The sequence below is a fragment of the Uloborus diversus genome, chromosome 8 (genome assembly GCF_026930045.1).
Source record: "Uloborus diversus isolate 005 chromosome 8, Udiv.v.3.1, whole genome shotgun sequence".
Lineage (NCBI taxonomy): Eukaryota > Metazoa > Arthropoda > Arachnida > Araneae > Uloboridae > Uloborus > Uloborus diversus.
In genome coordinates, this window is record NC_072738.1 from 123,963,431 (window position 1) to 124,035,519 (window position 72,089).

The following is a 72,089-nucleotide window of genomic DNA, read 5'->3' on the forward strand; positions in this document are numbered from 1 at the left end:
CGAAATAAGCCGAAAAATTTTTTTTTTCGAAATCAATTTTTGGATAGCGCGCAAAAGTTGCGTAGTGAGCTAGTTAGCACCCACAAAAAATTTCTTGGATATTAAAAAATATCTAGCCGGCGCTATTTGACACTGAAAAACCGAAAAAAAAAAGAGAAAAATGAATTTTTGTGAAATTTTTTTTTAAAACTAAATTCCAAATATTTTGCTGGAATGCACCGAAAATGTTATATAATGAGCCAGTTCGAGCCCATAAAATGTTTCATTGATTTTAATGAGCATTTAACCGCTCCTTTCCGACATCAAAAATTGGAGAAAAATGAAAAAATATTGAATTTCTTTAAAAACCAATGTGAAAATTATTTTTTCAAAATTAAATCATAGACTAATTAATTAAATAGCGCCATTAATCATAGTAATTATTATCACGCAATAGTATCATACATTTTCGAGAACTACACATATAGATAATAAAATTTTAAAAAAGAGCTCTTGAAATTTGATTTATAATACCTCATGCATAATGAATATTATTTTTTGGAATAATATTGTCCCTTGTTATCAAATGATGAAAGTTCTTTCCCAGATTTAAGTTTAGCACGAATGTATCCATCTCGTGCAGTTTCACCACAAACTTTTATTGCAGCTTCGGTTATTAGTTTCACACAACGTTTCACAGCTTGCGTGTGACAGGGAAATTTCTCGAAAGTAAACTCTGTAGAATGTTCTTTGCACATTTCTTTCCATTGTTGGTCTTTTAGATGCATTGTAAGAGGTGGCTCTGTTACAACACAGTTTGCCCAATCAACTAAATCAACATAATCAACGGCTTCAAAATTGAATTTATGACGCTCAAAAAATCGTACACCATCCGAGCTCTTCGTCTTCTTATTTCTAGAGTTCAGAATGCGCCTAACAGCTAATTCCCGAATGTATTTTCTTGAGTCAAACAACATTGTCAACATTAGCTGTTCAGGATGAGCGAAATATGCATTACTTGAGAGAACTTTGAAAATTATCTCCTTAACGTTGTCTGGAAACTGCCTAGCAAGAGAAATCATTTTCCAAAAATGTTGGGCGCGGTAATGGCAGTTCAGTTTCATTTTTATTTCAAACCACATTGGAGCATAAACTAAAATTACATACTTTACAAGCATTGTAAGGTTTTCTGATGGAGTTGGAGTGCCTATATAAAAGCGTAACAAACGGTTTGTAGTTGTCAGCCATCGCACATGACTGACTGAGTTTGCCTGGGCTACTGTCAGCCACGCTTGAAGGACAACAACCATCTTTTACGGCAAGACATATTCTATACAAATATTGTTGTTCAGTACTTAAATTTTTTATATCTTCCATGTCCAAAACCAGAAGATTGCAGTCAATTTTATCAAATTTGACCAATGGATTTTTTTCACAATCTCTAAGAAGTTGTTCGATAGCTCCAGAATATGAATCTGGCCACTTTGTGCAACCGTCCAATTCCAGTATAAGATGCCTCAGTGGCAACTCATTGTGGACATTGGACACAAAAGAGGACCCCTTTAATTGCTTAATTCCCAGCTGTGGAGGTGTAGAATTACAGCATTTCTTGTCGGGGGGTTTTGTCTCTTAAGTGAGTCATAAAGTCGAGAGGAAGAAATGGCTTGAGAAAAAGAAGAATACTTGGGTTCAATTCATTAATCAGTTTAAAGGACTTCAGAGGATTCACATATTTTTAATACTCAAGGGTTCTATTTGTCAAATATATATAAAATAGTTATAAAATAATCTTAGGAATAATAGAAGTAGTTGAGCGCCGTTTATTATCCAGGAGAAACAATTGGAACCGAAGATTAACAAATTTGCATCTTATGTAACTATTTTTTATTTGAGGGTGTGCATTTTTTTAAAAATGGCGTACAAATGTCACATAAAATTGATTGAATTTTCACTGTTTTTTAAAAGTAACGTATTGCGTAACATTTCAGTACTTACTTATTTCGAAACTACTTTTTTTTTTCATTTTTCCAATGTTTCAGTTTTAAAGGAGCGTAGCCAAATATTCTACGAAATGTATAAAAGTCTTTGAGGATTTCAACTAATTCACTGACAGATACTTCTAATGTTTGCTGAAACTAGCTTCAAACTTTTATTTTTGCCCCCCCCCCTCCCCCCCCTTTTTTTTTTTTTTTGAAAAAAATGCATTTTTGCCCTTTTTTTCAGTTTTTCAAGGTCAAATAGCGCCGGCTAAATATTAAACAAATTTAGCGAAATTTTTTATGGGTAATAACGGGCCCATATAGCAACTTTTCCGCACTATCCAAAAACAGATTTCCAAAAAAAGTTTTTTCGGCCCACCCTAATGTATATGCATATTGCTAGTGTATAATATAATATGTAGCTTTGTTTTTTCAGTTCAATGAATTTTTTTAGCCCCCCCCCTCTCCCCATAATTGTGATGTTTGTGGGAATGGGTTGAGCACCCTCTTTCAGTTGAAATAGGAAGCTAAAATTCCTCCGGTATATTACTATCCACAAGTCTGAAAACATTGAGAGGTGTCTTCCAATCTAGGAGAAACACTTTTTTTTTACATGTATTTTTGAACTATCCTAAAAGACTTGTAATAATGATCTCTAAAGATGATTTTTTTTTTTTTTTTGAAATTCTAGCATCTTTATTTATGTGTGTGTGTGTGTGTTTTTTTTTTCAAGAAATATGATTGACGTTTGAGAATACATGTGTGATATATATATTTTTTAATTTTTACTAGGAAAATGTTGGATCTAAATTACGTACTGTGTGCTCTCGGTGTGGTGTTATCGATTGTTGCCGGCATCGTCCAGAGCTAAATGTCTATACAGCTAAACCCTGGATGAATCTTAAAGTGCCAAAAGAAGTTGATCAAGCCTTGGAAGAAGTATGTTCAGTCTTTTTTTTTCCACCTGGATGGGATTAAAATCAGAATAAGAATTTAAAAAATATTTTTTATTTTTAATCTACTAAAACCCATTGCAGTGGGTAGTGTTCAAATTCCAAATTCTTATATTGTCGCTTCAGAGCAACAGTAAGGTATCTTAGTGTTATTTCTGGGATAAGATATCTTACTGTTGTTCTAAGGCGACGACATACACTGGTGTGCAAAAATTAAGGATGAGACGGTTTTTTCAATATAATTTTGTACAAAAGCTTTCCAAAAAAACACAATTAATACCGTAAGATCCCCAATACGTAAGGACATGTGTAATGTAAGCAACACTTACTAAAAGAGAAATCAGAGGGATAAAAAGAAGCTTTATTGAAAAAGTAGCACGGAGCGCAATGTGACTGAAGGCCGAAACATCCCTGTGATGGGTGTCCAGCAAGAAACATCCGGTCTTTAGTAGGGGATATGATCTCCCCGGACTGCTAGGCAGGTTTCACAGCGTCTGCCCATGCTGAGAATAAAGGTGTCAATGAATTGTTGAGGCATTGCTGCCCATTCGTCTTGCAGCGCCAATCGAAGCTCCTGAATCGTTACTGGTGGTAAAGTACGAGCTGCCAAGCGTCTGCCTAGAAAATCCCATACATGCTCGATGGGATTGAGATCCGGAGATCGTGCCGGCCAATCCATACGTTCAATATCCTCACTCTCTAAGAGCTGTTCGGCAGCTATTGTGCGATGACATGGTGCATTGTCGTCCATGAAAAGGAACTGCGGACCCATAGCGCCTCTAAAAAGACGCACATATGGAAGAAGAATCTCGTTACAATAACGGGTCCCGTTGACTGAACCTGCGTCGAAGATGTGAAGGTCTGTACGACTACCAAGCATGATGCCTCCCCAAACGAGAACACCGCGACCTCTATACCTGTCCCTTTCAATGATGTTCGAGGGATGATCCCGCTCTCTCCAGATGAGTATGCGATGAGAATCGCTACTCAGACTGAATCTGCTCTCATCTGTAAAGAGTACTTGTCCCCATTCATTGTCTCTCCAATTCCGGTGTTCCCGGTACCACAGAGAACGCCTTCTCCGATGGGCAGGCGTTAGAGGTACACACCGTATAGGGCGTTGTGCAAGCAGACCACCACCGTGCAGTCTTCTGGCCACGGTAAAACGCGATATCGGTCGTCCAGTCGCCTGTGTCGTGTGTCTAGAGATTTCTCCCGCTGTCTGCCGCCTGTTTCTTCTGGCCTGTAAGACAATATACCGGTCATCTGCGGGTGTGGTTCCTCGTGGACGTCCACTACTGAACCCCCGGATAGCTCTTCCTGTAGTTTGAAATTGTCTCCAAAGTCGTGAAACGATGCTGTGAGCAATGCCGAACTCTGCAGCCACACTTGTCACACTGCAGCCTTCCTCTAACTTCCCAATGATTCGACCTCGGGTAAAAGCATCCAGATGTCGTCTAACAGATTGATTATTCGCCATTTCTTGCTGAGGCAGCAACTTGGTGTGATTTTAACTGCTATACGGCGTGCAATCTCTTTGCCAGAAATACTGATCTTACACCGACAACATGCTTTATACTACTCAGACACTCCCCATTACGTCTGCCTGCATATCTGCGCATATGCTACCATACATCACCTTACTTAATCTCCTGATTGGTCTTTCTGTCTGCTCTGCCTCTTCGTTCAGCTGATATGCTAATCTTTCGACTTCGTCCTTAATTTTTGCACACCAGTGTATATATATAGACCAGCAGTCGGCAACCAATCGACTGAAGATCTACTTTCCAAGTTCGGTGAAAATGAAGATCAACTTGGAGGAGAAGGGGGATTTAAACCGTCGTGTTGCATTTGCAGTTAAGTTAAGATTATGCTGACTTCAAATTATAGGCAGAATCTTATCAAAATAGACTTAACTACTAATTAAATAGTTGCTTTAATTTGATTGAAATAATGTTACGTGAACACTGTAAACTCACATAGAAATATTTTCATTCATAAGTATATCGCTTGTTTTAAAATTGATAAAATAGTGACCGTAAAAAGTTTGGCTAAACATAAAAATTGTGGAAAATTTTCAATTAATTTTGACGTTAAACCTAATTTTGTTTCAAAAAATGGTACTCGAATAGAAACCAAGGAAAAAATATTTTCGCAATTGACTGAAAATAGGCTCGAGATCGACCGATTGATCGCGATCGATGGGTTGTCGACCGCTGATCTAGACAGAGCAGAACTTATACTGTGAGATTATGTTCAAGTTCAAATCTTATAATATTTAAGTCATAGAAGTAACTTGAAAAATATTTCAATTTGAATGCCAAATGCTCCGTTTCTATCCAACCTCTATGATATTATTTTTAAAACTTACGTCCTGCTTATTCTAGTTTAATCTCATTTGTTGGTTCTGAAATTAATGAGTAATCATACTGCAATCCAAGTGTCGTAAGTTAACTTGCCAGAAAAGACCATCATTTTATTTTGTCACTCTTAACCTTTAGGCTACGGCAACTATACAATTATCTTTTTCCTCTCCCTACGGCTCAAAGCTTTCTTAGTTCCTTCCCCCCCGAATAGGACAGCATAAAGGGGGCGATGTCCACTTCGACCGCTGAGCTCTCCGCAATACAGGGTTACTATAGTGGGACACTATACTTGGCTAGTCATCACTTATTCAATGGTTTGAAAATATTTTTTTTCCCTCCTTGTTCCTTATGGGGTTCTCTAGGTTTAGATTTTCTGTAAGTTAATTTGGTTCAGTTTTAAAATTGAAATCACTGAAATAACGCTTCTCATCTAACCTAAGGCTAACGACAACAAAATAATAAATATCAAACTCTATTTGTGAGGTAGACCACTGGATTCAATAAATGCCAGATGTCCTTATCTATGCGCTAAAATGCGGAGGTAAATAGCGTTCAATTGAGACAAAGCCATTGTAAATACAATGTAGAATACCTTAGATTGAAGGGAGGCAACTTTGCTTTTCAGCTTGGCTATTCAGAAAAATGATGACACTAATACGTGTGTCCAAGAAAGAATCCACAATAATAGCGAACAATTCCTTGCTTTGCTTTTCTGAGCAGGTGCAAGCGGAATATGCTTGAACATCGTATTCATTTACATAAAGAACGTTAGCGCTTATCTATCTTTTAGAGCATGCAAGGCACCCTTTTTTTTATATGAAGCTGGCGTTTCAAAGTCAATCACTGTCGAGTGAGATAATATGGAGAGACAGCCTACATATCCCCTGATATCCCCATTCACTCTTTCTTCTAATTGTGGTTGAAATACCTCTAGTAATTGTTGAAGGATTAAGTTCCGCTCCCTTCACAATGCACAAGAAAAATATCTGGGCAAATTTGTTTTAGATTCCAAGTCTTTCCTCTTTTCAACATTTCCTATTTATGTACTATCTTTATAATACATTTTCACTGCATAGTACGTTGTTATTTGTGAGTAAGAGAAGATAAGTAAAAAAAAATACGCATGAGTAAACAGAAAACCAACCTTTTTCTTCCATTTTTTACTGGCATAAACAGTTCCAAATGTAAGAATTAATTAACAGAAAAAAAAATAAACAGACATTAGACTCTCATTGAAAACTGAGTAAGATATATCAGGTGCTCTTATAAATCTTTTCACTTAACCTCTTTTTTTTGCGCAAGGAAGAAAGAGGAGCAACCGACTTTGACTTAAAAATTAACATTTTAAGCCCCTTAAATACAAATAGGGGGAAAACTGAATGCACAAATTTATGCTTTATTAACTGCTTTATAAGGCCATAACATTTAAGAATTCCTAAGTTGAACCATAAAATTTAAAAATTCAGCGAAAAAAAAATCCTCGTAAACGTGCCCCGGTGTACCATACTTATTTTGTTTCATTTAGCATATCCTTAGTCCTTTTGACTTTCTACTGAAATAATATTCGCTATAGACAAAATATCAAGGAAATACATTTATATTTTCTAAAATATCAAAATTAAGTTTTTATGCTTTTCACTCAATAAGTGATCAATTAGATAGATTTTGAGGCGTAGCGAAGGGGGGGGGGGGGGTAAAAACACCCCTCAGAGCCCTTGATTTTAACATTCTTGAAATCCCTAGTGCAATAACTTTTACATATGAAAAGGCTCGTTTTGAGCAGAAACCCCCCTCCAGAAGATAATTCTGGCTGTGCTAGTGACTCTTTTTATTAAAAAAAAAAAAATAATAAGCATTTAGTTTAACTTTCAATTTTCAAACCAAAAGATTCACGACACAGATTCTTAATTGAACCTCTCTTTCAAATTTATTGATTTTAGAATGTTTTCCATGTTTTGTTGAAACGGTATTACAAATAATTTTCAGTTAAAATGTAAATAAAGAAATAAATGAAACGTGGCAAATCGCAAATTGATAAGTTGTTTCTTATTCAGCATGATATTCATTTTCGAAAAGTTAGCAAAATAAGATATGCTTTTCAAGTGTTTAATTATTTTTATAAAACCATAACAAAAGAAATATTTTGGAGAATGATGTTTCTTGCGCTCTGCTCCCTAAATATCTACACTGCTTAAACTAAATAGGTGTTTTGTACTCAGTAAAATATGCTGTTATTAATTATAGGAAGCCTTACTATTGGGTTATTAAACAGAAAAAGGCTATCAAAAATTTCTTTCCTTCAAGTATTTTACTTCTGCTTAACTTTCTCCCCTCTTTTTCGAAACTTCGCCACACATTCCTTCACTGGGAACAAAACTATGCCAAACGCCTCTGATTGACAGACCCCCAAAAGGGGTGTAGTGCGTTTCATTCATTTTCTCCCTGCGTAGGCGTGTGTGAAAGGATTATCAACTGCGGGAAGTAACTGGAGGGGGAAGGGAAGGACTGGTACAGACGTTGTACCACAGCCGTAGGAAGAGAGCACTTTTTGTCAGTACAGCATATGTACCGCCGTTGGCTAAAGGTTAATAATGAAAATTTGAGTTTAAGCTGCAGCATTGCAAATGCTTTGCATACTATACAATCATTCACACACAATTTTGCTTCCTTTGCCTCAAGTTTTAACAAACTGTGATGATGGTGCAAGCAATAAGCTTCAGTATAAGTTTATCCAACAGCTTGGTTGTGAATTTACAGTCTCGTAAGTACGAAGTGGCCCAACCAGTGCCAGATCTAGGTGGAGCAAGCCCTGTCTGTCCCTTGCCTTAGTCGGCAATTTCTTAGAGGCAGCAAATATACTCTTAACTGTTTCACCTGTTAAAACTTGGTATGAAAACTTGATAGAAGATCGGGCACTAGGCTCAACGTCATTAAGGCCCTGAAGGAGACTCTAAAATGCATGTGAAACAAAAAAAAAAGATTTTCCAATTCCTCTATAATCAATAATACTACATTTTGCATTAGTTTCTCCCCATCACCTTGTGCTGCAAAACAATGCCTTAGGGGAGAAAATGAAAAGACAGTATTTTAGATAGTAGTAGAAAAGACAGATAATTTTTTTAATCATTGCTAATAAAATACAAATATGACAACCAGCAACAGACTTTGAGCCTGGCCAGGCTGGTCATAGTAATAATAGTAAGAACGATTTTTTTAGTGCCTGTTGACATTGCTTGTTAAAATTATTGTCTTTAGATATATGGTTGTAGTAAAAAACACTTTTACAAATGGGGTAGTGAGAAGCAAATTGATACAAGTGCTGAATCAAAAACCTATCTTCTGTTTTTGGAAAAGAAACAGTACAAGCAATCCTGATAGGTACCACTATGCAGCAGGATTTAGAAAAAAAGAAAATTCAATGAAAGCCTACCTAGGAGATGAACTTTAAGCATGTTTTATTCAAAACTTTTAAAATATCTACTTACTGTCCTTTACTTCTCACGACCTTAAATCTAAACTCTGTTATTTTTAGTAGAATGGACCAAGTAGCCCACAAAAATAGATTGTAATGGACCCCCAAGTGTTAATATCCACCAGTGCATTAGCAATTGCTGTATTAATATTGCATTGTTCATGTAATGTTAATATACATTGTGATATGTTCTAAAATTGTCTTCTCTTTCAGCTATTAAATTTGGTGATGGATAGACATATTTATTCCTGGTATAGGTAAGTTTTTATTCTATTGAGTTGGTTGTGATTACTGAGCAAATTAAAATGACAAATTATCCATTTTGCCAACAATTCTTTAATGTATTTCTTTGGCATTCTTTGAAAAGAAAAGTAAAAGATTCTGCATCTGTTTAGTGTTTTAAGTTTTAAAATGTTAGAAATTGAAATTGCGATTAATTTATTTAGTAGTGTAAAAGATTTCTTTGCCTCTTATCCATAACCATGATGATGAGCCTGTAAAGTGCAAAGTTTGTCAGAAGGAAGCAGTAAATTTTAAATTAAAATATATTTTGCCTTGCAAAAATTAACTGCATTATTTAGTACATTAAGTTTTGATCAGTATTTTTCATCTTTTATCTATAATTGAAAGTTTTGATGTGACAAAAACATTTGTGGAGTGAAATAGCTTTAAAGAAATCAATAATGATAAATATGCACATAGTGCATGCATGCCAACTTTTGCACATTAAGCATAAATTTTATGCGTTTAAATTGGTATCATACTTTTATGCACATCCCAATTTTTTACACATTTCAAAAACAAATTGCATCCTCTTCCATAACGTTCACTCATGGTTGCCATTATGTGAAAGCCATTGTGATTTGCTATCAGCTTCTGGAAAATGACTACTGAAGCAAAGAAACAATTTTATAGTTAAATCCGTAGTATTGTCAGATTCTAAGAGCGCATTTCAGCCTTTTCTGAATAACCAAATACAGTGAAATCCCATTACAACAAATACCAATATAATGAAATTTCAGTTTCAACGAAATAAAATTTCAGTCCCGATTTAATTTCTAGTACGTTGCTTGAATTTCATTATAACAAAATGCTCGTTACAACGAACAAAATTTACAGTCCCTTAAAGTTCATTGTAACAGGATTTCACTGTAGTTCCTAAATAATTTTGGAGTACATGCCTTTTCTTAAAGAGTTGACCAATAGAATTTCATTCCAATGTATTTATGCCCATTGTGGAATTGTGGACACTAAAAAATCTGATGTTCTGGCTAGGGTAAGGAGCTTTGATAGAACGATGCATGAACCTTCTGCTTTCTGTACATGTGACTAAGTTGTTCGTTATAACCTGATCCCCTGCAATTTCTCAAACAAGATATGATGCAACATACTCTTAACAAAAAATAGAGAACTCTGGAGGAAGGCAGAAGGATTCCTAGTTGTCAAAGAATTACAGGGCTCATTTTAGCAGTCTAACTGGACATGATTTTGCAAGACTATATCAATAGAACCAAAGTGGTGGACTCCCCAGACTGTTTTGTGTGATTCTAGTCACATTGAAAAAAATATTATCATCGAAAACATTGACAAAAAGTACTGACGAGCTTGTGAAAAAATGGCTTTGACGCTGATATGTGACACTTGTAAAATAAATAATAAAGAATCCATAGATAATGCATTATGGGTAAAACATGGTTCAGGCCTGCTTGCAGTTAGTTTAGTCACCAGGCTTTAGTTTTGGAATCCGTCTAGTATGAACTTGCAGGAGCAATTGTCCCTATTATTGACTACTCATTATTGATTTACTCATGATCAATGAACGACAGTAAACTCCCTATTATCCGAGGATTTGAGTAGCACAGCAGGCGAATAAATAAATTTCGCAGATAGCCCACAAAATAGGTAAAAAACTATACTAGTGTATGCAATAGCTTTAAAAAATTACAATCACATACATTTACGCTACAGCTGAAAACTAACACAGTATGAAAAAAAATAATGTAAAAGCAAAAACAAGCTTGCAAATGGATTACACACAAAGGCCAGCAAATCATGCAAACAGATTAACTGTAACAGATCAAGCTTGGTTGAACTAAGAATAAATAGGGGAGGGAAGGAGTTTTCAAAACAGGTCTGGTGATTTGTTTACACCCGTAAGTAGTGTAGATCTAAAAATCAAGTTTTAACTATTAGTGTTGATATTTTAACCAGTAATTGATAGATTTTGTGCTTGTTAAGTTGAAGTGAGTGCATTCATTTAAAGTCTTAATCATTGTAGGGAGGTGGGGTTAGTGAGAAAGACTGCATTTAATCGGGAACTTTTTGTATTTTTTAATTCAAAAAATCAATGTTTAAGCAATTTCTCTTAACAGAATTAACTTTAGATTTGAGTGTTACGACTTATTTTAGGTAAAATGTGAATTAAAAGGAGTTGCCCTATTATGGATAGCCAAGAGCAATAAATTATTCATTAATATAAAAAATCTCCATTTCAGCAATTTCTCTTGTACTTGAGTACTAAAACTTATTTAGGTAAAAAATATTTTAAACTAATTCTTAACAATGGTAAACATTAGTAAGTAGTTTTGCCCAAGTTTTTTCAGGTTTAAGTTTGATTTTTATTGTATTCTTCTTTTTGGGTATTTAACCAGTGTTGTGAATAGTTCAAACTTAAAATTAAACTTTTATGTGTTTGCCTCTCTGCATATAAATTAATTACTATTATTTTAATCTAGTGAATTAAGTAAAGATGAAGATTTTGTTCAAGAAATCAGAACTTCTCTAAGGTTCCTTTTTTCTAGTCTTCTAAGAAGAGCATTACAGGTAAGCTCTTGAGGAAGAGAGAAGAATTAATTTGAAAATTAAATTAATATCTCTTTTTGAATATTTTTTCTGGATCAAATGTTGAAAAAATTTTCGAAAATTAAAAAATAATGCTTAAATTGGAAGGCTAGAAAAGCATTCAAAATAGAGAAAACGTTTAGTGTCTCTCAATTGTTGAAAGAAATCAGAATAAAATTCTGAATGAATAAAAGTTTAAATTTATTTAGTTTTTCTTAAAATATTAAAAAGGCAAGATTGGCAAGTTATTTTGTCATTAGTTTTATTATATACTGCACATATTAATTGTGCTATGAAAGTAATTTATCATTAATTTTATAGCAAAATTATGCAGTAAAAAATTTCTTTAAATCAGTCATTTTAGCAGAATTTAATGTCAATGTTACTTCCAACATTTTTTTTTTCTGTATTTTGACCTTCTACAACAATTTAGCATCTTCAGAAATAAAGGGCAAAAGATGTTCGTTTTTCAAAACGAGATTAATTAAATCCAGGGTGATAGATATTTGCACGGGTATGTCTAGTGGATAGAGACCGACAAAACTGCAAAATTTTAGAAATCGAAAAATTAATGTCGTCAATTTCCAGCAACTGATCGGTTTTAAAAAGCTGCTAGGTATTATCAAAAATAGTTAACATTGCTAATAAAAATAACACCTACTTTTAAAATCTTTTTACAGGTTGACATTGTGAAACTAATTACTGAAAAAGCCATTAATGCTCTAATTAAGCATCTGGACTGCTATCTTCAAGCTCAGAAACTAGGAAAATCAACTAATATGGAAGAAACAGTTCTTTGCTATTTGGGTGAAAAATTGCACCCAGCAATGCAAAGTAGGCAGGCAGAGCTTAGCTACTTGAGGCATCTTACTTCTAATGTTCTTCCCTTCATCGTGCAGCAAAAATATTTGCGTTGCAGGTACTTATTACATTCATTATGCTTTTAAAATTTATTTTGTCTCCTGTTATATGTATCCATGTATAAATATTTTTTTTTTTTTTTACTTTCAGAACTGCTAGCTCTTTAGTGCGAGAAATATTTTGCAATAGTGTATTTCTACCTTTAATGGATATAATTGGAGACCCAGTGAGTTGCTTTTCTTTTTATTCTGATCTTTAATATTGTACTTGTATGTAGTAATATCAATTAAGTTTATATGAGGTTTATCGTATCACAACCAGTTCAATCCATTTTTTTAAAAAAATTCTGGGAAGAGAAAAAAACATTTCACACTCTACTTGCTTAATTTTTGCAAAAGATTTTATTTTTTCACTTGAATAACATTCAGTGTAAAACTTCATTTTTGTTTCCTTTTTTAAATTAGCAGCATTGATTAATTATTCAAAGCTCAGTTCTATAACAGCCCATGGGGGACAAAGCCTGTGACCATCTCGGTTTTTGTGACCCAGGGCTCTGGGGTGTAAGACAGGTGTTTCGGTTAGGTGGTCAGCCAAAAACAGACTAATTGCTTACAGATAAAAACAATTTGGGTTGAACTTATTTTGAAGTAAATAAAGTTTTTTTTCAAGTTTTCATTTAAATTCCAATTTAATTCATGTTATATCTCAATTTCATGACATGTACCCTGTACAATCAATCATAAATGTGAGTGATTGAGCAATTTATTACAATGTTGTTAATGTTACTTACATGTTTTTGTAGTGATGTTTTATTAAAAGCTTGGTTTGAGCTGATTTGAAGTAAAATGGGTCTTCAGCAGCTGTTTTTGTCCTGATTGAGTTGGAATCATTCCAATCGTTTTGTGGCATGAAAGTATGGACGAAAAAGTATCGAATTATGAAAAGAAAACACAAAACACTATTGAAATTTTATGGATTGAGCTTGTTTTGACACTAAGCACCTCATACAAAATTGAAATTTTAGACCAAACTGTTACAAAATTTTGTAAAAATAATATTAAATAAGTACATTCAATTTAAATAATATAGTATAGTGATAATTTCTGTACCTCAGAGCCAGACTAAAGTAAGTTGCGATTTTCTATATTCATTATTGCATTGTATGTAGAAACTTATTCCACATGGAGCCATGTGGACGTATTTCTTTGAAAAATACCCTTTTCAAATTTTTACCAGGATTAAAGGAACATGCATCCCATCCTATGCATATCCCAGAAAAAAAGTTTTTTTCTCTCTCCTGTAAAGTTGCGGTTATGACTTACGTCTGTCCATCTGGCTCTAAGTTACAGATTTAAACTTTCATTTTTTTGCTATTTTTCTAGTAGGAAGTTGTTTGAGTGTTGTGTGTACTTGTTTTTATAGTCAAGAGTTGACTGTCTCAAAAATGCTTAATGTACTATTTTTAAAATGATTAAATTAGGACTTTTCAAAATTTTATATAATGAGAAAAAATACAGAAAAGAGTTCCCCCTTTTTTTTAATATACAGTGATATTGAACACAGTGAAACTCCAATTATCTGAACTCCAACTTTCCAAATCGCTTTCAGAATTTGAGCAAAAAAACTAAGGTTATTGCACTTTCTGCGTTCCCCAAATTAATGATTCTGTTGACACACGCTATTATCCTTCCCTCTGTGAAGCTAGTCAAACACCTTATTTTGACTTAGAAGTTCCGCAAACAATGACTTTTATTTACAGTACAGTATGTACTGTATATGGCACTTATTAGTATGCTTTGCATGAAAAGCATAACCTTTCTATTTGACTAATTAAAAGCTCTTTTTCTTCAAAAATGTTTTTTTTTCCTCTCATTTTTCAACATTTATACATTAATTCATTAAAATAGACCTCTTTTTCAGAAAATTCTAGTTATCCGAATTTTTGATTATTTGAATAGGGTTCGGTTCCAATTGATTTGGATAATTGTAATTCTATGTATTTGTGTAATCTGAAATAATTTGTTGTATTTTTCTTGAATGTATTCTAAATTTGTATTTACATTTTTTTTTCCATTACAGGATATCATCAATCTGCTACTTATTTTGTTTTTTGATAAAACTCCTGTAAGTATGTTTGATTAAATTAGAATAATTTAGGTTACTACAGAATGAGCCCATTAACATCTTTCATTTTCATAAATTTAAACAACTGAATCATGTCTCCTCTGACTTTCCTTTACTCCAGGCTATACATAAGCTTATTCAGTCTGTTATCATAATCTAAAACTGAAACTCCCCTTAGTAATTTAATTATCTTTCCTCAGATAAGGCGACCAAAACTGAACAGCATACTCCAAATGGGGTCTTACAAAACTCCTATATATAAGCAGAAGAACCTTAGATTTGTTTGAAATAGAGAATGAAATGGAAAAGAAAAAAGATATTAGTACACATGTAAGAAAAATAGGAATTTTAATTCTTAAAACAGATTAACCCTACAACCAAAAGGATGATTGAAGAAAGCTACAAGACCATAAAACTATTGAATTCAAAGATATGAGAAACATGTGAATCTGCAGCAAAGTAGGAGGGGGAGGGGGGAGAGAGAACTAAAAAATCCTGCAAAAAGTGGGTGTGAAGGAATGAAAACCGATTTGAACAAAAACTTGAAAAGGAAACAAAAGCACAATTAGGATTTTAACCTGGGGGGGGGATATGGCATAGACTGTGCCATTGAAATTTTTAGGGGGTGTTTGCGGGATATTTTCCTCTTTGTAGGAGGGCTCTTGCTTTTTTTTTGGGGGGGGGGGCGGGGGAACCTCTGATTCCTACAAAACAAGATTGAAACAAATTCTATGCAAAAGAATGACAACTGTAAAATAACATGATAAACTCAATGAGCTAAGATCAAAAATAAAGATTGCAGTTTATTTGATTTCATATTTAAACTGGATTTGCCCAAGTTAAGCATTTTTAATTTTTTTTTACTAGATGGCTGATTTGCCTGATAGCGATGAACCAAGTGTGGAGTTCTTGTCTAATTTTGTTTCTTCTCACTCTACTAATAAGAGACCGGTAAAGTATGATTTATTGCAATAATATAGAAGGTTTTATGTTTAATTGAAAGGCTCTGAATGTACAATCTTGTAATGCTCGATTTTGAAAAGACTGTTTCTTAAGATATAAGCTCAATATTTTAAATTATAGGGACGAGATTCTTCCAGTTTTCGTCAGTATTTCTGATATTTTCTAAAATTTTTGAGAGAATTTCCAATTTTTAAAATTTAAGAAATGTTTATTTTCTTACCTTTTTTATTGATGTAGAAACATAACAAATGAGACAAGTTTGACCAACGTTATATGTTTTAAATTTCAACATTTTTGGTAGTCATTCTCCCTGAAAAAAATCCTTCGTGAAAAACTACTGCTATGTTTATAGAGTATTCAGTACTGGCTTCTTTTATCAATGTCTTATTGTACCTTCACAAATGTTCTATTTTTAAAATTACTTGGTGATTATTACTTGAGTTGTGTAGCAGACATGCCAGTTCTCCTGCCTGAGTCAGAAGACTCCTGCTTTCATGTTTAATCTATGGTCTCCTGCCACTAAAGGAGTTTCTCCTGCTTTTTATGCAATAAAAAATGTTTCCTTCATTTTAGTTGTAATTTAGAAAATCAAAAGACTTAAAGCCAAAAATTTGGACATTCTGTTTTTCATAAATGCTTAAGTAGCTACTATACAGCTTTAAATAACTTGAATACTTGAGACTTTGTGTTTTGAGAAGGTTTTTGCTTAGTAAAATTTTTCTATTTGATAGTAAAATTTTCTTTTTTAAAAAATTTATTTGCATTTCTCTTAAGTTTCTCATGGTCATGTATGCATGTTAAAGTATAATTGTATGCATGTCTTTATTTTTATTGCATTTAAAGCTGCCTACTTTAATTAATTGTTAGACTGATGAAAAATATTGCAAATAATGTTTTGAATAATCTTTAAAAATTGAAACAGCATTAATCAGTATTTTTGTTTAAGTTTTTAAATTGCCTTTAGAAAAAGATTAACTTAAAAATATAAATATTATGCCGTGTAAATTAAGGTTTCTTTGAATTATGTCTAAGAACATTAAAAGTGTGAATATCTTATGAGTATTCATCTAGAGCACATTCAGTGAGAAGTGATTGCAGAAGTAAACAAAGAGGGTTGCAAATTGGCGCCAATATTTACCACTTTCATGAATTACTCTTTGGATTGCCGATTCTATTCATGAAGATTTTTCTTACCTGATTGGCACTGTTTTTAACATCCCAGCACCAAGCAGACAACAATCCCCAAGTGTCACATTGCTTTGTTTACTTCCACCATCACTTGCTGAATGTGCTATAGTTCCAAAGTAAAAAAAAATCCTCCTGCTCATCCATTTTGTGAGGTTGGCAAACCTGATATATATTTTACATTTTCTCTTTTACAGTCAACCCCCGTTAACACAAACTCACATAACGAGCAATAAGTGCCATTCCCCATCAACTAAAGCATCAAAGTAGTGTTAAATCAATCGCTTAACACAAACATGATTTAGAAGAAATCCCGCATAAGACGAAGAAAATTTTAAGGTCGGGGGGGGGGGGGGGGGGGGAGAAAAAAAAACTGTTTAGAAGAGATATATATACTTTTGTAAAAGGATATTGCTTCAAAACATTGAAGTAAAAACCTATAGTAGTGTACAGTAGAAGTATACAGGTACAGTAGAAGTATACAGGCTCAAGTAGAAGTATACAGATAGTAAAATGTTTTGATAATTAATATAAGTTACTTAATATAAGCTTCTTAGTTAAACTATAAATATAAGGTTTATGTGTACACTAAGGTGGTTAAAAAAATTTTTTTTTCAGCTAGAGTCCAAGACCCCCCCCCCCCCTCCTTTTTTTTTTTTTGATTTACTAATAGTACTGTGCTGTAAAAATTTTAGCTTTTTACTCAAATTTTAAGAGGGTGCTCAATGACCCCTTAAGTTAACATTAGCCCTAGCATAAAAAAAAGTCAAATTTAGAAACATTTAATTTCCCCAGCTGTTTTTTTTTTTTTTTTTTTTTTTTTTTTTTTTTTTTTTTTTTTTGCAAATAATTATTTTATTGCAATGTATATGCATATAACTTGTGTATATTATAATATGTAGCATTGTTTTTTCAGCTTAATGTATTTTTTTAACCCCCTCCCCATACTTAGGAAGTTTGGGGGAGGGGGTTGAGCACCCTCTTTCAGTTGAAATAGGAAGCTGAAATTCTTCCAGTATATTACTATCCACAAGTCTAAAAATATTGAGAAGCGTCCTGTTATCTGGGAGAAACTTTTTTTTTTACCTGTATTTTTGAACCACCCTAGTGTACACTTTTGTGCAAATGTAATTTGGTTCCTATATTTTCCTAATCACAAAAAAAAAAAGATGTCTGCTTACACGAAATCTGGTTAAAGTAGAAATCGGTTAACACAAAGTTCAGAAAACATGATATATTTTGGCCTGCCCGTCGAATTAGTGTTAACAAAGTTTGATTGTATTTTTGTCCAAGATCCCATTTTTCAAAAGATTTCACACGCTTTTTTATAGAATTTGAGTTTTGTGCATTTTTCCCCCCTTCGATTTTTTGTCTACTTCTCATTCTAATGTCCGAAATTAATATTTGCAGGTTCTATATACTGAATTTCAAACGATTCTAGAAGATCAAAGACTGTTATATGTTTTTATGCAGTTTCTAAAAGAGGAATCTGCTCTCAATGTTCTCCAGTTTCATTTAAGTGTTGGTAAGTTGTGAACCAAGAGCTATTAAACGCAAATTTTGTGTTGCTCCTCTAGTATTTTCTTATGTTAATTATTAATGTATTTTTCATAGATGAATTTAATTCAAGAATATTGAATCCAGATTTGACCAAAGAAGAATTGGAAGCATTACATTTACAAGCTCAACAAATGTATAATACTTATTTTGCATCACATGCTTTAGATAGAATAAATTTTGATGATGACATTGTGCAAGAAATCAAAAACAGTAAATATGATTTTTGTTTACACACAATTTTCATCTCTACATAGTATAAAATGAAGTCCCCAAAAAGCGTCTGTGTGTTTGAACTCGCAAAATTCGAGAACTATGGCTGATTGCGCTGAAATTTTCAGTTTGTTCCTTTAAGTCCTGGAAAGGTTTGCAGACCAGTTTGAATAAAATTCGATGAATAATTCTTTTTTTACTCCAATTTACGTCCAATTTTCACATAAATTCTCAAATATGGGGGTGAAAAATTACTTGCACATATTAATATTACATATCGTTAGAAAGGGTAAAATTTCCCGCGTTCTACGCAATTTGTTTCAATGCTCTAACTTTATTACGGCGGGAGTTATTTGCGTTTTTAGCTCAAATTTTTATAGGCTTAGTTGAAATTTAGGCACTACTTTCTTCATTAAATAAATCAATAAAAAGTGAAATAATTGTCCCACAGCTTTCTTTTTGACGCCATTGGAAAAAGCGACCGTTTTTACCCCAGATCTAACTAGACCTATGGTCGAAAAAGTAAGCTTTTTTCTCAAAAGGAAAAAAAGTTACAAGCCTTTTTAAATCAAGTTTAAGAAATCTCGATTCCATTCAAATCGTGGACCATTTTCTTTTGCATTTTAATTCCTTAAACTTATTTTGTGTTTCCATTGTTACGCATTTTAAATCCATCTTTCTGGCTTTGATTTCTTAAAAGTATTTTAATGTCTGTCGTCATTGTTTGAAAGAGAAATTATGTTTTTTTTAATTTATTTTTTACGCCTGATTGTTGAATATACCTTACTTGACACAATTTTTATTTTCAAGGTAGACCGGGCAAAGCCAGGCAACGCAGCTAGTGTTTTCTAAATACTTCACTTCTAAATTAGGTTAAGCTTTACATTTAATTTTTGTTCTGAAATTCTTTTTTGAGCAATCACATATTGCTTATTATTCTCACTTGATCGAAGTTGATGATGCTCTGATTCTTGAGACAGTTGTTTTTAATATTTGTTTAGAGAGCAAATATTTCATTGTCATAGTTACAAATAAATCATCTGCAGTTTGTTTTATTCACTTTTTCTGGGCAGACTTTATGTTAAACACTGGGGGGGGGGGGGGGGGAGGTGTAAAATTATATTTTCTCAGGCAAGATCACCTATAAATAGGAACTTAATCAGCAAAACTTCATCTGAATACAAAATTTCCAGATTACTAATTCCCATCATTTAAGATTAATAAGAAATAAAAATGCATAATGTTATAGGCTGTAAATAATCTTTATAAGTGTTATGGTGGTTTATTATTGCATCTTAATCATCATCATTTTTTTTTTATGGATATGCCTCATATCACCTGTTCTAGAAAATCACCAATCATATGACAGGTTTAATTTGTCAAATCGGGGGGTCAAATTTGTTGACTGTTTCTATTCCATTTGTAGAAACAAGAAACTCCACCAGTGGGGCCTTATCGCAATTTGTGATTGCAAAAAAAAAAAAAAAACATAATTTGAATTCAAGATGTCAAAATTAAAATGGAGGCTGGATGTTTTCCTTTCTTTATTTATAATGACTAAAAGAAAAATCAACTTTCTCTTTTAATTGCGGAAAGTCCCGCAGTTATTACTGATAATAAGCATTAATCGCCAAATTTCTGAAACAACTTGCCAAGTGGCAGCTCTAAATTATAGTTGGATCGATCTTAGAAATTTAACCTGGTGTGGTGACCAAGAAAGTGAAGGACAATAGTTTAAGTAATGTAAAACATTATTGCATAGTCTGCTACATATTCTCATTGTGTTTGTTTCAAATGCCGTAGTAATACCAATTGAGTATCTTTTTGAAAGCAATAGCTAATAAAGTCACAATATCTTTGTTGGAAAATAAATTTTGAAAGATTTTGAACATTCCATGAATTCTTATTAAGAAATGTAAATAAAATGAATCTGTTTAGATATGAATAAAAATGAGTTACTATACTTAATAAATTTTCTTATAGCTAATATTTTTTTCAATTAATTTCAGAAAAGAAGAACTTTAAGATATTTTCAAACAATTGCCCCTTCCTATAAAAATGTCTTGTGAGATTTGTATCTAATTGGTTGTAATAATTAACATTAAAAATAGTTTCTGTAAAATTAAAAACCCTAAATCAATGTTTTATAAGCAAACATGAGCTGAAATTTGAAATGCTTTTTAATCAATTTTAAGTCAGATTTCTGTTTAATGCTAAATCCAATTTACTTTTTTTCTATATTAGTTCTTTTTTAATGAGATATTATTGTAAGAATATTGTATAATATATATTAAAGTCCTGCCCAAATATTTTGGAGGAGTTACTTTGAAAGCTGATTCAATTATAATTTGGTAATTTATACTTTTTTTTACATCTATCCTTTTACTAAAATTCTCCTCCCTTTTTTTCTTTTTACAGGGTTCGTACGCCCTTGAAAAACCTTGAAAAGTGCTTGAAAAAAAAAAGTTCATTTTCAAGTGCTTGAAAACCTTGAAAAAGTTTTAAAACCTTGAAAAAGTTTTAAAACCTTGAAAAAGTTTCTTAGTGCTTAAATTCTCTCAAAAATTAACGAATTGTGCTTAGAAGTTTTAAAAAAGTATTTCACCAATGCAATTTTCTGAACATGTATTCAGTATGCAACATCGCGAAAAATTGCTTCCGTGTTTGGGATTTCAATCCTTTTGCATCTTGTAAATATTTTGATGTTTTTTACAACCGAAAGATATTTTGACATATGGTACCTTAGATTAGTTTATTTTTTGTTTAATTTCATTAATTAACAAAGAAATTAATTTGGGAACCATGACAACATTGAACTTACTCGGGTTTCACGGAAAATTGCTCTTGCGTTTGAAATTTCAATCTTTTTGCATCCTGCAAATATTTAAATATTTTGGCTAATCAAATGTTAGTTTCGCATATGCTACCTTAGATTAATATATTTTTTGTTTAATTTTAATAAAAATCAAATAAATTTATTTCATGGGAAACATGCCACGTCGAACGAACTAAGACTTTGCGAAAAATTGCTTTTCGTGTTTGAAATTTCAATCTTTTTGCATCTTGCAAATATTTAAATATATTCACTAATCAGATGTTATTTTCATATTTGCTACCGTAGATTAGCATATTTTATGCTTAATTTCAGTAAAATATAAGTTTATTTTATGGGAAACATGACAACATTAAACTTAATTCGCAAAAATTTGCTTCCCTTGTTTGAGATTTCAATCCTTTTGCATTTTGTAAATATTTTTATATTTTTGGCAATTAGTTGTTATTTTGACACTGCTACATCAGATTTGCTCATTTTATGTTTTATTTTAATAACTAAAGAGTTAAAGAATTTATTACCTTGGTCTTGTTTAATTATTTGCTTATTTATTTTTGCAATTTTGAATGATTATCTTTACCTAATTTTTGGTCATAATAGATTTTTTTTTTTAAAAATTTAAATTTCAGCAGTTGAGCACCTAACAAATTAACTTAAAGTTTGTATTTTAAATATAAAGTTGATTTATATAATTTTATTTATAAGTACATCATTTTTTATGTCTGCTAAAATAAATAAGGTGTATAACAGGGGTGGTTGTGTTATGATTATTCACTTGAAATCCAGTAGTGTTCGTTTTTATGCTTTTACCTTCCTATATCTCCAATTTTCCCCTTTTCCTCAAATGTTCAAAATTACTACTTTATTAAGGTTGTGGGTGCTTGGAGCTTACTGAAAGAGGCTTTAATCAGCAAAGGGGTAGATAGTTTAAGGAGGGTCATTCATCTTCATTTGGATCTAATAAATTGACCAGTACCAGCCTAGCTAGGCCCAGTGCCTGTTGCTGGTTATCAACAGGCAGTGGGCAATGGGCATGGTATTTCTATACAGAATATTTCGACTTAATAAACTATTTTATGAACTGTATGCATAGCAAAAATTATTTTTGTACATATGTAGATTCAAGTAATAGGGGTTTTAGTTTTAAAAATTATTCCCCCCCCCCTCGCCCCATTTTGCTTTTTGAAACTTTCAGGTAATTTTTTATGAACTCACAAATCACCTGAATATTATTGCCTTTCTAAATTTAAATTCTAATTTCAACAATAACCCATTTTTTTCCCAAAATAAAACTACTTTTGTCATAATATATGTCAACTTCTTGTGAATCTTTTCAATTTCGAAATATGGCTCTATAAATCTGAACTTGCACATTTATTGTCTATTGCAAGTTAATCAATGAAAGCTGAATAGGCTCAAGTTTGCATTCAGAGTATTTATCACTGCTTAAGCTGCTTTTGTATATTTTGAGGTGTAGAGACTGGACTGTGGACTTTCATAAACTTTTCTTACTTCCTAATTTTTAAATTTACTTGAGGACAGTTGAAATGCCTTATTGGCTGAACAGCTAATAAATACATACGAATAATTGATTTGCATACTTATAAATGATTTGCAAACCTAATATTATTAGAACCTAATAGTGCAAACTGAAATAACTTTCTGGGTAGTGTTTTTGTCCTAACCGCACTTATATTGTAATAAACCACTGTATAGATATTGGAAATAAATGTTGAAATCGGGGGGGGGGGGGGGGAGTAACTTCAAAAACTCCTCTCTGGCAATGCCATTGAACTTGGGTATTTTAGTTTCTTCCCATAAAAGTTGAAAGCACTTATGAAAGTTTTTTTTTTAAAGTATTAATTTGCTGATTCTAGAAAATATACAAACCTCTGACTGCTGCAACCTTTAAAAAACCCCAAAATTAAACCTCTTGGTATCTGCTTCTCTTTATGACCAAACTTTTCAAAATTTTCAGAAAAACTTTCAACGCAGTAGATCTTTCATCAAATTGTCTCTCGTTGTAGAAAAAGCAATTTTGTTTTCCTATACTTTTTGTATTATTGCCTTATTTCTATGTGTTTGTAGTAAATGAAATCTGCATACTATATTGTTAGTACAAATTTATGATATTGCCTTGAAAACAACATTTTTTACCTTGAAAAGTACTTGAAAAGTGCTTGAATTTTTTTCTGCCTAAAGGGTATGAACCCTGTTTTAGTTATTGCAGGACCTCCAGAGAATGTAGTTAAATTGCGGACAACTACTCCTTTATATCGTGCTTATGATCATGTTTACAAGTTATTGGAAAATACATATTGCCCTATGTTTCTTCAAAGTGAAAGAGTGAGCATATTTTGGTTAATCTTATAATATTCTTGGTATGTTTTGCTGTAAATAGTTATTAACCTAAACATTGCTTTATGACACCTATAAAAACTTTTTTTTTTTTTAGTATTTCAGCCTGTTGTGTGGAGAAAGATATAACAGTTCTAACTCCAAGGGTGCTGGAAAGTAAGTCATGTTGAACCTTTAGTTTTTAAATGTTAATGTATATTTTCATGCCTGTAAAGTAAAAAGAAAATAGCTTGTAAGAACTTTTTTAGTATTTTCACTAAGCTACAGTTCAATATGTTTACAAATTTTAAATTTTGTGAATGTCATTTGCAGAAAAGTTTAATTTTCAATTTCAGCATGAATGCATATTCTAACGGTGATAACATCAAAAAAAAAAAAAAAGAAAGAAAGATTAAAATACTTAGATGACAGTTATGCAAGTTTCTTTCTATTTTACTTTTTCATTTGTCTATTTTTGCCTGGCACTAAAGAAGATAATAATCTAGATGCTTAATATTTTCTTAGTTGCAGAATAAATTAATGTAGTTTTCTTTTTCTTTTTTTTTAAATCTTTCCAATTTTTTTTAAAAACTTTCTAAATTTCTAGATTTTACGCTATGTGGTTCATCCACAAATGATGTTACACTTTGTGAGAGGAGGAAACTGACAATTTGACAAGGGAGCAGGAGAATGCAACCAGTGATGTTCCCATAGCGTATACTCCATATATGCCGTATACTCTCAAAAAATTTTTTAAATTATAGTGTATGCCCTCAAGCTTTAAAAATGTTTATTTCTAATTTAGGTTCTCTCATCACATTCTTAAATTTTCCTTAAGCAAAAATAATACATTTACGGGTAACGACATTTTCCCACAAGTAGCCTTAATTCTTTACATTTCTCAACAATTAATAAATCAACGCTTTTTGAGCGGCTTGCAATCGCATACATATATTGTGCATAGTGGATTACTGGGAGTATACCCTCAGAAAAATTGATGGGGAACTTCACTGGATGCAGCAAGAAGTATGACAACAGACTTTTTTAAATCAAAATGTGAATGAAAAGTAATGTGACAAGGGGAGGGTGTAAGGAAAGTGACATTTTAACAAAAAGGGAGGAGAGTCAGAAATGTTTAAAAATAGTGTTACTTCATTTATGGACAGTCCATATAGACAATACTGAAATTTTCAAATCGGATTTAGTAAAATATTTTTCTGAATATTTTTACATGAAAAAAAATGCATATAAATTCACTTGTCTTTGATACTAATATTCCTGTTCACAGCAAATTCTTTATATCAATTAATGTAATCATCAATTTTATTTGTCTAATAGCTTTTTTTATTATTCTAGGGGCAGCAAGAAGGGAAATTCTGGTCCCTCAACAATATCAAAATTAGGGAATAAATTAAAAGGAGTCTTTACCACTCATGTTGGTATGGTTTAATTTGAATTTCTAGTTACAAGATACCTAATTAATGTATTTTGTATTTCATGAAAATGCTTACATTTAATTTTCCATGAGGTTATAGGAATAACATTCCTTATTTGAATTCCATTCTGGTTTGATATGCAGTTCTATTGTAAAGAAATATTGAACTTTTAAGACAGTGGTCGAAAAGTAATTTTACTTGAGGTCCAGATACTTTTGAAAAAAAAATTTTTATCATTCAGAAAATCCTTTCACATTCTATACTAACCATAAAAAAAAAAAAAATCTGTCTTGCAATCCTGCATTAAACTACTCTTAAATAATTTATTTGTGTGATTCCTACTTTCAAAACTTTTTTGGTGACTTAGTTTTTTGACCTTTCTCAGTCTGAAACTGGACTGTAGTCTGCCAGTTGCTGACTGTTTTTTTTTTAAGGTTTACAGTGCACTCTGTGTACTGGTTGAAATCTTTAGTAAGGCAATCATAGTTGAACCTATGTTTTAGAAGGATGTAGTTCTTTCATGTGTCAATGAAATTCATTCCATTGAATGAAACAGCAGAGCAAACAATTTGTTTTCAGTTAGAAATTTGCATCTTCAAAAAAAAGTAGAAATTTCGCTCATACATAATCTGATACAATTAAAATTTTGAGAGATCTTTTAAAATTAGGAATTTGTTTGACTAAAGCAGAATATTTTCCAAAATGAAGCTTTATACATGAGCTAAACTACAGCTGCAACATTTAGCTACTCTTTTTTGACCGTCAAGGTTTTATATTTAATCTTTTTCTGGTTTAGCATTTTCCATGAGTGAAAAAAATGCTACAAGTTATGAATACAGTTTCAGAAGAAATGTCTCATTCTATTTTTTGACTTTCATACACAACTCTAACCTCAGTCAACAGGGGAAACTTATTTTCCAACTTCCCCTCGTACCTCGTAATAATAAGGCTGTCAAATAACACTGTCAAAGATTTGAAGTCAGGGTTTGCACTGGTCATGGAAATCCTGGAAAGTCATGGAAAAAAAAAAAAACATTTCAGACCTGGAAAAGTCGTGAAAAATCAATATTTTCATAAAAGTCATGGAAATTTATTTCAAGTCATGGAAAAAATGTCTTGGACAGTAAGAAAGCAACAATTACTAAAAGAGCGCTAGAAATATTGAGTGATTCAGTAATATTGCACATAAATTGAACGATCTCAAAAACAAATCCGAGTTTTGGAATCCAATTTCATCCGCTTCTGTAACAGCCGCTCACCTTTTTTTATGATGTGATTTTACTACTGGGGCAGTACTAATTTTGATCCCACCATTATTTTCAGTACTTCTTATATTTTATATTCTGTAATAGTGGATTCGCACTATATTGATTTTGCCACGCTCCCTCAAAAAGTGTAATTCAATTGCATCCGAGTTCGTTTCAACTACTTGTATAAAGTTCATTTTTAAATTTTTCAGAGTTTATCTTGATATGTTGCAGGTTTTAAAATGAAGACTTTAATCAGGCAATAGAACATAAAATAGGGGAATTCTAATACTCTCAAACAGTAGTGCCCAACATATAGCTCACAAAACTGATCCTTTTAGCCTGCTGCAATATCTGGTTTGGAAAAATGAATTTACTGTAAAAAGTGGCTTTACTTTAATGTACGAATAGGCTGTCCAGTTACCTGAGTGATTAGATGTACTATTGACATCAAAGGGCAGTGATTTTATGAAGTAATTTTATTCAGGGTTGGCAAGTTTTTGCCGGGGGCGGAAAAAACCACGGTTTTTACCGCCCGGCAAAAATAGATTTTGTGTTAACTTCTTACGGACAGTTTTTTTCCTTTTATATAAAAGTAAAAGCATGAAAAGATTTTGATAAAATTTTAATTTAAGTATTTTTAAAGTTTAAAAAAAATTAAGGTTTAACTTATTTTTAAACATTTAACATAAAATTTCAGTTTGTAACATCTAAGACAAATAATTAACTTACAATGAAAATGTAATTAGCTTGTTTATTATAGCATTTTTTACAGAATACTAAATATCTATATAAAGTATACTTAATCAATATACAACTATAAAATAAAAGTAATTAAAAAGCAAAATACACATTTCTTTACATTGAAATATCACTTAAATCATCATAGTCTATACCATCTTCATCAAAACCTATTTGTTTAAGCATGGCATAGCAATAAACTAGTTTCGTGAGAGAAGCAACTGACAAATGGTTTCGTATTTTTGATTGTACAAAAGAAAAATTTGAGAAATATCTCTCCATTGCAGCAGAGCTTGCAGGACACATTTAAAGAGTTGCGACTAGTGTGCAGAAATCTTTAGGTACTGTACTGCATGTAAATGCATTATTTCTTTAGTGATGAAAAGTTAATATTTTTCTATATTCAAGTAAATATTCTGTTATTAATTAAATAGCTTAAAAATCTTAATGGGATAAAAAAAAAGTGATTAATTAAATATATGTATATATATATAATTAGAATTCAATCTTTTTATTAATTTACTAAGCTTAAGTAAACATTCTTTGTTTTAGCATTGAAGGAATTGGCTCATTCTGAAAAAAATGTTTTAGCAAACATTTAAAATCTTAAGTTTTGCAATCCCAACATTTCTTTTTTATTTATTTTTCACCTTATAAATTAGAAGTAACATGGAGAGACATAACTAAAATATTAAAGTGCAGTATTAATATTATATTGTCACTATTTTTTGATTAACAATATAATGCTACTTTATTTGCAATTAGGTTTTTGCCGTTTTTTTTTCCATTTTTGCCGTGGTTTTATCCACTGTCCTGGCAAAAATACCTTTTTGCCGACAAAAAAAACCAACCCTGATTTTATTATTTTAAACTTATTCAATTTTTATCCCATTCATTACTATTCTGTCTTATTTATTAAATATTTATTGGACATTTAAACATCAGTGTATTGCATTCATTATATTTTTATTTTACTTGAATTTATGTGATGAAGACAAATAAGAATAATTTATTACTTTCAGCAGTATGCACTGATATTTTTTTCAGTCACAAGTAAGTGCTCCAATGAGGTAATGGCACTCATGCAAAAGTTTTTCTAATGCCAATTGCCGAAAAAATTGGCAAGTTTGACATTAAATAGTACTATTCTCTTCGTGTAACAAGGTCATGAAAATTTTTATGAAGTCATGAAAAAGTCTTGGAAAAGTCATGGAATTTTTTTATCCAAATTGAGTATGAACCCTGGAAGTAAATTCTAATCTTGTAAGAAATTTTTACTTGTATGAAAATCAGTTAATAAATAACAAGACAGGGGCTATAAAACAGACTTTATTCGACATTCTTCCAAAATACTGATCGAAATTGTTTAAACACTTATCCCACTGGGAAATTAGTCGCATAATTCCGTGCTCATAAAAATCCTTTGGCTGCTGCTGGAACCAATTATGCATGCACTCCTTTACTTCATTGTCCAAATGAAATTGTTGTCCCCAAAGTGCCTTCTTGTTCCCAAAGATGTGGGATCATATCGGGATAGGTCTGGATTATAAGGGGTGTGGTTCAAGACTTCTCATTTAAATTTCGACAAAAGTTTCTTTTTTGCGTTGGCTGTGTGGTCTAGGGTTATCGTGCAACAGAATGACACGCTCGTGAAAGTTTACCGGAACCACACACAGCCAATGCAAAAAAGGAATTTTCGTGAAAATGAAAGTGGAAAGTTTTGAACCATCCTCCTAAATAATCCAGATCTATCCCCATATGATCCCAGATCTTTGGGGAATTCAAAAAGGCACTTTGGGGACAACAATTTCATTCGGACGATGAAGAATTGATTCTAGCAGATGCCAAAAGACTTTTATGAGCATGGAATTATGCTACTAATTTCCCAGAGGGATAAGTGCTTAAACTATTTCAATCTGTATTTTTGAAGAATGTCGAATAAAATCTGTTTTCTAGCCTCTGCCTCATTATTTATTGGCTGACCCTAATAGGTTGGTGTTTCATTTTACAAAATGGAAATTTCATTTAAAGTAAAATAATTTAATGAATTTTTATGTGTATATTTTAATTTGTTTTTAATAGATGATGGGCAAGTTTATGAAGAAGAAGAAGGTATTGACCTTGCTGAAGCCCAATTTGTAAGTTTTTTCATAATGGCTTTAGTTTATAACTAAAGCCATCATCCATTATAAGATAAGAATACATAGAGAAAATGTTTTAAATGTTTAATATTTTATCTGCAGTTTTGTGCTATAAATATATTTATATATTTTTTTTAATGTGTCATTTGCAGGCAGATGCAGCATCTTCTTTTGAAGGGGAAGGAGATGTATATACAATGGAAGATGACCCTAGACTAAAAAAATTAAGTGCTTGGAGAGTATTTATTCCTCAAGTTATGATGAGAATGGATCAAAATTGTAAATATTATCATACATTTCGAATAGAAGTACAAAGGATCGATGTCAGAGATGAAGGTAAGGTTTTGGAGCTATTAAACATCTAGCTTTACTGATATTAAAAGTTTTTTTTTTTTAAAAAAAGCCAAAATGAAGAAAAAGCAATAAAAAGCAGATTTTAAAATTGTTTTATTTCAAAATGAGTAAGGATTTATGGCATTTGTTTGAAATTATTATTATATTACTTTATAATTTCATACGTTTTGTGCTTGTTTGTAAATTAGAACTCTTGCATTTAGTTGTATCAAAAGAGTATTTTTAAAAATAATTTATTGTTAATTAACATTATTTCTTTCAGATGACCCTGATGATTTACACTGGACAGTGGAAAGGTACAGCTTAAGTTATATCTGAAAAAGAACATTTTAGAACTAGTTAAAAAGTTAATTAGCTGATAAATTTATTTTGTGTTTTCTTTATACTTTTATATTTTTTCTAGCTAACCTTCCGATAATTTTGATATCTCGTTCTTTGGAATTCATTCAAATGGTTAGAACAAAATGCTCCTAAACTATGACATAACAATGTTTGAGTTACACTCAATGTTACATTTTTTCAATTCTATTAGGAGATATAACCTTGTACCCATAGGCCAGTAATGAGCAAATGTCTTATGAAAAAAGTAGTGATTATGTAATCAAAAAACAAACCACTTCAAAATTATGGAATTCTCAAGAATAATAAGTATATTTTGTTGTTTTTACTTCCCACTGGGCAAAGCCAAAATATTGATTCGTTACAAATAATAATGATAATAAATGGATTTTTTACTATATTCCTTGTTTCTTCAAAGCAATAAGTTTAATTGTTCAAGGTTCCTAAAAGGTTAGGGAAATTAAAAGTAAGGCTGGAAAGTTTATTTTCATTGTTAAAAAGTATCCAAAAAATGGTTTATTCAAAATACAGGCTTTCAGGTGTGAGACTTTGTTTTATTAATGTATTTTATATTTTTGATTGGAAAATTTAAATGGATGATAAGTTTATCTGATTCAAAGTAGACAGTTCAGGTTCAGAAGTGAAATTCAAAAAGTAATGTTATGATTGTTTGTATAATACAATATTGCAGTGCTATTGGTGCTCTCTTTCAATTTTTAAAGTCTGTTTTTAAATAAATCAACAGCTAGCTGTCATAGAGATAGTAAAACTAATGTAAAATGTTCTTTTTAATTTTTAAAGTTTAAGTGTTCCTTATGTTCGTGCAGTAGCAAATGCTTCAATTTTGTGTTTGAAATTTTCAAACATGAAGATTGTAAATGTTTTTTAAATTTCAATTTCTTTTTTAAATAAGAACTGTAATACATTAAATTTTCTTGCTAGGCGGTACAACGAGTTTTATGTTTTGGAGGCAAAACTGACAGAATTTCATGGTGAGCTATCTGTGCAGCTTCCTCCCAAACGTTCACAGCAACACAAAGGTCTCACTTTCCTGGAGAGCAAACGACCTGAATTTGAACACTATTTACAAGTATGTCAGACTGTTCCATAATTTTATTTTGAGTTGTTATGAATTGCATATTTTTAATAATATTTGTTCAATATCATTTCATTTGTTTCTAATGTAGACTCTTCTAACTCTTCCTGCACTTCAAGGAAGTGAACTGCTTTTTCAGTTTTTGAAATCTCCCATTCCATTCACTTCAAGCTTTTTACCTGACATAAAACTTGGTAATTAGGCTTTTTTAAATTATTTTTCACATTTTATTTGAAATATCCTCATATAAATATCCAATGATCAAGTAACCCAGAGTCTCAACAATGAAACTTGTACCACGGCATGATAATTTGATAATATGTTTTAGTAATGTTTAACATGCAGGGAAAGGCTTTATTGTGACAAGGCTGAACTCGATCCAGTAACTTAACTGTTTTACTGGTAAGACAGTCATTTTAGGAGAATGAAGAATCAAAAAAGCGGTTGAAAATTAACGCTATCCACTGGAGTTTCTGGTTAATCCATTGAAGTTAGGGTTAAAATTTCAAATATTAAAATATCACCAAACAGGCAATGGCTTCGTTCAAATGTAGGACAGTAGAAGGAATTTTCACCCATCGTACCTTGACTAATGACTTTCTAGTAATGTAAATAATTACTGAACTGAAACTCTTCTGTAACGAAAAAAATAAGCAGAATGACACTGGAAGAAATTTTTCAAAACCAAGATGTTATTAATTCTATTTTTGGCATTTATTTATTTTTACAATTGATTTGATGTAAAATAAAAAGTAATTTCAACCCTGAATTTCTCACTCATACAACTTTTTGGTCTGTCCCTTGTGAAGATATACACTGGTGGACAATTGCTAAGGACGGATTCCAATGGGCTATGTAGAGCATAAAAAAGTAAGTGTAATTCGATGCCAAGTGAAATAAACTTATGCCAGAGCTCTAGAACATTACAATGGGGATAATTAATTGTGCTCTGAAATCCAGAAGGCATTGAAAAGTGTTCACAGAATGAAACTGTCATTTTGGGCTGAATACGTAAAAGTGAATAAATGTAATTACCGCCCATGCGTACCGGCATAAGATGTAAATATAGAAAATGGCGACCATGGAGAGTGATGCAAGCTTCTACACATCATGTGATGCTTTACACAACATTATCCAGAAGCTGTTGGGGGGGGGGGGGGGGTAATTTATCCCATTCTTCTGTCAGTCACGGATAAGAGTGTCCTTGCTTATTGGAGGGCGTTGTCGACTAGCATTACTGCTCTCCAAAGCATCCCAAACATTTTCAATATGATTCAGATCTATAAAACGTGCTGGCCATCTGATGGGTTGAATATTTTGAGTGAGCTAGACAGTCCTGGATGGCGATTGGTACTGACATGTTAACATTGCCATCCATGGAAACGAATTTATCGCCCACAACACCACATAACACCTGAACATGAGGCAGCAGAACTAGATTAATGTATCCCAAGCCGTCATAGTCTTGTTTGGAAGCACACAAGCCACATATGGCCATTAATCATAATCCTACCCTTACCATGACACAACTTGATACTAGTTCTTTTTTTTATGTTTGCCCGCTTTAATGCTGTACCACTCTCATGCCAGGTTAGTTGTCCACAATTAGACAATGGACTGAACCTGCTTTCATCTGAGAATAGCACACAAGCCCAGTCGACTTCTCTCTAAATGCAATGCTGAAGATATATTGAAAACAAGCAAAACACTGACTTGTAGACAATGGAATGTACAAAACAAACTGACGGGCGTATAGTCTTACTGCATTCAAACGTCTGGCTACAGTTTTTCATTTTATTTGCTTGCTAGTAGCAGCAGGAAACTGCTTTGCTACCTCAGTAGCTGTGTTGCGCTGGTTCCTTTTCGTTGCTAGCATTAGGTATCAATCTTCTGCTGACGTCGTATTGCGTACACAACCTCCCTCATGACATTTGCTACATATTCTATTTGTTTAAAATGATTTCCAAACTCTAGAAACAACCCTGTGGCTGACGTCGAACTCCCTGGCAACATCTAAATTTTCCTGCCCTTCTTCGATGTTGCCAACCACATGGCCACCCATAAAATCATCTAAGGGATGTCAGGAAGACATACTCAAAAGTGCAAGTTCGTCAATTGATTCTTTCCTGTCAAACATTACTTTTGAACAACTATGGTCCTCATGCGCCCAATCCTTTATATCGCTTATTAACGCTATCATGTGACCAGCAATGTCATGAGTCTAAAAAATTTGCATACTCATAACACGTCTTGTTGTGTCCCAAACTTATGCTAATTTTCATATTTACTTGCCTTCTATTTTGTGGTTGCTAACGCTGCTATTGCCATCCGTCCTTAGCAATTGTCCACCAGTATATAAAAGAAAGTTTACTGCAGGTATGTACATATGTATATATACTTGCATAAAAATATTAAAATGTTCTTTTTTGTATTGTTATGAGATTAAGTCCTGATTGTGTTTCAAAACTACTTCTAAAGCGGAAAATATTTTAACAGAAATCATATTTCAGCAAAGAGCTTTGAAGCAAAGTAAACAAAATGAGAAAAGTAATTTAGTGCTTCCAAAATGGCATATCCAAAATTAAAATTAGCAAAAATGTTTTTTTTTTTTTTTTTTTTTTTCACCATTAGTTACCTCTTGTGTGAGTTGCTGTCAATCAAAACTATTTTACTATCTCATTTAATCTATAGACTTACTAGGGCATGTCAATAGTTTTCAGAAAATATTTAAATCAAGGGTGGTATGATCAAACAACTTACTGTGTACTAATCATAAAGAAGAGATTAAAATGCAAAATATAATAAAAGAGACGTGTGGGCAACATATTCTTAGTAGGGCTTTTACCTCTGTTTTATTTTTAATATTGTAATTCTGACTGGAAGAACGAAAGATTTTTTTTTCTGGGTTGCTCTTTTGAATTATCTGTATTAATCTATAAATTTATAAAAAAATTTACTCTGAAATAATTTTTATTCATTCCAAGTGAATAAACTAAGCGAAATTTGTTTAATTTCTGTATGATCTTTATCTCTTTAGTAGGACTGGGTGATTCATTGATGCATCGCATAAAACCAGTCTGCTTCCCACATCGTTAAACCGATTCAAAATATTTCCTTAAACCAATGCATCAAATTGCTCCGATATACAGACACCAGTCCATGGTTGCTGCCATTTTAATGTCTAATTTTTTCACACTACTGTTGAATTAGCAGATTGTTAATCTAATTTCATTGAAGGTGCGAAGAGTGAGACCATTTTTCCCGAAACATGTAAGAATGCACATGTTTGTAGTTATTGATGAGATATATTGATGAACTATGTTTATCATATAGTCATTTTCCAGAAAGAAAGCAAAATAGCAGCTAATAATTCAATATGTATTTTGTATTACAAGCAGTGGAGTAAATAGCGCAGGTGTCACATGGCTCGGTAACTTGTAGTGTCACTCAAAATCCAAACATTTTGACTTTTATTTGTTTATTCACTTTCTAAATTAAACTTATATTGAACATAATATGCTTTTGTATATATGGAACTTATATTTTTCTCCATTTACTCTGCAGGAAAAATGATTAAAACAGTTCCTATGAAATTAATAAAAGAAGTATGTATGCAAATTTCCTATAAATGTCTATAAAATTATTTTGATGCATTATTTAAATTTATTGTTATTATTGTTTTAAATAGAAAGGTCAACATCTGCTCCCTTTTCTTCAAGCTTTCATTGCATCAACTGAAGCTGCTAAACCAAAACCTAGGTACAGTTGTTAACCTTTTTTTTTTTTTTTTGGTATTGTTTTAGTTACAAAATCCCATTATCTTAAATTGATTCAAACTTTAATAATTGCTCTTCTAATAATATTTATTCAGTATATGAAATTCATGATAGTATTTGTATGGCATTTGGTTTGATGATTCAAAATTTACTGATTATATTCTTAAAATATTATCCAAAATGCATCTGAATTCATTGAATATTAAAATACACAAGATAAATGATTAAAGATAGACTTTGTCCTTCCCTATTTGATGAAAAAAAAAACATTCATATGATGTTTTTATCTTTAAGCGTTACAGATGCAGGAAAGGAAAAATTGAAAAAATGTCCACTAAATTAGTCAGATTTGAACGTTGGTGATCTTCATGGCCTATTTTTAGTTCTTTTAAAACATGGTTCTTGTATGTCATTGCTTGAGCTTGCTCCTAAAAATAAAATGTACTTCAAAGGTAGAGGAAGGTTTTCAAAAGGAATAAGTGTACAATTAATTTAATTGGCATTATTATTTTGGGCAACTTAGCAATCTAGTGTATTATGCAGCATAAATGTGGTTTGATATGACGAATCCAGAGGTTTCCAATCTGTTGAACCTTCCACAGGTTAAAAGTTAATGTTAAAAGACTTGCAGCTGTTAACAAAATATTATTTTGGTATACAATTTTTTTTTAAAATTAACCTCAAAGTGTGAATTAGCAAAACGTCTTTGCGGTGGGTGGCACTTGGGTTTGAACACTTACACTAAGAATAGCGATGTATATTCAACGACACTACAGTTTGAGAAAATTTGCACTTAAAGACAAGTCCCACCTATTGCATTAATATTTTATTGATGTTTTACTAATGGTGTAATATATATTATTGTGTAATTTTATAATAATTATTAAGTAATAAAATTATCAATCCTCATTTTACAAAATAATAATTTATTAAGTTTTGTGCATAAAACCCATTTTATATAACATTTTGTATTGCTTTTATAAACTCATTAATAAAGTGTAACATCAAAAAAAAAAAACGTTTATGAAATTTGTGGGGAGGGGGGGGAACAATTTATTTCTGAGAAAAGGGGAGCACAGGTATAAAAAGTTAGGAAACCACTGGCCTAATCAGTGTCAGATATCAAATTTCTAATGTAAAAAGGATTGATAAAAATTAAAAGGCTTTTAACTTAAAGGGAGAAACCAATTTCAAGGAAAAGATCCGTTTTAAATCTTTTTTAAGTTCTTAATTTCTTAAAAATCCATTGATCCCCTTTTGCCCTCAATGACAAACATTTCCCCTAAACCCAGTTTGGGTGTTCAGACATCTTCTGCTCCTCTTGTATTCTTATCAAAAAGGTAGAAGTGCAGGGATGATTGACTTTGAGACATCCCTTTGTTACGCCCTTTCTGCCATAGACCATATTAGATTTATGGCGCCTTAAATTCCGTTCAGCAAAGGAAATTTAACTTTTTCTTGGCATAAAAGCAAACTTTTTGTTAATTCTTGCTTTTGTTGCTGAGCATTTTCTTCAGTACATTTTGTGAAGGGAAAAACAAACACAGGTACCTTTCTGTTTTCCAGTACCAAAAAGGCTAATGTGAAATCAAAAAATTTTCTTTGAATAACAACTAAAAAAACAGCAACTGTAAATATTTGATGCTTTAGTTTTTTAACAGAGCGAATCATATTTCATTTTTCAAATGCTTTTTTTTTTTCTTTTTTTGCACTTGAATAACTCTTGTGTGAGATTTTAATGAATTGACTATAACACAAGAAAATATGTTATACCTATGAGGCCATTGAAGGAAAAAGATCTAAGCAAATGTCTCAATTTGTTTCCCTAGTTATCAAATAATTTAGATGATTCAAAACAGCGTTATTTTCAGAATTATGATACAATTATTATGATTGATTTACTTTAAAAAGGTTTCTTGTTGAGATTGGCGATAAATTATGAAGTGAGCCGACTATTTTACATTTTAATGGGGGTTTTGATATAATTTAATCAATTTTTTTCACAGCTTGTCTTAAAATGTAATCAAATGCTTAGTGACTTTTTGTGACCCTGCTTATTTCTTTGAAATAATTAGATTTGTTTTGATACTACAATTGTTTTAACGGTGCCATTTTTCTTTCTTAAATTTTATTAATTGGACTTCTGAATTAAAAGCTTGATTTGCTCTGAGAAAAATTATGCAATAGGATAATATAAAGTGTCGGCAATCAATCTCTGAGACCTAACTTGTTAAATGTGGCACATGATAGTATAACTGTAGAAACATGCTCTAGGCTGCAATTTTTGATTGCACAAACTTTTAATCTGTCATAAACAATTTTAAGTTTTATTATTATTATTATTTTATTTATTTATTTTGTTATTGTACTTTTTCTCTCATTCGTAACAAAGCATCAAATCAAATTATAATGAATTGAGATTTTATTGAGAGAACTTGATAACATTTGTTATCCTTTTAGAACAAAGGAGCTTAGCTAATATTTCTTGCATTTTCTCCTCTTGTATATTTCATTTCATGTTTTTTTATTCTAATCAAACCCTATATAATAACTGCATGTAAATACGTTATTTTTGTTTTTAATAAAATACAAGTGTAAAATAAAAATGCTGCTTTTTGTCTGGTTTTATTTCTATGGAGTAAAGTAGTTCTTAATACCAGGGTTAGGTACTGATGTATTTATTTCTTTTTCAGTAAAGAAGTCTGGAAAGATATTTATGAGCCTACAACATTTGAAATAGAAGAAAAGGTTTGCAAAATTTATTTCTTTTAAAAGCCTTGAAATCAGCCAAAAAGAATTGTTTTGAAATATTTAGCAACTTGTTGAAGACACTGCTTTAAAATCAATTGTATTTGAAAAAAAAAATCGAAACTATAATATTGTTCCCAAGAATGCTAAATATTTCAAATTGCTCTATCCTGAGGTACTAGTTTAACATATGAATCATTTATCAATGATATTCACAGTGGCCACTTGTACTGTGGCGACCAAATAAAAACAAGTGCTTCTAGGAAAGTGAAGGAAGTTGCCACTTGGATGAGGGATTCTCCACTTTTCAGGTTCAGGCTCTGCGCCCCCCTTTGAACACTGATGCATGATCACCAACCCTGCCCCCTCCCCATGTGTGATCAATACAAGTAGTACATTCAGAATTCAAACTAGCTGCTTCGAGTAGCTGAAACTGGTGTTTTTTTTTTGTTTTTTTTTTTGATACAGATATTTTCATATGAGGGCTGTTCAGAAAGTATCAAGACTAAATTTATTATGCAAAAACATACATACATAAAGTTTTGAGTCAATCTCCTTCAAAATATGCTCCATTGACAGTAACACACTTGGCCCAGTGATGTTTTTAGTCCTCGAAACATTTTTGGAACTCAGACTTTGGGAGGGCCTGAAGCTGCTGCTAAGCTGTTCTTGAACTTGGGAAAGAGGAAGAAATCTGGAGGTGACATGTCCAGCGAGTTGGGAGGGTGTGCTACTTGGGTTGTTCCGTGTTTTGTCAGGAACTGCTGCACAAGATTGCTGGTGTGTGTTGGGGCTCTGTCAAGATGAAACATCCAGCGAGAGGATGCCCACAACACCGGTCGTTTTCTGCAAACAGCCTCTTGTCAAAATATTAAAAAATTTTATTAATTTTTCTTGCCTTTCTGGTGCTAAGGAAAATGATAAGAATTGTACTTACTTTAATGTGAGGGGGTTCTCCATACCTTGACGCTACACTTAAAAATACTGCATCCCAAAAACTTTCATTCACTCTAGAAGAAAATAGTGAGAGATGTAGGTGAAAAATTTAAACAAACTTTGCGGTTACCAGTTAATCTCACAGTGAAAAAAAAATTTCATCAAAGAAACTGTTTCAACGAATTTAACTGTTGCCAATAACTTTTCTCTAGTTTTTTTTCTTAAGAATTTCATCGAATATTCCAATGACAATATGCAAATTGAATGGAACGTCAGGGAAGCTGTATTTAAGCACATCCACTCACCAATCTCTTCTTCCACGCTGATGTCTCCTACATAGTTCCTGAACTGGGCTTGCTGCCCAGGTTTCTAATGATTATCTGGCTGGAGCTGGATTCACAGCTAGATCCATTTGCTAAAGGTGTACGCTAGGCCAGACAGCCTTCTGTGTTATGTTCCTGATTTGTGTCACAAATTACCAGTGTCCAGATTGAACAAGGTTTTAGGACTGTTTATCATGATGGATTCTGATGGAGTACCAGTAGTATAAATGTTTTCAATTATGTTAGAGTTCCTGCAATATTTTTCTTGGTTTTATTGCTGGATTTAGGATTCTATACGAATTTTACTTTGAAGCTTTAAAAATGTTTTTTAATATGTTGTATTTTTTATCAAGCTAATAAATTTTAATGATTTGCTTAAACATGTTTCCTAATTTGACTCAACCATGACACATTTGTGAGGTCCACTAAAAATGTAATTAGGTTTCCCTAACACCTCTCGTAAGGTAGGTTTCAGTGCCTATTTTGCTGAGCTTAAAGCAAAAATTGATACAGATTTGCTGCTCCATGCTTTTACACATTTTCTGTTTTTGATGTACACACGCAAACACTCCACATGAAAGAAGTCAGTGTGATTGAACGGTCCGTTGTACACACCTGCTGATTTCTGTGAGACGATCGCTAGCAGTTTTCTGGAACAAATAGAATACATTCAGTCTGGATACTTTCTGAACAGCCCTCTTACATAAAATTCAACATTACTACTACGTTTTGAACATATTATATTATTATTAGAGAACTTGAAATAAAAAACCAATTACAAATTAAGGTAAGGTGTTAGGTGAAGTTGGCATGTAATACCTGTCTTTTTCACAAATCAGAGGGAGGGCTTCTACTGTTTATCTTTACAAGTTTTTGAATGATAGATTGTGACTTTGACAAAGCACACCTAAAGGCATTTTCAATGTTCAGCTCAATGTTTTGACTTTATCTATGCTAATGCTGAAAATCCAACTTCTGATATATGTGAATTAAAAAAATCTCGCTAAAATCCTCAAAAATGGCTTCCTCATAGTCTCCAAAAATTTCACACTGTCTTCAGAAAATATTACTTCAGTCCACTATCACTCCTACAGTAAACTGAAAAATGTGTATCATTTACAACTTTTACGAAAAAAAGAGTGCACACCTGGCTGCAATTTTTGATTGCAAGTTTTTTTTTTTTTTTTTTGAATCAGAAATGAATTTGAGGGTTGTTTTTGTGTGTGTGTGTGTGTTTTTTTTACTTTAAAAGAATCAAGTTTACCTTTAACAAGTGGTTGCTAAAACTAAGAGTCTGCGGGTTACTGGTTATTAATTAAATTCCCAAATTTTTACCTTTAATGTACTCAATTATGTCACAACTTTTGGTTCTATAAATTATTTTTAAAAAGAACATTATATACTGCGTGCCTTTGAAATTGATGTTTATGCATTTTTTTAGAGATAAGATTTTTACTTTTCAAGTGTATATTTGTACAAGTACCGTACTTTACTGTGTATAATCCTCGGATTATCTGTTAAAAAAGTAAAATTAATAAGATGCGGATCATATGCTGCCGCGGATTACCTGTCTTTTTTCCCCCAGCAGCAACACGTTGAACCTCAATATTTACAACAGGATTTGCACCAAAACCGTTACCTTGTGTTTATGGGTTTTTTTACATAGCTTGAATGTTTTCTTATGTGATTCATGCATATAGTAAAGGAAGAAGTCTTCATTTGCACAAGTTTAGACCGTTTGCTCCTTTCTAGACTCTTTGTCTTCAAGTAATTATCGTACTATAATGACAATATAGAAAAGAAATCATTATTTTTAGATTATTTTTTATATTAGTTTTGAATATACCTTAAAAGATATTACTTTTTCGCATTTTTAAATTAGTTGCTAAAATTGTATCTTAAATTAAAACTTCATTTTTTTTCATTGTATTATCTGTGGATTATACGCCACCACAGATTTTATGAAGATTTTCTTTTTCTCCAGGCCAATTTTAAAGCCTGCGGATTATATACTGCTGCGGATAATGTACAGTAAAATACGGTATATTGCCTTATTATTTTTTCTTCTATTCATAATTAAAAGCAGTTATTGATAATAATATCAAATATCTGTACCTCAGAGCCAGAAGAACATAAGTCACATTATGATAATTTTACCGTAGATGGAAGACTTTTTTCTGGCGCATGCAAAAGATGGGAAGCGTGTTGTTTTTACCCTGGTAAAAAAAACCGCAAAGGATTTTTTTTAAGAATTGCGTTCTTATGATTTGATGCGGAATAGGCTTCTACATACTATGCGCTAATAAATGGAAAATTGCAATTTTTTGAGTTACGCCACTCTGGCTCTAAGGTACAGATATTATAGTGCATTTACAAATAATTGTTTTCCAAACTTTTTTATTTTCAGTTAATCTCAGGACTATTCAAAGATAATTTTTCAACTATTCGTGATATAAAACACTCCTACAGTGGTCCCACAATTGTTTCTGTTATAGATTTGAAAGAGCTATATGATTATATTGTATATATTGGTAAGTTATTAATTAAACTTTACTGCTTAGTATGAAACTAAGTCAAAAATTGCTTCCGAACTGAAAAAAAAAAAAGACGAATTTGGATTTTTAGTATTTATTTTTTCGGAAGTTATTATTTTAATGCTTGGGGAGGGGGGAATATTGTTGCTAATGGATATGGAGGTTTTAAGCAATCACAATTTTCTGAATTTCATAAATCTGAGAGTTAAAAACATTGATTTTTCAAATTCCTGACTTTTCTTGAGAATATAATATATTTAGTTTTATAAGTGAATTTTTTTGTTTAATAAATAGTTGTATAACTGTATTTTGTAGACCTTTAGTTGGAAAATCATTTAAAAATCTCTAGCTTTATTGCTGTACAAAAAAAGTTAGTTTAAATATACAACTTTTGGGGTGTAGATCATGATTTAGTTAAATATTTAGTACCCAAAGAATAATACTCAAGGTGGAAAAAAAAGGTTTTTTTTTACATTGAAAGCATATTATCTTTTAACAATCTTGTGATACAGTGTAATCTGCTTAATTAAGGTCCTTTTAAGCATGTATTAAAAACTCACTAAAGTAATTAAAAATTTAAAATGCTGTAGGAAGATTTTGTTTGCAACAAGATTTTCATTAATATAAGTGGAAAAAAAGTTTCCTTCTACATGTTTTTGTGCGTATTGTAAAATTCATGCTTGTAACTTGTATTTGTTTTTATTCAATTCAGTTTTTAATCCGACCTTTGGTCGAAAAATCATTTAAAAATCTCTTGCTTTATTGCTGTACAAAAAGAGTAAGTTTAAAAAGTTTTTTTTTTTTTTTGAGCAATCACGATTGCTTATTGAGCAATCACGATTGCTTATTGTTCTCATTTGACCGTTTTTGGTGTCTGTGCCTTTTTCAACTTGGACCAGAAGCCTTTGCAGCACCTCCGCCCACCGTCCTCTGCTGGCGGCGCGGCGCGGCGCGGCTACTCCGGTTTTGAGGTATCCGCTTCTCCTGGTCGGAGGCGTCCATGTCCTACACATACACACACACGACTTCACACACATACACTCACACACGCCTACGTGCATACACACAGGTCTACTCGCACACACAACTATGCACACGTAACCGCCCAGGAGGAGAGGCAGGCTTGGGGGGGACAGGAGCCGATTCTAGAAACAATAACTCCAATGAGTAGGGTCCTGTCTCAGTTCGTGATTGCGAAAAACATAATTTGAATTCAAAATCTCAGAATTCAAATTAATTTTTTTTGCTTTCACTTGACTGTTTTTGGCGTCCTATCATTTTATTTTCCCCCCGCCACCCTCCGCACCATCACCGTCGACCGGCTCCTCACGATGCTGCTCCTATAGCGAAAGCCGTCTCCAGGTTGCATCCATGTCCTACACACACACACACACGCACGCACGCACACACATATACACACATACACAAACACACACGCATACATACAGACACCTACACATTCACGCAACTACCCACACATTCATGCCTGCACACAAACACGTATGCCTACACACACATGCACATACCCCCCTCCCACCCACACACACACATTCATACACACAACTACCCACACACTTATGCCAGCACACAGACACAAACACACATGCCTACACACACATACACCCTATACACAAACACACATGCTCCCCACACATGAACACACACGCTTACATACACACACTCGTGATTGCGAGAAACATAATTTGAATTCAAGATGTCAAAATTCAAATATTTTTTTATTTTATTTTATTTTATTACATTGAAAGCATAATAACTTTCAACAATCTTGTGATACAGTGTAATCTGCTAAGGTCCTTTTGCATATGTATTAAAAGCACACTAAAATAATTAACAATTTAAAATGTTGTAGGAACATTCTGTTTGCAATAGGATTTTCATTAATACTAGCTGCGTAGCCCCGCTTTGCATGGTCTTCCTCAAAAATAAAAGTTATGTCAAGTGATGTGTGTTCAACACTCAGGCTTGAACAAAAAAATATATATATATAAATAAATAAAATTTTGGGATAGATTGCAGAAAAATGACCAAAAAGTAAACATTCTAAATCCTCCGATTTCAGGAAAACCTTTAAAACAAAAGCAAGAATTTTACTTTTTCATATTCGAGAAACAAAAATGGCAACAGATCTTTCATCTCAATGATTTTCTTCACGCTATAAAGTTTAATAAAAGCATTGTTGCGGAAAGTTGAGATGAAGCATTGAATAATAACACAGGCCTGCATGTTTTTTGGTGTTTTTAATTTGATAAGTGTCCTTAGCTAATACAAGGATGCTGATTCTGAATATGATTTTAATTTGAGCCCATCACGTCAAGATTTTTCACAAAATTTAAAACATCATATGAGATATTTTGTACTAAAGGAAAAAAGTACCTCATTGATATTTCCTAAATTGCATTGAAATAAGTTTTTTTAAATGTCCTACTGCCAAGAAAACCAAATGTCTGCCACCAACAAAGTCAAATATCCACAGCCAAGAAAGATGAAAGAAAATATACACCCAACTAAGGACAGTCTACATGACAGAACAAGTTTGGTTATTCACCCCTCTTTATATCATCCCCATGAAGACCCCCGGAGTTGATTTTTGGTGTACTCAATCTCTAGTGACCCCTGACGAAGCCTTGGTACATCGATTTAAAATATTTTCATGCAATGTTATGTTTATTTGATTTCAGTGACAACACTTTTTTCATTTTCGCATCTGTCAAAGTCAACTTGACGGCATCTGCAGTTGTTAATGAAATAACGAGTGTTAGTTGTTTGAAACATCAAATTGTGTTTTGTTTTCCGAGTGTTTAGGGCATCATAATGTCATGAAGAAAGTGTAAAACCTTGCCCTGATACATTTTGGTACGTTTATAGTGATTAAACGACAACTAAGCATCAACAAAACATAACAGTATTTATCAATAAAGCTTATTGCGCTTGCTTTGGTGTAAAGCTTGGTGATCAGGACAAAGTTTGGGCTCCACACAATGTGTGCTTAGCTATTGAGAAAATTGGCAAAAGGTACATGTATCTCTTTACTCTTTGGCATTTCTATGGTATATAAGGAACGAAAAAAACTGTGCAGATGGCTGTTACTTTTACTCCTGCGATGTCAAGGGTTTCAGTTTGAAAAATACAAATACAAATACAAAAGTGACGCCCAGCAACAGGCTCTGGGCCCAGCTAGACTGGTCCTAGTCAATCTACTTTTTCTGTTGGTCGTGGCCGTAACACGTAAATCTTGGCCCAGTGAAGATCAACGGCCCTCTTAAAACTATCTACTCCCGTGCTCATTATCACCTCTTCCGGTAAGCTGTTCCAAGGTTCCACTAACCTGCTAAAATAATAATTTTTCCTAATATCCATGTTAGCCTAAGATTTAAATAGCTTAAAACAATGACCCCTTGTCCTGTTTTCAGTGCTAAACTTCAGCCCCGTAACATATTTCATTCTAATAAATTTAAACAACTGAATCATGTCCCCTCGGTCTCTTCTTTGCTCAAGACTGTACATTTTTAGCCTTCTAAGCCTGGAATCATAGTCTAAATGAGAAAGTCCATTTATTAGCCTTGTAGCCCACCTTATCTTTCTTAAGATAAGGAGACCAAAACTGAACATACTCCAAATGAGGTCTTACCAAACTTTTATATAAGGGCAGAAGAACTTCTTTGGATTTGTTTGAAATAGATCTATTGATAAACCCAGGCATCTTAAATAAACATACAATTCAGTATCTTGATTTACCGTCTGCTATTCGACCTGTACCTCGTGGACCAGGAAATCCCATTCCTCTACCTTTTCCAACCATCCAGCAGCAATCATCAGATAAAATGTTCAAACAACAAAACCGATGAAGAAAAAACGAAATACAGATTTCATTCAAAAAAAAAAAAACTGATTGTCTAATGTCGATAAAACTGCATTGTTTTTTTATGAACAATGCAATTTTGTAGTAATTTTCTATTAAATATAGTTTCAATAAATATTTTCTCAGTATTTTTGGCAGTTTCTATGAAAAACTTCAAACTTCATTTTCTTGAAAACCAGATGTGCTGGAAAAAAACTAAGTTCAGATTCGTAAGCAGCATACCCCATTTACTGTAGGGCACCTATTAAACTTGAAACATTTTTCATGAAGAAAAAAATGTAGGCTTGTGTAATTTGAATGGTGGAAAGCCTTCAAAAAATAGGAATTTTATGTTGAAATCTAAGTGTCATAATTAAGTTTTTAATTGATATCTCCGCTGATTAGCCAAACATACAGATGGGAAAAATACAAATCTAACGATACCTGTTTCGATGGTCAGTTCACTGGGGTTCGGGAGAAGTAACTCGGACATACATACATACATACATAGATACATACACTCAGATTTATAAGATAAGTGGAAAAGAAAAGTTTCCTTTTACGTGTTATTGTGCTTTTCGAATTCTAAAATTCATGCTTGTAAATTGTATTTATTTTTATTAAGTTATTAAATTATTTTTTTTAATTTGAATTCTTTCATCTTTTTAAGCTGTTGAAGTTGTTTGTGTTCCTAGTTATATTGTACAGTTACTTGCAACCTGTGATATATTGTTACGCCAGACTCTTCAGGCTGGAATTGAATGGTATCTTGATGAAAAATTACAGCAGGCATTTAAACCTCAAAGATTAGCCGAACTTATTAATGCATTAAAAGGTTTGTATGTGCGTTTAATTTTACCATTTTCTCACATTTAGTTTTTATTACAACTAGTGTTGCGTGTGGCTAAAATTGGAGATTGATAGGTTGAAATTGTCTGTATTATGTGCATCAATAAAGTGAATTTACTTGAAAAACAAAATTGTGATGGACACATTTCCATGATCATAAGGAATTTTGTGCCAAATTTCATGACTAATGATCAAAAAAGAAATGTGACTGGAAATGATTAGAAATATAAAACTTTGAGTAAAATCAAAGCCAGTGATCAAAAATACAATATATGTATATACAAGGGCACCTATACCGGGAGGCAAGTGAGGGCTCACGCGCCCCCTTTCAAATTAGAACTTCCTTGCTTTTAGTACTTTCTTCTTTGCAAAAATGTAAAAACATTTCTTCTCCAGCCATTAATGAATAATTTATTAATAATTTCAAACTTTAATAACTCAAATCTGTACTAAAATCGGTTTATATGGGGAAAATATCCTGCTAAACCATAAGGAAAATATATGAGCCCCCCCCCCCCCTTTAAATTTTGCATATGGGCGCCCATGTGTATATATGTATATATATATTAGAAGAAAGATGAATATGAAGTAAAAATATACTTTTAATGAAAAACTGGAGAGAAGGAAAAACCACTCCTTCCCTTTGAAAATCAGAAATATGAGGTAAAGACCCAATAATCGCTGACATCAAAAAAAAAAAAAAAAAAAAAATGTTGCTGAAACAAATGTTTCTTTGGACAATTAAGTTTTTGCATTCTAATTCACTCAGAAATGTCAATCTTAGCTCACCTTGCATTTAAAACATTATCTAACTTTTATGATTGGTATTACAATTTGAAGGGTGAAAAACATTTTTTCATCCCGAAATTTATGTGGTAAGTTCCCATAAAATGGGAGGGGGGGATCACATCTGATATGCACAGCACGTTTCGAATTAGATAAGTTTCATTCTCTAGCATTCATTGCAGCGCAATGAACAGTATCTGCTGACAAAGCTGTAGCTTCACTATACCTGCTTGATTAACAGTACTAATGGCATGATCAGTGGCACACACAAGGGGAGGGTCCATGGGGTCCAGACCCCTCCCATCCCCCTTGAGGTTTTTTAGTTGACTGTAATCCTTTGTATGTGGTACGTAAAATAATTCCAAGCAAAGGTAACAATAATTTCAGAATTAATAAATGAAAAAAATAAAATTTATTTTCTGTCTTTCTTCCCCTACCAAAATCGCATTGCATGGAAACATAAATTGTTCTTCTAAGATTTTGCTTTGCTGTTTTTTTTTAACTATGAGAAAAGTAAATACTTTCATTCTTGTGCTTTCCGGTATTTTAATTAAGTATTTGTTATTCATAAATTTTTTTTATTAACTAGTGCAAAAAAATTGTTCAATATTTCTTTTAAATGTTTTTTGTTCCCGGCAACCGATAAAAGCAAAAGAATGTGTTTGGATGTGTGTTGGAGCATGATAATGAGAAGGATAGACCTTTGATCCTGCCCCCCCCCCCCCCCCACACCTAGAGAAATTTTTGTGTGCGCCACTGGGGATGATACATTTACAAAATATCATTTAAGTTTTGTTAGTACGAGGCATTCCCATCCAATCTGGCTAATATATGCGCTCAGTATGTCCTTTCTTCTAATATTGGAAAATTTTGAAATCACCCTGTTGTAAAGCACGTTGTTATCAACATTACTAATAGATTAAGAACTTGGTCAAAAGTTTAAGCATAGGATGAACCATAATCATTAATTATGCTAAAATTTTATTATTCACAATACAGCTATGATGCAATATCATTACTATTCTATTCAATTAGCAGCCATAGTTATTCTTTTTTGCTTATATTCCAAATGCATAACAATTAATGACTTTTTTTTTATTTTCAGATGCATTATTTTTTGAAGATGATCCTCCACGGTAGGTTTATGGTTTTGTGTTATGACTTCAACATTTTTATTTAAAATAAAAATTTAAAAAACTTCCTTGGTGTTTTTTGTTGCTTAGCATTTTAAATTTCTATTTACAGTACAAAAAGGCAAAAATCTGAGCGTGCAAGGCAAGCTTTAAGACAAGCCAAAGATTTTTTTCCTGGTAATATACTAATGCATTCAAGTTTCTGTCATTCCTTAGCTTTTATTATTGTTATTATTCCTGAACTTGCATTTAAATGTTTTGCAGGTATTATGATGACAAAAAGTTTTGATGAAAGTTTGAATTTGTTGTTTGAAATTTTACAGTATCCCTTACTTAATAAGCAGGTTTGTTTTTCTTCTGTGTTTTAGCATAATACAGTAATCTTTCAGTTCAAAAGAAAAGACAACTGAAAGTTATGGAATTTTTAGTGGTAGTAAAAAATGAAAAAAAGAAAAAGTACAAAATTTGGTTAGGGCTGATTTTGAGAATATTGAAGCAGATAATTGGAAATTGATGCAAGTCAAACAACTTATACTCATGTTATTCTTAAAATTTTGTGCACTATAATTTTCTGCGAAGAAACACTTAAACATGAATTAAGCTTACATTATTTTTCCCGAAGTATTTTGAGGTGTCACTAAAACTTTGAATGATTTTATTAAACAAGTGTGGTTTAAGCAAAACAATTGATTTACTAAAATCTAAACAATGGATAAACAAACTAAAAATTGTTTGTGCTAAATAATGTTTCATAAACAGATATACAAAGTGAAACAAATAATTATATTCTGAAATTTTTGATGTTTCTGCTTTTTTTATAATTTCTAGTTTATGTTCCTAAATTAGAAAATAAAACTATTAACCATGCAAAGTGAGGGCAGAGGACCCCCCCCCCCCCCCCCCCCCCCCCATTGCCACCCTAAATTGCTGCCATTGCTTTAAGAGCCTTATCAGAGCTGCGGAGTTTGAGGAAAAATGACCGAATCCGGGAATTTTACTTTTCAATTGCGACTCCTTTACCCTAAAATCAGTGCCACTCCACAGCCCTGCTTTTTATATGCAAGTACTAAAAGGATGCTTTTGATGTAAATGTTGTTCATGGACGGATCCATAAATTGTTCAAGGAGGGGGCATTTGTTTTTTACTTGACCGTTTGCTACGAATCTGATTTACACCTGCTGGATGGAAGGGGGTGATACATAATATTTATTTAAAGCAATGTAGAGATTTAGCCAAGGAGATCTTTGAACCTATTTTTTTTTTCTTTTTTCTGCAATAGGGATATTCTAAAATTGCGTTTTAGGGATTTAATTTCGGGAAATTTCTGAAGAAATATTTTGAAAACTCCTCCTCTCCATCCTCCGTAACATAAAAATTCGTCTAACATTCCACTTTTTGGAACTTTAGGTACCAAAAATTACCGGAGGCAAGTCTGATGGAAATAACTGAACCCATTCCTTTCCTTAACACTCACTACCTAAGATGTCTACAATCGAGTTTTTAAAACTGAAATTTTGAAAAATATCTTGGGGGAATGGCATGCAAACTCCTTCTCCTAGCATCACCAAAGACCATCAGAATTGTTTTTTTGAAACTTGAATTCCAAAGAGTTTCCGAGAGGGAGAACAGAACCAAATTCCTTTCCGTAATATATCAAAGATGGCCTATACTTTCGTTTTAGGACCTCAATTCGAAAAAATGCTGCGCATGGACCCCCAACGGAGTGGCAATCAGCCCCATCGTCCCTCTCTTGTATCCATCCTTGATGTTGTTACACATGACTAATTGGAAATGAATACATGGAGATCTCGCAGCCCAATACTTGACAAAGAAGCACAGAATAGAATCGTGATAAAAAAAGGAGATAAAAGGACAAGAGACACTAAAGAACAAACTAGAAAGGAAAAAGGGTTGAATTCTATTAATAAGTATTCATTAGGGTTCTGGTAGCCCAATATAATTTGGATATTTCACCAAGTTACTCTGCTCCTTAATATTCCTTAAACCATGCGTGCCCCCTAGGTGTTGCTAAATGAGTAACAACTTTTGCTATGGCAGCTTGCTGGAAGGCTAAAAAGACTGAGAACACTTCTATTCTCCAGTGGATTGTTGGTTTAGGTATCCAGATGTAATCCCGACAGCCGAAACACTGACAAGCCAGAATCCCGACAGCCGAAACACTGACAAGCCAGAATCCCGGCAGCCGAAACACTGACAAGCCAGAATCCCGACAGCCGAAACACTGACAAGCCATTATCCCGGTTAGCCGAAACACTGACAAGCCAGAATCCCGACAGCCGAAACACTGACAAGCCAGAATCCCGACAGCCAAATCTCAACACTGTCAAAATCCTAATGAGGCCTAGCACCCCCTCAACTAGTAAATTTTCACTACGAAAATTGCGGAAGAATGCTAATTCAGTTTTTATTTAATGTTCCCGGTATTTACAATTCTACAAAGAAAAAAAGGAAAAACTTTGCTAGTTTAGTTTTTTTTTTTTTAAACCTTGCTCAAATTCTCTTTTTTTTTCCTCTCTTGGCTGAGCTGGAGGCAAACTAAATACAATTTTAAATTTAATTTATTTTTCATTGTTTATTTAATCACGCTAATTAGGACTCTCCCAAAATTATTAAAAAATTAACTTAAAACAGAAATAGTGCCTGTTTAAATAAATTTGCAGTTGTACGCTAAATTTTGTCTGAAACCTTGCCTTACTTCTGCAGATAATAGCAGTCATAGTAAACGAGAAAGAATATCTATTAGCGCCACCTCTTTGAGAGGATTAACCACCCCCCCCCCCCCCAAAAAAAAAAAATCAGCACCTTGTGTTTCACAAGGTTTGCAGCAGACCAAATGTTGTCTGAATCCTTGCATTACTTCTCGAGACATGACAGTCACAAATAATGAGAATAAAAACGTTCGACTGCTCTGCGCTCCTGAAGCTATTGGCACCAAAATCAAATTATCATCCGTACCTTCTGAGATCTACCCATTTTCTAAATCCGTCAATCACTTCTTGAGATATAGAAGTCCCACATGACATAGAAAACATCATTTAAACTCATATTGAACTCGTTTTTGAAATACTAGAGTGGTCACAAAAATAGTAATATGTAATATGCAAACTATACATGTAATATGTATAATAGAAGTGAACATTTTAAGTAGTACGTAAACTTACATTAAAAACTGAGCATATATATCTGTCGAAGACGAGGCACCAGCCAAAAGCGGCTGTATTTAGTTAAAAATAGTCTTTTATTATTCAAAATTGAGTATTTGTATTTAGATTTTGTTTGGATATGGGTTGTATCGGGATTCTAGCTTGTCGAGATTTTGATGATGTTGGGATGTCTGGCTTATCAGGATTTTGACCATGTCGGGATTCTAGCTTTTTGGGAATTCGACCCTGTCGGGATTCTGCCTTTTCAGGATTTGACCATGTTGGGATTCTGAACGGTCAGGATTTCGGACCTGTCGGAATATCGTGCAGTCGGGATACCGTCTGTCGAGATTTTGACCCAGACCCATTGGTTTATAAATGTAAATATTTAATATATGTTTGTATATGCACATATTCATACCAATCTGATACTTTTAAAATGTGAACTGATGTTTTTAGGATGAAAATCTTTTTAAATTATTCAACTGAATTTTCTTCCAGATTTCTTACGTGTTACTGGACATTCTAGCTGTGGAACTCTTTCCTGAGCTCTCAGAAATGCAGCGCACAGATTCAACTGCAGCAGACTCTTAAATTATTGCTATGTGCTATAAAAACATTTAGTAACATTCCAAAGTATTATTACTAGTCTTTTTTTATAAATAAAAGAGTTGTATATTTAAAAATTAACTCAAATGTACAAAAATCATATTTATTGCAATGTTAATCGACAATAAAAATTTTCTATATAAAGTTTCTGGTTTTGTAGTTAATAAAATTTGCTACACACAGGTCTGATAAAATGATTATTCATCATATCCTAACAAAAAAAATTTTACCATGCTGAACTCTCTGAAGTTAAAAAGAACAGATAAAAGCAAATTTACTAGTTTAGTTAGTGTGAATATCATGTGCACAATAGGTGAAAAAGAATTATTTAAACCAGTTTTTATTTTTTGATTCAGTTATTTTTAAAAATGAAACCAGAATATTAAAAACTTGAAAGTCTCTAGTGCACAAAACTACTTTTATGCCATTTATGTAAATTGTTACAAGAAAAATGAAAAATAGTACCTAATTATCATAGCTAGATAATATAGAGGCGTATGCCTAGCGCAGATACATTTGCTGTAGATATGTGCATTGCTTGGTAATTGTAAGTTAATCCACTATAATTAATATTAAAATCTGTTCGCGTCCATCTGTCTGTCTGTCTGAAGATCGATCTTCTCGAGAACTACTGCAAATCGGGAGTCAAACGAGATACCGATCAATTCGAAATTTTCCAAAGAAAACAATAGGACCAATTTCGTAATTGTGCGACTTTAACTAGCGGAGATATTAATTAAAACGTTAATTAACATAACGTTATTCAGGAATTTTTATTTCTTTCCCGTTGCCATTTTGCATATGGGTGAGCAAGTAAAATTCTAATAATTGTTTTAAAAGAGTTTTTTTTTTTTTTTTGGCCACTGTCCAAATCTTAAAACAACGTTTCCATCTAGAATTTCATTTTAAATTAGTTTAAAAATATTTGCTCTATTCGGACATAGCCTTTTTTTTATTGTCTGTCCTTTTTTTTATTTTTTACATTCAACGTTCTTAACTCTTTTCAGCATATGAAAGTTGTTTCTTAGCTATGTTTATTGATTGTAGTATAAGTTTATCATTCACCGGCCTCATATTTTGGTACATTTAGGATGCGCGACTAATTATGTTTATTTTATTGGACTTTTTCCCGTCACATGGGTGAGTTTTCGAATTCTAATAACTCTCTTTTTCCTTCCTGTTTGTATCGGAAAAAGAACATGTTAAGTAGGGATTGTTTGGATTTCTTTAAGTGAAACAGAATTGAACAAAAAAGATTGTTTTTAAGGATTTTAACTAAAGCTAAATTGGAATCTGATGACTTGGTATTAAATTAATGCTTATTGGTATTTATTTAGTCTTGGTGCTTTAGTTTCACGTAATCAACCAAAAAGTGTGTATCATTTTATGTAAAAAGCTGATTGTAATTGTACATAAATATTTCGGATATAGTCTATCAGATGTAATTAATTTTAACGTGAGCACAGATTATAGTTGATAATGCATATATTTTCATTTTTTGTGCTAATTGAAAATACTCATAACTTGTATCATTGATAACTATGATTAATGTCAAAGATTTTGCCAAAAATATGCTCTACTGGTGTTTTGCAAACCTTGCATTACGCGTATTTATTTACTCCTTAGCGTTTTAGCAACTGATGTCAGAGTAATACAAAAACATCAACTGGACATCTCTTTCATTTTTTAAGTAGCCCGTGCAACGCCGGGCACGCAGCTAGTACCAATATTAAACAATAAAAAAGTATAAAATAATGAAAAAAATTCGCATTTTGCTTTTATGGATACATGATTGAAAGTAAAAGGTATTCTTAAGAAAACTTTTGCCTACCCAAAGTATATTGACTTTAATATCTGCAAATAGGTTTGAATTGTGTACGTAGCCCTATAATAGACCCACCTCTTGAATTCCCTGACTAAATTTTAAGCTTTGGGAGGATCCAGACCTGGGAACCACTCCCTTGCATGGGCCACTGATCCTGTGTCCTAATTAAAAAATAATGGGTGATTTAAGTAAGGAGATTCTGTCGTAATGCAAATGAGGAAATTAAATTACTTGTGTTCAAACCTGTCATTTCAGTTTTTTCTTAGACTTTGTTAAGATGGCGAAGTGTTAAAGCTCTTGCTCCTGAAATATTTAAGATATTGAAACCCTGAAAACACAACATTTTAATGTGTTATGATTTGGAACCGGAAGGAGGAGGCTTGGGGCACAGCTTTCTTATTTTCATGCTGGCTAGAAAAGAGGGGGAATGGAAAGGAAGGGAATGAAAGAAAAAAGATTCTTTTAAGAAAAATTAAGGATTTTTTCCTAATATTTTTTAAAAAATCAGAATAACGTTGTTTTTTCTAATACGTGTTATTTTCTTCTCTGTAGTAAAATAAGAACACTTTTGAAGAAAAAATTGTCTCAGCGTTTTGGGGTGGACACAAATTCTGTGTCCCCCCCCCCCCCCGCCCCCTCTTTCTGAACACTGCTATGGTTGCAGCTGCTCTCATCCTTCTCTTACCGCAGTCTCGATGTGGTTAACAAGATCATGTAGTATGTTTTAGTCAGTTTGGTTGTTTCAAGTTGTACGCAGTTTGATTGGAGCGTCATCTGCTGCCGAAGTAGAACTAACGGTGCTGTAACCACGAGTGTTTGGAAACAAAGTTTCTACAATAATTTAACTCTTTCTTAGGACAGGAGAATAACATGAAAACGGGGACAAACTTAAAAATGATTGTGACCTTGATTATTTAAATAATTAAATTTATTTAAAGGAATGTCAGTTTACACCTTTAAGTATATGTAAGTAAGTAGGGTTGGTTGAGGTAAGTGGGACCCTTTTTGAGAATAGTTCGTTTTTGAAACCTTATACGAAAGTTTTGAAACAAAAAAAAAAAATTAAACTTATTGTCTTATTTTGTCTTGGACATTATTAATAAACAAAAGTTTATCATTATTTTCTAAAATAATGCTTTAAATATTCTTAACGATAACGATTATATTTTTAAAAATATTGGATGGGTGTGGGTGTCCCACTTACCCTATAGTAAGGGGTAAGTGGGTCACCCCCCTTTTATTTAAATTCAAATGAAGCATATCTAAAAAAAGGGTAAGGGGGGTCAAACATGATGAAGTATGTAAATTTTTAGTGAATTATTTTTTTTGCAAATGCATCCATTTATGAGATACTGTCTTTTAAATCTGTATCACGGAAAATTTAAAACAAAAAACAAAACAATTTCATTTGTGAAATTTATTGAGAGCCTACAGGGATGTATTTTACTTTTACATATAAAAGTGTATTTAATGAATGTAATACAGTTGATTAAGATCAATTTGAGTAAATTTGCCAAAACTATAAGTTGAAAAAGAAATCGAAAACACGAAATGACTGCGTCTATGTTAAGTTGGCGAAATTATCGCTTCATCATCAGTAATTATTTCAACATGATTTGCACTATGCCAATAAAAAGTCACTATTTCTATTCGCTCTTGCAAATTCAACAGTATTTTTTAAGTTGTATCATTAGCTTCCAATATTAGACCTACTTAAATCTTAATGATTTTCTTTCATGTATGTTTCTCAAATACATAATCACCAGCTTTAGCAGTTTTGTAGCTGAACTATAAATTCCTACTAAGTCGTCATAGTTGTTTTGTATTTCATTAAAGCAAATATTTAATCGGAGTTGCTTTTGATTTTGAAATTCCCATTTTATAGTAGGGCCCATTTACCCTAGTGAGAGGCCCACTTACCCCATAAAGCAAAAATGTACGGGGTAAGTGGGACTACTTTTCTTAAACGATTATTAATAATATTTTATGCAAAAGCTCTTGTTGCTGTATGAGCTTTAAGTTAAACTATACGAAAAAATTAATTATCATAAAAAATAATAAAAACTAACCTGGAAACACTTTTTTGAAAAATGTTGCTTGAATTCGCAAAAAAATATTTTTTAAACATTTTTTTTTTTTTTTTAATGACTAAGTGCTATGACCTAGAAAACATTTCCACGAATCCCAAATATGTGCAAAACCAATCACTGTGATGAAATTTAACATTATCTGCGCAAAAAAGTTTGAAAACTTTATCCACATTTCAGTTTTAGGGGGGTGATCCACTTACCCCAGTGACCCACTTCCCCCGAACAACCCTACTACAAAGTAAATTTTATGGAAGGTTGATGTAATTTTTTAAAATTAAGTATTATTTGAGAAACGAATGCGAAGGGCCAAAGCAGCGACTTTCTGGTTCAAAAAGTTTTGTAGGAAAAATAAATGAGTTTCAATAAGAATGGAATAACATCAGAAAAGTTATTTCTAACTATGAAAAGAAAAAAAAATTCTATGTCAAATAATCCTTGTGTTCGCTCCAAAACATAATATTGTTAGGATTTTGGAGAATCACCCAGCTGTGAACGTATTTTGTAAAACCACGTGACAGCAGGAAATTGTTGAAATATTTGTGTCAAGATGGAATATTGGTTATCTAATGCATATGTGGAAAAGCTGTTTCTTGATTAAAGTGTATCTAAAATATTCTAGAGCAACTCTTGAAAATATTTGTTTATTTTTTCTCAATATAAGTTATGTTATCTGAGAAAAAGATACAAATGTATCTAAGCCTTAAATTCCGAAACAGCTGTTGCAAGTAAGAAGAAGAGCAAGTTGGCCGGTAAGTAACGAACTATGCGCATGCGCACCGTTTTACAATGTGCGTTTCGTTTATCGTCTGCACAAGAAACGTGATCGTTGTTCGATGATAAAGTTGTGGATGCAGTGTTCGTATGGATGAGGGAGCTATGTTGGAAACGAGAGGCGTTTTGTTTTGATTCATGTGCCTGTGCGTTAAAAAGCTTGTTCTTTTTATGTTCAAGAACATTATGAGTATAACTTAAGATATTTGGATTTCGACTATCATTTGGATTCTTTGCTTTTATCTAAACTGCTGCCAAGATGATGAAACAATTTCTTCGTGTTAAGGAGATCGCTGACAAGAAATTTCAAAGGTATGTCATATTTCACTTTGTTCACTGTGTGTCTTCCAAGAAGAGTTATGATAAATAAAACGTGTACAATATGTCAATGGATGCTATTTTTCAAATTTCTTCAATCTTTAGATGCATCTTATAACTAATTTTTGAAATGACAATAGTCATGCAATCTACTTCTAAGAAAGCTAAGTATTTTATTACATTAAAAAGTCTTATACATTCGCATCATAGCGTACGAATAATCTAGAACAAACTACGATGTAGTGAATAGGCTAAAGTTCAGACCTAGGTACTTTCCAGAAACTATATAGCCAGCTTGGGGTAATTCTTTTTTTTTTTTTTATTCTTCTTTCTACAGAAATATATTGTTTATCATTTTTGCCTAAATATATTTCATCATTAAAATTAAAAAAACAGTAGTACTGTCTGAACCTTTCAGTGGTATGTATACATCTCTAAAGCATAAGAAAAGAAAAATCTGTTCTTCTTTAATTTGGCATGAAGCTGCCAAAAGGGAGAGCAGTGCACTATGACAAACTGAGTACAACATTGGCTACAATTTTTTTATGAGATTTAGAAAAATATATAACAAATTTTGAAAAATGATCAATAAAAGTTAATAATGTTTTAATTTTTTTAAATTGCTTTTTACTTACTTAAATTTTTTCCATTACATGTCCCAACACATTTCCTCCCATGTACTTTTTCATTTATTTACTCATGCCTTTAATAGTGCAATTTGAATTATTTGATTGTTTTTAATAGTTTAAAAGAATTACGTTATAAAGTACAAAACTATATAACATTCATAATCTTTTGATCATAATCACAGTCAGCCTTTCTTGTATCCTCCGTTCAAGATCTAATTAAGTATAAGAATTTCCTATAAGCCTCAGTAATGTCAGCGTATTACAGAGGTTTAGGATTGCAAGTATCCCTTTTCAGCTGTGGGTCTTCATAGTGAAGCTAAACAACTTAGTGTGAAAGAATTTCAGTATTATTCTCTTTGAAGTCAAATAGGTCCTTAACTTTGTGTGTCCTCCATTCTTAATTTTTAAAGGTATGAATTGTTTGTATTAATTTTTTTTTATTCAGTTAAAATTGAATCTCTTTTTAGTAAATTCCAAACAACAAAGTTGCGTTAAACCTACATTAACAGTATTATCCATATACAATCAGTTATGGAGTATACAACTTTAAAAAAGAAATCCTTTTTAAGAAAGATATATTTACCAACCAGTACCCTCCGTTCAGGTCCTGACTAAATAATCAACAAAGAATGTGACCAACTATGAGAGTAAAAAGGTGCCTAAAAGAAACACAATGTAAATTTCTTTTAAACAAAAGTGAAGATTTTTTTTTTATAAATTCAAACTTCAAAATCCTATGTTTTTTGAATAATGACATGTTGAGTGTATTCTGCAATACAAGCTCAAAATTTTAACTTGTTCTCAACATTATCAATTGTGTTACTGTCCTGGATACAATAATAGTTTTTTTTTTTTTTTTGAACTTATGTGCAACTTTATGTCAATAGACTTTGATTTGATATAAGTTGTTTACCTTTCTAATAGACAACAAATGAACTGGAGCAGTGGTGCGCATCCTTTCAACCTTTTTCTACCTAACAGCCGCAACTCATATTAAAATTATTCTTGCAGGCCAGGATACTTATGAAAATTGTACATTGTATGAAAATTGTACAATTGTCGAACTAAAAGATACAGAATCCCATACAGTTTTCGTTTTAATGGAGGACTTTGCAGTGTCATAGCTTGGGTGGGACGGTCTGTCCCGGGGGGGGGGGGGATTCAGCAACTTTGATGTGAAAAAAAAAACCTAAATATGAGAATATGCTTCTGTTCTATTAATGGATGCAAAGGGGAAAACCCTTCCGAAATAGAAGGTTTTTGTAAGACTACACAATTACACTTCTCCGTTCAAAGTTGAAATATTTCCGTAGTGAGCCTCTAAACCTTCCTCATTCCCTGAACTCCTCTAAGATAGACTTAAATTGCATTTTTAAAAACTTAAATTTTGGAAAATGTCCTAGAAAAGACCCAGATTTCCTAAAGTCACCAGTCTAAAACTAACTTCAGTTTTGATGAAGATTAAAGAGAGAACTCTCTTCTCCCGTTAGGTTAGTTTTAAACTGTAATTTTGATGTAAATTTAGAATATTTCTTCCAAAATTATGATCCATCATTTAGGAGAGTCAGGGTTCCATTGCTCTTCTTGGCCTTGAAAAATTAATATTTTTATATACAAGTGGAATTGAGTATGCTCCCCAACCCCTGGAAAAATGCGATATGACAGGCCCCTCAGCATAACTGAAAAGGGCCATGTGGTCAGTTTCAGATACAGAAAAAAGAAGGGGGGGGGGGGTCATCACCCCTTATGTGACCCAAGCTGCTTTCGGGGCCTTTTTTTCCCGGAAAATGCTCCCCAGACCCCCTTTGATATCTTAAAATGGCAACTATAACCCCCGCTTAAACCAAAAGCTAGATCATCCACTGCCAGTGGCATGATCTGGCAAGGGTGCCAAATCATGTCACAAATGTGAGGTTCACGTGAGAATCTCCCATTTTATCTTGGATTTCATTCGTCCAAAACTGCTGTCCTTATTACTTGCCTTACATGTCACTATTATAGTGATTTTATTCCTTTGTTGCCAAATTTGACACTTCCTTTTGTGTATGTAAGTAATAAAATAAAGAGGAAAACCCCCCCCAAAATTTGCAAAATGCAATATTTTTTCATTTGATTACGGTCTTTTAAAAAAAAAACTTTGCAAAAAAAATATAATATTAAGGGTGCTCATTCCCCCATCTTTAAATATACAGCACTCCCAAGAGCGAGAGCCCCACCCCCAGAAAAATGGAAAATACTCCTCAGAATACCCCCTAAAAATTTCGATGTCGTTGTTGTGCCATGCCCGCCCCCCCCCCCCCTAGGTAAGCCCCCTGATTTGCAAGTAACTGTTTTCTTCAGCTTCTATGCACTACCTTTCGCTCTTCATTATTAGCCTCAGGAATCTCTCACCAGATTACAGTAATGTTTAAAATAAATACTGTGCTGTGAGACAAGGGCACCCACATGCAAAATTGTAACGGGGGAGGGAGGTGCTCAGATATTTTCCCCATGGTTTAGCAGGATATTTTCCCCATTGAAACTGATTTCAGTGCAGATTAGAGTTATTAAAATGTGACATTTTTAATGACTTATTCATTAATGGCTGAAGAAGAAATGTTTTTACATTTTTGCAAAGAAAAAAGTACTAAAAGCAAAGAAGTTTTTAATTCTAGGGGGGGGGGCTTGAGCCCCCACTTGTCCCCCCATATGGGCGCTTTTGCTCTGAGACTTGTTTAGTGAAATCCCCCCCTCCCACCAGATGGACATCCTTGACCTTTCCTATATATTATATTGACTACTAGCCGCCTTCGGCGACCAGCTGGTCCGCCTTTTTACAGCATTCGCCTTTTTGCGCCAGGGTTGGCGCCTTCGGCGGCTGCTTAGGTAGTTTAGCGACGGTATTAATCAATGTTTTTCTTTATGTATCAATATTATCATTCGCCTTTTCACGCCAATGTTGCCGACTTCGGCGACTGCTTAAATAAATTTCGTGGCAGTATCAATCAATCTATATCTATATATATCATTAGTAGTTTGAATAAAATAATTTCTAGACCTATCTCCAGTTCCGTCGTTTGGAATACTTTTAAAGGGAGGGTGTCTCTCCCTCCACTTTTAAGTGAAAGCATTGTTTTTTCAAAGTCATGGTGTTTGTGGGGGGGGGGGGGGGGGTTGAAGTTTTTTAAATGACGGGCATGTCTCTTTCTTGCTGTCCATCTACTATATCAACCTGTATATTTGACTATCTATCTGTCTATCTATAAGATCTATGCATATCTACCTCTGACAGTAATTAATAATCTTTTTTAATTTATATAAGTATTAATTAACCTACCGCCAACCGTAACAAAAACACAGATCAAGCAGAAAATCGCGGGCTTTATTTATTTAATCAAAATAGCCCGCAAAAAAAAAAAAAAAAAAAAAAGCTCTATGTCCCCGTAGTGTGCAAAAGTAATGCTTGCAAAACAATAAAAAACTAAAAAAAAAGTGAAGAGAAGGCAAACGATTTCAGTTGGATCACGTGATGAAGTAAGTTCGGAACTTACCTTCGGAACCGGCAAGCGAACAGCTCGCTTTGCGTTCTGCATTAAAAAAATTGTAAAAAAAAAACTATTGCGTATTTTGAAAAACTTTTCTCTTCTGAAGGGGGCAGAATGTTTTTACTATTACCAACTAAAATTTTAGAATTGAAGGTTCAATACTTTTCGCAGGAAGGGTTTCAAAAAAAACTAAACCCAGAAAAAAATGCAAATTAAAGGTTTTTTAAAAATCTATAAAAAATACAAAAATTGCTCTATCTTCAAAATTTTTTCATTTATCGTATTTAAAATTAAATTTCCTACACAATAGTACAAAAAATATTCGTCTGGTGTGATTGGTTCGGGGTCTGTGAGGTAAAAAGTGCTAAAAATCACATAAAACATTAAATAACTTTTTTTCTAATTAAAATATCTAAAATCGGAGCCCGAGGTGCATATCTTCGGCAAAAACTGCACCTGTGTACCAAATTTCATCTTTCTAGGCCTTACCGTTTTCGCAGGATACGCGCCACAAACACACACACACACACACACATCTTATTTTATCACTAGCCGCCTGCGGCGACCAGCCGGTCCGCCTTTTTACGCCAGGGGTGCCGCCTTCGGCGGCTGCTTAAACAATTTAGCGACGACATTAATCAATGTTTTTCTCTATAAATCAGTATTATCATTCGTTTTTTTACGCCAATGTTGCCGCCTTCGGCGGCTGCTTGAATAAATTTCGTGGCGGTGTCAATCAATCTATATCTATCTATATCATTAATAATTTGAATAAAATATTTTCTAGATCTGTCTCCAGTTTCGTCGTTTGGAATATTTTTAAAGGAGGGGGAGGGGAGACACAAACGACGTACTCTTCATGCAAATTTTGTCGAAAAATAACAAAAAGCACTTCCACTTTTATGTGAAAGCATTGTTTTTTCAAAGTCATTGTGTATGTGGGGGAGGGAGGGGGGCATTGACACCCATTGTGCAAGCAGCCACCTACGGCGGCTGTTTGGCCAACCCCTGTTGACTAGGATTTGTTTTCCTGTGCATATATACGTACAAACGTATGTACAATAGAAGTATCCATCTTGATCATCTCCGAGTTAACTAGCACGCGTTTTCTCGTGACGTCTCGTCTGTGCGTTCTTACGTAAGTACGTATCTCACAACAAATTTATCTCATAAACAATAGAAGGTTGAAATTTCGAATATAGGATCTGTATGAGGTCTCGTTGTCCACTCCATTTGACGGCATTCCAATGTTCCAAAAAGGATCTTTACTCTTTAATCATCTTTTCTCACTCTCTCTTTCTTTTTTTTTTAATGGAGTAACTCAACTTCATATCCCATAAGAGTTGATGAGAATTATTTATATAAATAAAAAAATAAATTATATATATACAGTGGCTCCCAAAAGTGTTCGTATACCTTGAAATTTTGTAGTAAAACCAAAATAACGCAAAACTGAATTCGAATATGAAGTTCAATTTTTTTTCACACCATTCCTATGCCATTCTGAATAAAATCCAGTAGTTTTTTCAAAATATTTCCAGATTTTATTTTTGAAATTTGTCAAAAAACGAAGAGAAAGAGGAAAAAATACGCCACAAAAGTCATCGTACACTGAAATATTTTCGAGTAAATTCATGATTAAAATTATCATATGTGGTTTTTTTTTATTATTTTTTGCATTGTAATGACACTAAAGTCATTTGCCGTGAATTTTTTGTCTATTTATTCCCTAATATTCTGCTTATTATTTTTAAACGGTATGTATGCGTAGAAAACAACAAACACGATTCGAAATTTGATTTTTTTCCCTCACAGTAGCCATAAATTTGTTTGAAATGTCTCTAAATTAGGTAATTTATACCATTCTATAGTGAAGTGCTTGATAAAATGCTTTAAAGACAAGAATCGGATCGAAAACAAGGTAAGAAAAGGTCAACTGGCAAAGTTAACAAAGCGTGATCGGAGGTTTACAGTTAAAAAAAAATTATGAAAAATACACATTTGAGTGCTGAAAAAGTTTCTGCAGAATTGAATGAAACATTTTACGTTTAATTTTCACCTAAAATTGCTCGCCAAGTTCTCTGATTAGCTGGATTAAAAGGGGACCTCTTCCCGCAGAAATTTTCTTTTTCGTACGAAAAACAGTAAGCTTACGCTTTCCGTCGTAATATCAATGATAAATAAGCTCAAAACGTTTTGGAACAACGTCTTACTTTTAGATGAAAACAAATTCAACATTTTGGGTTAAATTGTTGTATAATTGTAAATAGAAGAAAAAATGAGGAATTTAATCTTAAGAACTTAGTTGAATCAGTTAATCAGAACGGTGAAGGTGTTCTTGTGTGAGGGTGCATTATAGCATCAGGACTTGGAAATTTGGAATTTTTTGATGAAATAATGAATCATACTGTTTGTTTAAATATTTTAAAAAACAATTTTAAACTATTAGCCCAAAATTTGGTAATCGGAAACAACTTGTTTTTTATCAAGATAACGAGAAGAAGCACACGTTTGCGTTTGGTGCCTCAAAAATTGTCCTTAAACTTAGAAATATCTCCTCAATCGCCAGATTTAAACTTAATGGAACATATTTGGAGATATCTGTCATCTAGATTACGAAAATACACCATTGAAACGAAAAGCGAACTAGAAACATTAAGAGCCATTATTTTGAAATTCAGACAAAAAACGGAAATTTTGGCAGTGACCATTTTTGATTTTCCTAATTTTTTTATATCTCAAAGTAGGCCATAAGAAGTAAACATTCTGAAATTTTTAGCTTTCCAAAAATTTTTTTTCGCTCGTTAAAAATTCCCAAAGTTTGACGTTTTGCAGCGCTTTTTAGAAAAATTCTAAAAGTCGCATTTCAGTGCGCTTTAGCTCTTTGCAGAAACACCACCCCACGGTTATGTTTATATTTATTGGTTGTACTAAATCTAGTGATGACGACTTCATAGTTATTTTGGTTGGGGGTTGTTGCTTTCTTCAGATAAGGGGTCGCAAAGTATGGATTTTATCCGTTTTCGCGCAAGTTGAACCTGCATTATTTCCCCCAAAAAGCCACCCCCCGAAAAAAATGTAACATATACTGAAAGTTTATACTATGAAGAGAGTAAATGACACAAAATTTGTTTGAGGCTTAATTTTTTTTAGGAGAAAAATGCCCTGATATTTTTCAATTTATCAAAAATTGTGCTTTTTTGATCACAATTAACTCAAAACAGCATCACTAGGAAAAAAAAACCTTTTATATATTATGGTACCTGGCTATGTGTAAAACATCATGAAAAAGAAAGCGGCATGGGATCTCTTCTTGTTTTCCAGAAAATAATTTTTTTTGTAGCTCATTTTATGCGTTTTCTCGTACGTAAAACGTGTGTCCAGTATGCAGATTAGATCTTCTAAAACTTTAAGGATGTAGTAAGAATGTATATATGTGTGTATAGAGAAAGAAAAAGACTAGTAATACTTTATTTTTCTGATTTTTACAAATCAATGTTATTTTAATTGCAGGTAATTCAGAAAACGATAAATCGATATCGTATATATATATATATATATATATATATATATATATATATATATATATATATATATATATATATATATGTATGTATGTATATATAGAACACGTATATATATATATATATATATATATATATATATATATGTATGTATGTATATATAGAACATGTATATATATATATATATATATATATATAGATTTATCGTATCAATCCCAAAATAATTCTTTCTTATTTATGTCCGTAGCAATGGAAGAAATATCATGAACAATATCTGTTTCACTTTCCTCTAAATACCTTTTTTCTATGTCATCTTCAAATACCTCTAAAAAGCTGTCGGTTCTTGATAAATCAGTATTATCCGCTTTTTTTTTCCTTTGTACATCGGTTAAAAGCAGCTTCAATTTGACTTTTTGTCAGATATTCGTTCGGTTGGAATATTTTTATGTCTTCAATCATCTCTATTCTCATTGCATGTTCTGCAACAAAAGAGAAAACAAAGAAAACATTTTGGAAATCTCATGTGAGGGGTGGGCTCTCCCAACTCGTAAAAGTACACAATTTTCATTGAAACAAATAGAATTTCTTTATGAAAAGTTCCTTTATGGTAAAAAACCGGCAGAAAACAGACGTCCGACCAAGTAGAACATGCAATGAGAACAGAGATGATTGAAGACATAAAAATATCCCAACCGAACGAATATCTGACAAAAAGTCATTCAAACTGTTTTTAGCTGATATCCCAAGCAAGAAAAAGCGAATAATACTGATTTATCAAGAACTGACAGCTTTTTAGAGGTATTTGAAGATGACATAGAAAATAGACATTTAGAGAAAAGTGAAGCAGATATATATATATATATATATATATATATATATATATATATATATATATATATATATATATATATATATATATATATATATATATATATATGATATGGATTTATCGTTTTCTGAATTACCTGCAATTAAAATACCATCAATTTGTAAAAATCAGAAAAATAAAGTATTACTAGTCTTTTTCTTTCTCTATACACACATATATACATTCTTACTACATCCATAAAGTTTTAGAAGATCTAATCTGCATACTGGACACATGTTTTACGTACGAGAAAACGCATAAAATGAGCTACAAAAAAAATTATTTTTTGGAAAACAAGAAGAGATCCCATGCTGCTTTCTTTTTCATGATGTTTTACACATAGCTAGGTACCATAATATATAAAAGGTTTTTTTTTCCTATAGTGATGCTGTTTTGAGTTAATTGTGATCAAAAAAGCACAATTTTTGATAATTTGAAAAATATCAGGGCATTTTTCTCCTAAAAAAAATTAAACCTCAAGCAAATTTTGTGCCATTTACTCTCTTCATAGTATAAACTTTCAGTATATGTTACATTTTTTTCGGGGGGTGGCTTTTTGGGGGAAATAATGCAGGTTCAACTTGCGCGAAAACGGATAAAATCCATACTTTGCGACCCCTTATCTGAAGAAAGCAACAATCCCCAACCAAAATAACTATGAAGTCATCATTACTAGAAACAGTGCAAACAATAAATATAAATATAACCGTGGGGTGGTGTTTCTGTAAAGAGCTAAAGCGCACTGAAACGCGACTTTTAGAATTTTTCTAAAAAGCGCTGCAAAACGTCAAACTTTGGGAATTTTTAACGAGCGAAAAAATTTTTTTGGAAGGCTAAAAATTTCAGAATGTTCACTTCTCATGACCTACTTTGACATATAAAAAAAATATAAAAATCAAAAATGGTCACTGCCACACCTTGTCTGAACTTCAAAATAATGGCTCTTAAGACTCGAAGTGCGGCTGAACACTTACTCAGAAATTGCACAAAAAAAGAAAGAAAAAACAATGAAATCTATTAACAGACGTTTAAAAACTGTTGTTGATACTGCATGATATTCTACTAAATAATAACTTTGTAAAAAGTTAGATTATTTACTAATTTTTTGACATTTTTTCAAAGTGTACGAAGACTTTTGTGAGATAAAATTTCCGGCAAATGTTGGTTTTTGATTTTTTAAAAATTATGTTTTAAATTTTTATTAAAAATTTTCATGTAGTTTTGTTAAAAATAGAACATAGATCTTATGATAAAATACCTATTCCGAAATATTAATTCTAACCAATGGATAATGGCCAATTTCATTGAAAGTCGTAGGTGTACGAACAGAACACTTTTGGGAGCCACTGTATAACATTAGGGAACGATGCAGATTTTTTTTCCGAGAGTAAAAATGACCCCGCCGCAATATTCTAGAGTGAACTCAGTTTCATCTAAATTGGCTGACAGAAAAGTACTTATTTTCTTGCCTTTTATGTTTTTATAGTGTTTCTCTTTGTTTACTTCAAATAAAATGGAGGGTAATTCCGTGTCGTTCTTTCCAGTAGCTTGATATTACTCATCGTATTGACGCACTTCCTGTTTAGCACACGGAAAATCGTTTAAACTTGCACTTTTCCTCTATTTTTTTCATTTTGAGCTTTCTCACTGATAGTGGTCTCGCCGAAATAGATAACAATAGGGTGAAGAGCTAAATTCTTTTTTTACTTCGGAAGTTCGACATTGATGCCCACATGGTGCAGGAAATTCAGTTACGCCCTACTGGTACAGACAACACCCGAATTTGGCTTATGTCCGAATCTGCGATCCGTAACTTTCATCCACGTTTGTTTTATTTGTGTAGGTCAATGGTGTTGTGTGTAGATACACAACTAACAATGGTACCCCTGGCTTTTAATTTGGAAATTAGAAAGAGACAATCGCAATTTGCTCTGATAAAAGGAACAGCGGATTTACGCTGGTACCACTTCCAAAATATCTTCTGCAATTTTGTGTATTCTGGAACATTGTGCAAACTTCTCGTTATCCGGAATTAATTGGAAGTTTTGTCGTTTCCTCTGAAGTTGAAAAGTATTTTGAGATTATAAACGCTTTGCAGTTTTCAAGCTATGTCATTTTTGATACATACGAATAAGAGAAATAAAACACTTACGGGAAGGTAGACTGGCTCAGAAAAAATTCCTTTCGGCAGGGTGCCCTCTCCTTCCTTAAGGTGCCGCAGCTCCTAGAAAGCTATGGAGCACTCTGCAAGATTGATACGCCCCCAAATGGGTCTAAAGAGGCCTTAAAATACACCCCCTAAAATTTCCAATGGCGCTGCCTGCGCCTCTTGGCGCTTAATACCCTGTCTTTAACTTTATAAGACTAGTGCACTGACTTTAGAGTAAATATATCTACAAAAGAAAAAAACTGAAATCCGTAGAAAGCTAACTTCTACATTCTATGGATGTTTGAAGAATTAAACACTTCACCCTTTTTTTTTTCTTTGCTAAAGTTGCCTTTTCACGCTCAAGAGGTCTTCGCCGATATTGCAGAAAATTGGATGTTTTGAAAATGAAACAGCAAGCACCTCCTCAAACAAGCGGATATTAGTAAACGGAAAAGCAATCGGAAATTTGTGTGCAATAATTACTAAGCGAGTCTTTTTTACTCGATATTGCTTGCATCCTGCGGCATACGTTTTTTTTTGTTAGCCATGTGTCTCTTTTATTTTGTTTTATTTTTTCCCCGTGCTTGGGGGGGGGGGGATATATACATTTTGTTAAATTTAATACTGTTGAATGTGTACAAAGAGATGGCGTATTAAAAAAAAATGGAAAAGTTCGGCACCCTTTGAAGAATAAAAACTTTCTCACGGCACTCTAGTGTATCTCTATTACATATTTATTTATGAACTACAAAGTCGCCCGTCATTGCTGACCACGTTTCTGCTTCTTCATTCCCCTAAAATGACAGTCTTAGGGGCCATTCATTAATTACGTAAGGATGATTTTGGCAAACTTTGACCTCCCCTCCCCGCATGTAAGGGTAAGTAAGATTTTTGAACTCCCCTATCTTACGTAAGATTCCATTTCGTTTTTCAAAATAATAAAATTACGAATCTTACATCACTGGAATCGTTCTTAAATTCACTATTATTGAATTTTCTTTAAAAACCTTTTTGTGTAAAGAAATATTTACTAAAAGGAATCTAGACAATGTTTTTCGACAAAATTTTTGTATATAATGCGATACTAATTAAAAATAAGACATACCATGCAGATACACAGTGTGATTCTTTTATTATATTTTACACTATTCATTCTTGAAAAGAAGTAAAAAACAGCTCATCCTAATGCGTTTTTTACCTTCCAGAGCAAATGAAATACGATCTCTGCCAAGCCGCTTGACCGCGCGATTTCTAATTTAAAATATCGACTTGGAAAATATTACGTAAGAGTCGGTCTAACTCCTCCAAATTTTTCGTCGAATAATGAGAATTTTGCCGAACAAGGCAATTTTTGAAAGGTTAGTGACCTCCCACCTCCATGACCTCCCATCGGGCATCCGTGGATGTAAAATTTAATTCACTGCAACCCTTTAAATGCAAACGATAGAGTGAATGAATGCATTAAGCTTGCTGCCGGGAAATCAAACCCCGAGCTTCTGCCGGGCTTTTTAAGATTAAGATGTTGTTTAGTAGGTCAATGAGATTTCTAAATTTGTTCTCCGGTAGCTGCAACAATCTTCTTTCGCCGCTGGCTTTGGCTCTTAATTTTTTAAGGGATTTTGCGCTCAAAGTTTTCCTTCATGTTTCGTATTTAAATAATTACATTAGCCATCAGCTGCCATTGTAGTCAGCATTCAGGAAGAAATAATATAATATCGCTTCATAACATTCAACTTATTCTAGATGCATAATTTATTTAAGAAGCCAATTTGTAATATATTTATAATACTTTTCTTCCTCACAGTGTTCAGTGATTCATGTTTTGATTTTCCAAGGTAATACTTTTGTTGTTCTTTGTTTCTTTCTTTCTTTTTTTTTTCAAAGCATTTTTTTTTTTTTTTTTTTTTTGATTTTAAAGGACTTATGGGCAAACAAAAGTTTCTGACCAGTGCAACGATAGCTTTCTGAAAAAATCACCCTAAGAGAGTGGCAATAAAATTTTACTACTTTAAGGTATAATATTTTTTTAAGTAAACAGTGCATGAAGAAATAAGAATTATTTTAAAAACTTTTGACTGAAAAAATAGCACAATAATAGCGTTCCTTTTCTGAAAGCCTTCTTTTATAACATTTAGTTTTGAAACGCAGCCGATAAAAAAAAAAAAAAATGTGTTCATGCTTGACTTCCAAAGTGAAATAAAGTAAGCACCTTGGAAGTGAAATGAAGAAATTAAACTGCTGAAAATGGCATGAAATGTATGGGAGATAAGTATGCAAAAGAAGCATACTGATTTCGTTTAACAGTTTAAAAAATGGGAAATAATAGTTCAAAAACGCGATTTTCAGTAATTGACACATTGTTATGTACTTCATTCAAAACAGTTTTTGAGAAAAAAAAAAGTATTTGCAGTTTTAAAAATTTTTATTGTTGAATTTTAAAGATTCTCCGAGTGATATAGAAAAAACAAGTTTTCTACCCGAAAGGCAAAAAGTTTTGTCATGGACCTTTGACCCTTTTACAGAGGTTGGCGCCCTCTTCTGGGACCAGTCCGCCCCAGGGAGTGTGCTGTATTTATTTGCGAAAAACATTTGCTCATAATAGGTACTTTCTAAAAAGTGAAACAGAAAGTTAACCCCCTCCAAATGACTGAAGTGAAGCTTTCATGATTCATATTCGTGTTTTAAAACTGTGGTAGTAGTTCTCGAAATGCCGTTTCCTTTTATTTCTGAAAGTGGGTTGACATCAGCTTAAATAGCTCTATGTTTAATTATTAACAAGTTTCATGCCTTTTTGTTTTCTCTGAAAAGATCTAGCTGAAAGCTTCACTCAATTTTTCATTCGTGTGGAATTAGTTGTTTATATTTTTCTGTTGTTCCATTGTTATGAAGAATTAAACAGTTGTTTTGGTGACAACATTTTTGGTGACTAATGACAAATAATTGCGTTCTTTACATCGACTTTTCTACTGTCTTTCTAATGAAATATTTATTAATAGGGTGTGAGTTCGTTTAATCGGTAGTAAGCAATTAAATGCATTATTCATTCTTTTCAGTACTTTAACGCCATCGGGTCACGTAATTTTTTTTGTTTTTCAATTGGGTTGTTTCCTTCAGTCAAAAGTAGTACTTTTTTCATTGAAATTGATAGAATAGGCAAAAAAATAAAAAATAACATGGACCCATAAAATACTTTCATTTTCCCAAAAGTTATTTTTTTAATTAATTTCTTAAAATGTTCGATTTTTCAAACAAGGCGTGGTCTTTATGACGTCACAAATGATGCACTTTGCCACATATTTCTACCGCGATTCCACGTTATGATAATCAAGAAGAGAATTAAAATTGCGCTCAACGCTTGCTATCAACCAATCGTTGCCAATACACGTGAGTAAAGATGCGACTTAAATATTTTGCTCTGTGATTGGCAACACTGAATGGCATTTCATCATTTGTGATGTCATCGGACAGAAGCATAAACATTGAAAACGCGCCGATTTAAGTAAATTTTTTTTTAAAATATTAAACTTAAACAAATTATTTAAAAAATGGTCAGATCCTATGTTTTTAAGCACGCTCTTTCAGAAAAAAAGTACTTTTAAAATTTTGGAAACGACCCCATTGTGATTTTTTAGAACGGGCTACGTTGGTCTACGTTTTTGCTTGAAACTTGAATTTTTTGTATGCTGCGTTAGTTTTTCATTTTTATGCATGCTGTGCTATTTTTATGGGAGGCTGTCTATAACTGATGTTTTTTTTAATAGTTTTAAAAATGAAATATAAAATAACTTGCTGCCTGATGTTTTTGCCTTGTAATACTCCTCTTTCATTCAAATATTAATTTTAAAACTGTGGCCTGAAATTTAGTTCTATGGAACTGTTGTATTTTCAAGGTCTTAGCTTTATCTAAATATGACGAGCTACATTCAGACAGCATTGATAAAAATCTATGCATCCTCTCCGCTTACAATCAACTATCTTTGTTGTTTTTCATAATTTGAGATAACTGTAATCGTTTTTGTTTTATAATGATGATAATTATTTTCATTCACAAGGTTAAGCAGATATTCTCCGACAAAAAAGTTGTTATAGCTAATAACAGGGACGCCCTCAGGGACCCCAGCACATTTCGTTTTATAAACGTTTTAAAATTGTTAGCGTCGTAACAACTGTTTTAAAAACGTTTTTGAAAATTTCAAAGGCTATTGGTGTTATTTGAAGAGTTTAAATTTTTAGGAGATTGAAATTTTTCGTTTATTTAATAAAACTACGACTTTTGCGACATGACAAATTATACGAGCATGCACGCAAACATACTTCATTCGAAAAAAAGGTAACAGGAATTTAAAAAGAAGAAAAACATCGCAATAATGTCTTTGAATTTTTCCGTGTAAGAATTTTTTTGGGGGAGGGTCACAGCGACCTCCCATTGGCAAGTTTTTGGCTGCTAATTTCTCTTCGTTTCTAATATTTTGAAATTATTAGTTGCATTCAACGCAATGGGGTCGTTTCCAAAATTTTAAAAGTATTTTTTTCTGAAAGAGCATGCTTAAAAATATAAGATCTGACCATTTTTTAAATAATTTGTTCAAGTTTAATATTTTTAAAAACTACTTAAATCGGTGCTCTTTTATCGTTTAACGCTTTTGCCGATGACATC

The 72,089-nt window shown here is 32.6% G+C and overlaps 2 protein-coding genes across 2 annotated transcripts in view; both read left to right on the plus strand.

Moving 5' to 3' along the window:
• Positions 1–2,750: 2,750 nt before the first annotated feature.
• Positions 2,751–51,851, plus strand: LOC129227574 (sorting nexin-14-like; the record flags this gene model as incomplete). The annotated part of the gene is given in 26 exon segments (XM_054862157.1): positions 2,751–2,897; positions 8,963–9,006; positions 11,485–11,572; positions 12,271–12,509; positions 12,602–12,677; positions 14,531–14,575; positions 15,443–15,526; positions 18,134–18,248; positions 18,338–18,493; positions 23,548–23,672; positions 23,782–23,840; positions 25,020–25,102; positions 29,170–29,225; positions 29,381–29,564; positions 29,845–29,878; positions 30,864–31,011; positions 31,109–31,211; positions 34,582–34,622; positions 34,706–34,776; positions 37,487–37,541; positions 41,208–41,331; positions 45,864–46,028; positions 47,934–47,964; positions 48,074–48,138; positions 48,226–48,305; positions 51,627–51,851. Coding segments are annotated over 26 exon segments (2,511 nt in total), but the record flags the coding sequence as incomplete, so codon positions are not given.
• A 4,635-nt stretch (positions 51,852–56,486) lies between these two features.
• Positions 56,487–72,089, plus strand: part of LOC129228580 (rho GTPase-activating protein 44-like) — a 127,415-nt gene continuing 111,812 nt past the window's right edge. The window contains exon 1 of the mRNA XM_054863262.1: positions 56,487–56,732. Coding sequence (XP_054719237.1) covers positions 56,680–56,732 — 53 coding nt within the window. The 5' untranslated portion in view covers positions 56,487–56,679. The remainder of the gene's footprint in view (positions 56,733–72,089) is intronic.